Source organism: Tamandua tetradactyla, chromosome 7 (assembly GCF_023851605.1).
Source record: "Tamandua tetradactyla isolate mTamTet1 chromosome 7, mTamTet1.pri, whole genome shotgun sequence".
Classification (NCBI taxonomy): domain Eukaryota; kingdom Metazoa; phylum Chordata; class Mammalia; order Pilosa; family Myrmecophagidae; genus Tamandua; species Tamandua tetradactyla.
In genome coordinates this window covers 115,126,494-115,198,436 of record NC_135333.1, presented here as the reverse complement: position 1 = coordinate 115,198,436, position 71,943 = coordinate 115,126,494, and the positions used below count along the sequence as shown (strand labels likewise).

The 71,943-nt window shown below is 46.2% G+C and overlaps 1 protein-coding gene across 1 annotated transcript; it reads left to right on the top strand.

Annotated features, from left to right (window-relative positions):
- The first annotated feature begins 32,842 nt into the window (after window positions 1-32,842).
- Window positions 32,843-53,013, top strand: CALCOCO1 (calcium binding and coiled-coil domain 1). Its single transcript, XM_077110900.1, has 15 exons — window positions 32,843-32,946; window positions 35,128-35,296; window positions 35,627-35,729; window positions 36,523-36,713; window positions 40,380-40,538; window positions 40,911-41,059; window positions 42,848-42,938; window positions 47,656-47,811; window positions 48,077-48,331; window positions 48,791-48,916; window positions 49,422-49,517; window positions 49,883-49,991; window positions 50,195-50,394; window positions 50,798-50,904; window positions 51,894-53,013. Exons 2-15 carry the CDS (start codon window positions 35,141-35,143, stop codon window positions 52,069-52,071), a joined length of 2,076 nt encoding a protein of 691 aa, XP_076967015.1. The 5' UTR covers window positions 32,843-32,946; window positions 35,128-35,140; the 3' UTR covers window positions 52,072-53,013.
- Window positions 53,014-71,943: the final 18,930 nt, after the last annotated feature.

Below are 71,943 nucleotides of genomic sequence, written 5' to 3'. Positions count from 1 at the left end.
TCTTCTACCACCACTGCCCCCAACCATCCCTCAGCCATGTTTTCCCATCTACCCAGAGTCAAAAATAAAAGCTTCAACATGAAGGATTGCCTGAGTGATTCATTCAGCATCCATAGTATATGTTAACTGAATGCATGTTGGGTATTGTGCTGGAAAAAATAAAGTTGAAAAAGAAACAATACCTGCCTTCAACAAGCTTCCTGCTTTCTAGAATCTAGACATTCAAAATGTAGGGCTTCCAAGACCCTGGAACAAATGACCAAAGGAAGAAGGTACCTCTTCCTTCCCTAAAGATTTATATCTTCAGAGGAGACATGGAACTGTGAAATATGGAGAAGGCAGGACCTGGAGACCGAGCAGTGAATAGGCAAGTGACCTGCCCAAAAAACCACAGGAAAGGGGCCATTGCCTTCACTCGATGGGGCAGTTGATCCTCTACACCTTAAATTAGGGGCAGGAAAGACTGGAGTGAGTGCAGAGGAAGGCAGGAAAAGGATGGAAGCAAGACCCTAAAGGGGTAGATTCCATCTGTATTAACTGTACTTAAAGCACTGAAATGAGAACCGTGGCCAGATCTCAGAAAGAACATCTAAGGAAAACCTAAAAATTGCATTGAGCCTACCCTAGCTCTTCTCCATCAGACATGGACCCAGGGCATTAATTGAGTACACCCTTTGCTCCAGGCACTATGCTGGACAGTGAATAAGTGGCCCCAGTTAAGACGCCAGAGCCAAGACTTCTGGAGGCAAAGGAGACAGACAGGAAGTGGAACGATAGTAGTAATGACAGAACAGTAGGGAGGGGCTTCTGGGTGTTTGATTTATGTCTGTTCCAACAGTCCTGGGCTGTCTTCCCCTGCCTCAAGCTGGGATTTTCCCAGATGTGCATCTGCTTGAGGGAAAATAGGGCGGGTGCAGGGGGAGGGTCTCCATGCCCTTGCATCTGGTCCCGTCCCCTCTCTCCCTGTGCTGTTCACTGCCTGCTGGGTAGAGGGTGGGAAGCTGGAGGAAATGCCAGGGCCCCCAGATAATCACCAGGTAATAAAAAGAACTGGCCTAGGGCTGGGGGGAATGCAGAGGATGCAGAGTTGGGGCCATAAATCTCTCTTGGAGGAGGGGGTACAGAATGGGGGGACCTGACAGTTGGAGCCTATCCAGGTGATTTCACATGAAGTATCTGAACCTTGAGGGTTGGGAGGAGGGAAGATGAGAGGCAAGCAGGGGTGTGAGCAAAGACAGGAGAAGGAGCTGAAAGAGAAGAGTTAAGAGAGATGGAAGGGAGGGCAAGAGATGGAAACAGCGGTGGGGTGGGGGTGGGGGGCAGCCACAGGAGGTAGATGGGAGGGGATGTGGATGGAGAGAACTGAGCCAGAATAACTGGGAGATGAGAGAGACTGACAGCAACTAAAAGGCACACACGGGGAAACTCATAAAGATGTGATGGTATGAGAGCCTCAGACACTGAAGTGGGGAGGGAGAGAGAGAATGAGGGAGACAGGAAGAGAGAGAGAGAGAGGCTGATGGAAGTCCTAGAAAAACACAGAGACCAACAAAAATATTTGAATTTGGAGTCAGGGGAGACAGACAGACAGATACGCCGAGATGAAGGTGAAGGAGGCAAAGAAGGAACAAAGAAAAACAGGGATGCAGGGGAGAGGGGGAGGAATCGAGACAAAGAGAGAGAAGGAGGCAAGTGTAGAGCAGGAGGAGGGAGAGAGGCCGGGGAAGGGGATATATATTTTCTTTATGATCCTCTTCAATCTCACTCGGCTCGCTGCTGAGCCGGTTCCCCTCTCAGGTGCTGCTCGGTGGTGGATGTGCCCAGAAAGCTGATAGGGTGAAGCTGCAGCTGCTGCCAGGCTTTCTCCCAGTGCCAACCTGGGAGGAACTCAGAGACCCCTACAGGGATCTGAAAACCCACCCGGCCTCCCCCACCCTTTCCCCAAAATGCTGAAGCCAAGAGAAGCATGAAACCCAGGCATAGATGTCTCAGAGTTAATGCGGCCAGTGCAAGGGAGAGTGGGGCAGAGGGGATAGAGAAACAAGAGGAAGGCAGGCATGGAAGGAAGGCAAATTCTGGGGGGAATGGTGGGGACAGAGTTTGGTTGGGGATCAATGGGAAAAGAGTGAATAGTGGCAAGGCCTGGGCAGATGTCTGCATTCTTGCGCGAGCAGCAAAAAAAACATATGCAAAATAAATACTGGTGATTGTCCATTACTTTGCAGTCAACAATTTAGATAGCTGAGAAGATATGATAAAAGCCTTCAAGCAGCTCCCCACTAACAGACCCCTACAAACACATACATAAACCCACAGAGAAACTAAAGTATAGAACCTGAATCCTGAGGCCAGTGTACATGTGTGAATCTAGGTTTTAAGGGACCAGCGATGGGGTTACCAGCCAAGTTTCTGAAGACCTAAGACTCAGCAGGACAACCCAGACCCTGCCTTTTATCCCCAGGCATTCTTGAGGCCTGCAAAGACGAGCCTCCCACCCCCTCTTAGAGTCAGGTGAGACCCAAAGAACATTAACACAGGCAATCTAAAAGGGAGCTGTCCCCCCCCCCCCCCCCCCCATCCATCCAGTCACGTTCAAGATCCCACAGGCCAGATATCTGGTTATAGCTAAAGCCCAAGGAATCTCTTTAGTAGCAGGGAGAATCCAATCACTGATGATTTAGACCTTCCAAAGATAAGTTCTGAGGTTGCTAGGCAACAACCGAGGTCACTTTACCCCTTCCTACACTTATCCCGTATGGGCAGCCCAGGTTCCGAGCAAACTGAAGGGGCCCCAAGGCAGCTCCAGATTTGGTTCTTGGGTGGGTCACACAAAGCCGGCAACTGGGAAGCTCTGCAATACCAGAGGGCACCTCTAGGGAGTCTTGGCCAAAAGCCAGTCTCCAAAGAGGCCGGAGCCGACTGACAGGAGGAGACCGGAAGGCAATCGATCAGAGTCGCCCTGGCAACCAGGCTGAGCCCGAGACAGACAGCACGTCGATAATGAAATCATCGTTAAATGACTTCAAGCCCTAATTAATAATCCAGGCCAACCGAGGCCATGCCTGACTGGGGTTGGGGGAAGGGATGTCTCTGTTGGGGGAGCATTGGAAGCTTCTGGATAATTAATCAATTAATCCACTCACTCAATAATTGGCTCCTTTGTCCTGTGCCATGCCCCCACCCCCACCTCATCCACCTCTGACTGTGGGGAAGATGATAGTCTCCAAGGGCCACGGTGCCTCTGTCTCCCCTCCTCTTTATCCATAGTCTGTTACCTGGACCAACTCACAAAAGCCTTCCCTCACTTAGGACTTCCCTGTGCTCTTGTACAAAAGTCAGCAAATTATGAATGTTCAAGCACCTGGAGACGCCCCTTCCTTATCCCACCTCCTCCCACCTCATCTCCCCTTCCTCCCCGCCTCACACACGGACACATCACTGACCCACAGCCCATCCTGATTGACTGAGGAAAGAGCACCGAATGGGAAGTCATGAGAACCAGGTAAACCACAGCCACACCAGCTCCACCACTAGATAACATGACCCTGGGCAGGTTACTTGGCCTTAGTTTCCTCATCTGTAACCTGAGGGGATTCAACTGATCTCTAAAGCTCCTTCCTGCCCCATTATCTATTATCCTAATAACCGGACCTGAATCACTTCCCACTCCTCTATTATTTCCTTACCTCTGGGAGGTAAAAGGGGGACTGGAAGGAGTGCCAGGTCCTGATTTATCAACTGCCCCATCCCCAACTCACCTAGATAGCTGGGAAAGGGGAGATGGCAGAAGATGGAGAGAAGACTCGAGACCCATCCCCCATCCGCACAGTCATTCCAGCCCTTGCCACCCACTTTGCTTATTGCTCTCTGCAACCCCCAGCAGGAAATGAAAAAGGTACAGGAAATTGCACTTTAAATCCCCCAGCTCCCGGCTCCCTCCTCCAAGCCAGGGAGCTGGGGGCAGACTAACCTCACAGACCAGGCTTTCTCTGTTTGCAATTAGTAAAATGCTTAGGAGGGGAGAGCGGGGGTCCCCACAGAAAGAGACTTTCCCTCCAAAACAGCTAAGTGATTATCCCCAAAAAAGTAGTGTTGGGGAGAGCATACTTCTCTCCCAGAGCATCTTGGGAAAGATAAAGAGAAGCAGTGAGACACCTGGATTGGACAGGTGATATCCTCCTTTCTGGGAGAGCCGCTTTATAGCGCCACCTGTAGCCAGGAGAAAGGGTGTGCAGCCAAATGCTGGGGGGACATGGGGAAGAGGGTATGCGGCCGGCAGGGAACCTTCTAGAGAAGCCCTGCAGAGAGGAGCAGGGAGCAAAACTCACCAGGTCCATCCCACCCCCATGGGCCCTAGTTGTTTAATAAAGTTCAGAATGTCCAGGGCTCGCTTGTAATTAAAACCAGGACCTGGGTAATTACATTTCTTCTCCAAGTTCCACACTTTAACCTCCTCCTACCCCACATGCATACATTTTTTTTTTAATTACAGAAGTTGCGTGATTACAGAAACATCATCATAAAATACCGAGTTCCCACATATCAACCTATTATTAATACTTTGCACGAATGTGGCACATTTCATGAAAAACATTCTTATAATTATACTATTAACTATACTCCATTGTCTATAATAGGGATACACTGTCATACATCGTTTACAAAAGACACTGAACAGGATCCTGTGCTTTAGAAAGTATATCCACTAAAGAAAAGGGCTTAATTTCCGCAACAGAAATTTAGAATAGGCTTTGGAAAGGATTCCCTTAGATTTAGGGTTTGGAAACCCTAGGACAAATGAGACAGGGAAGAGAAACATGATAGAATTTCCCCCAAACTCACATTCATCATCACACACACACTCTAAACAGGAAAAGGAAAGCTCTCTCTCTTGACTGCTACTTCTTTTCATAGGAGAATTGGCCTCCAGATGATGTATCCTACATCATGGAACAAAATATAGTCTCTCTAAACATTAGGAAAATAACTCCCCTCCAACACTTAGCTTCGGTACAGAGATGATTGCTTCCCCACCCCCCTGCCCCAGGTCAAGGTAGGTAATGCAAACATACTGCAGGATTACATGGCATGCAGGGAAAAGCCCCACACGCAGACAACTAGCTTGGTGTCCTCTCCCTCAAGGCCTGCTCTCTCGTGTTTTATGCCAACCTCTCAGTGTCCATTCTTTGGGCTTACCCTTTGAATCCTGGGAAGAGGGAAAGGTCCAAAAGGAAGAAAAGAGAGGACTTTACTCTCTGGGAAGTGAAAAGGGAGACACACAAGAAACCCAAGCAAAGCAATAAAGAAGTGTATATAAGTAATAGAGCATAGACAGATCCCTCAAGTGCTGAGGGGACATATGGGAAAGAATGGGAAGAGTATAAAGCAAAGTCAGAGGAAAGAAAATGCCAGCCTTAGAGCCTGGAGAGGGTGCAAAGGGCTTGGGGGTCAGGCTCATGTGCCCAGCAGATATGGAGAGAATAAGCTGGGAAGACTTCAAAGACAAGGATAGGATGTTTTTAAATGCCTAATACATTTAGATTTATAAAATTTTACAACGGTACAGAGTTCTCTTGAGTAAATTGCACTTTATTTTCAAAAACAAGCCACAAAAGCAAGTATTGGTATTGCCATTTCATTAATAATGAAACTAAGGCACAGAGAGGTTGAGTAACTTGCCTCAGGTCACAGAACTGGTAAGTGGCAGAGCCAGGAATCAAATTGCCGCATTCTGGTGCCAATTCCTGCAGGTTCAGCCCTGGGAGGTAGCCAGGCATGGCACCCAGTTGTGTAAGGGAGAGATTCTCCCCAGAAGGCAAAAGATGTGCCTCCTGGTGCCCCTTTCAGCATTGTTCTTGCCCTGGGGACCTCCGGCAAGTCAGTTCACTTGTCTAGGCCTATCTGTGGAATGGGGAAGTGATAGGTTACTCTCTGAATGTGGAAGCCTATATCAGATAATCTGTTAAAGATTTTTTACCTTTCAAATGCATAATTCAATCCATGAAAGGGGTGGGAAGAGGTGATAGCCAGGATAGAGGTCTCAAAGCCTCCGGTCTTTCCGTTAGCACCCCCATCCCTAACACCACCACCCCACACCCTGTCTCCCTCTTGCTCTTTCCATCTGCTAACCCCCAGAGGCCTCTTCCCCACATTTCATGGCCTTAGCAGCTGTCTCCATCCAGCCATGGCTCACTAATCCATGAGATCCAGGCTCATTCATCCTCACACCATACAAGAACACATCAAGGCCAGAGAAGTCAGCCTGGGTTGTACTCCCCACCCAGGGTCACCACAAAGCTATAACAGCGGAACATTTTATGTTACTGCCCCACCAACTGCCACCACCACCACTCCAGTCTCAGGGGTTCTCCAGAACTTCTCAGCCCAAGCTCTCTATTGCTGCCCAGCAAACCTGCTCTCCCAAACTGCCTCCTCCATCCTTCTGCTTCTCCAATACATGACCCCCAACACAAACACACACAACACACTATACATCTTCCTCATCTGCCTCCAAGGCTCACACTGGCCATTTCTTGCCCCAAGAAAACAGACTTTACTGAGAGTTCTAACCCATCTAGTTCCTCTGCTCTCAATTTTAGTGCTCCCTGATAATTAAACAAGAACCATCCTTCTTGTCTTCTAGGAACCATTCTGGACTTCCTCCACTTCTTCCTCCTTCTTCCCTCTTTTGGTAAGTGGCAGTCTCCCCATCACTGGAGTCAGGCTTGATCCAGTTGCTTCTGACCAATCAACCCACAGACACTTGCTGAGTGAATCCGCCTCTAGATTCTGAGTATCAGCCTCATCTTAATATCGGCTCCAGCAAGGCAGACTCCATGGTCCTCCCTCTAGATCTTCCCCCCTCTCCCAGTGCCCAGCACAATGCTCTGTACATCGCCGTATGGTCCAGTTGAGAGGACAGGTTGTGTGGCTCACTGATTCTGCTCCCGTGGGGAGAAAAGGGACTGGGGAGAAAGCCCAAGGAGGGAGAGAATGACGGGTCTATATTTTGCCCTGTCAAGTTTATGTCAGGGAGACAAGCAGCTGGAGAGAATCGATCTCTAGTGTGGTCCTGCGTTCTTTTCAAAATTTCAAAGTACCTCTGGATGAGTGTGAATACATGCACACACGACAGGCAGGGGAGGATGCAGGTCTGAGACCCTAGGAGATCAGTTCTTTCTGCTGTTGGAATATTGGAAGAGCTGGACCCCCAGATCCACTGTAGCCTGGGAGAGAACTGGTCCTGTGGTTCTGCGTCTCTCCAGAGGGAACTGGGGCTAGTGCTGCAGGATTCAGGCAGGGTGGACTCGTTGGGTTTTAATTCACTCATCCCAGTGCACCACATGGCATCCTGTCTACTTTGGTTCAGTCCAATCCCCTTCTTATCCACACTCTCTGGCATCTCTTATGTTCAGAGCTGAGAGCAGTTTTGAGCATATAAAATTCCTGATATTCAATCGTTTTCTTCCTATAAAACCTATTGCTTTGATTCTTCTCTCCTCAAAACCCCTTTTTAAAAAAACTCAAGACTAGGGAGACAGGTTTGCAGATTGAGGAAGGCAGAGGTAGATATAAGAAGAAAAGCTAATATTTATTGAGTACATACTATATGACAGGTAGGTTAGGTTCGTTATCACAGCACTTATTCTCCCAACAGTCTCATGAAATACCTAACATTAATCACCCACATTTCATAGGAGTGGAAGCCCAAGTTAAGAGGCTGCCTGGCTAGGAATAGGGTTGGGACTTGAACTCAGCCCAAGACCCACTGCTCAACCACTCCCACCCACAACGAGAGAAACCCTGCAGAGACTGGGAGGCGGCAAGCAGTGCAATGAGAAGAGAGAGGAAACAAGCCAAACGCGCCAGCTCGGTCCCACAAAAGCTCAAACTGGGAAGGGAACAGGGGCAAAATCCAGGGCGGTGGTTGGGGGTGGGGGGAGGCATCTGAAAGGTCAAGGGGTAGTAGTAGGTCCCCTTGAGAGAGAGGGTACTGGGTCAGCAGTGGAAAACCGAGGCAGAAGGACACAGAGCAGAGCCTGTGGGGAGACTGGGAGACTGCGGCAGCAGACGGGAGAACCAGGGAAAGCAGAAGGAGAAAATGGAAGGGAGGCCAAGCTCTGTGTGGAACAGAGACGAAGGACAGCGACGTGGAGAAGAAAGCAGACTATAGAGTCTACGACGCTAAAAAAAAAAAAAAAAGAAAAGAAGAAAAAAGCGATGGCGGGGGCATAGAAGGGAAAGATACAGACTAGGTCAAGGTCTAAAAACGAGAGGGAGGGAGAGACCCTGTTGATAAAAGAATATGGAGACTGCGGCAAAAAGAGGAGATGGAGTCAGCCGCAACGAGAGAGAGAGAGAGTGAGAGACCCTAAAAAGAAAGCCAGAAGCTCCAACAGGCCGTCCTGGTGTGGGAAGGGACCTTCATCTCAAGGACACAGAGAAAAGCAGATGGATGAGGGAGAAATCCGGGGAGCGGCGGTCCTGGTGGGGCGGGCCTGGCCGTCCCCGGGGTGGCGCTGCCCTCGCCCCCGGACGCGCCCGCTCAGCGCCCCGCAGACCCCGAGCGCCGCCCCCCCCACCCCACGCCCAGCCCGTCCCCTGCGCGGGCATGAAATTGGCTGCAGCCGTAATGAGTCCGCGCCGCGCGGAGGAGGCTGAGGGCCCGCCAGGGAGCCCTGCGCGCCTCGTTTAGCTTGTTTATTGTTCAGGCCTAATTAAAACGTTCCACCGCGCTGCGTTTACATCCGCCCCCTGCTAATGAATTCTCAGCCGCCGGGCGATTTCGGAAACTGCCGCGGGCCGGAAGGGGAGTGGGAGGTGGCGGGGCTGGGGAAGGAGTGGAGGAGGGGGCACCCCCCACACACACACACTCGCACGCATACACCCTCCCGCGGCAAAAGGTGCAATTAGACGTCGGCGATTCAATCCCCTGTCCGCTTGGGCTCCCCTAGCCCTAGCGCCCCAAACCCCTGCAAACGTTTGGAGGTGACGGAAGGCAATGCCTGACGGCTAAGAGGAGGGGCGGGGGGATGGGGGATGGAGGTCCAGAAGAGTGAGTGCATACGGGTGGGTGCATGGGTGCGCGGGGCTGTAGGTGCCTGAGAAGGTTGGTGCCTGTGGGCGCACCTGCTGTGTGGAGCGCGTCCGCGGCGAGATTTGTGCGTGCTGGACTCTTGTCTGTCAGTCGCTCTGGCTGTTTATGCCGGTTTCTCCCCCTGCGAGGGAGTCTTTGTGGCTTACACTGTTTCTGGTCTCTCAGGGCGTCGTTTGCTGTTTTGCTGTCACGACCTCAGCGAGGGCAGATGGAGCCAGTGGAGGGAGAGAGACAGACGGCGATGCTTGGGCAGCCAGGGCTCCCCGCCGGCCCCACTCCTCCTGCAGACACACGCGCGCGCGCGCGCGCACACACACACACACACACACACACACACACACACACACACACACACACACACACACAGACAGAGGCTGCCCTCCACCGCACTTAGCCAAATAAAATACACCAGAAACAATCCGAGCGCTATTCACACATGACCACATGGAAACACACAAATGAACAAACCCTCTCAGACGCGGCCACATACCAATCACACAGACGGATGAGCCTAGGGAACAAAGCAACATGTCACAAAGCCACGTGGATGTACATGCCCCACACATGTAAGTCATGTCAATGCACCCTCCAGTGGGCCACCATTCCCCTCATAGCAAATTCAGATCACTTAGTCAGACCTTCAAAACCTGCCCAGCTCCATTCTCCTTCCTGTTGGTTCCCCAGGCCAACTCTTAACTCCAGGGCTGCAGAGCGTTTGCTCATCCCTGCCCTAGAACCATCAGAAAGAGAATTTTTCCTCTTCAACTCCATTCCATGCCCTGTTGGGTTTCTTCTTCCATATCCCACTCAGAATTCCCAGGAGGACCAGGCTGGGGAAAGGCTAGAAGTCTGCCGAGGGCAGGTCCACTAGGGACCAAGTATTTCCACCAGTTGTCAGGGTTTACCCTCAGGGTGGGGCTGTGAGTGCTCCTGGGAGCATCACTATTTGGTTTAAACAGACAGGAAAATGAACCTGGGCCCCAAGCAGCCCCCAGAAAGGTCACCTTCCTGCAGGTGCCTCCTTCAGTGTGGTCCTTCTGAGCCACTTCGGAGGGGTACCTCCACTGTGTCTTCCCACATTCACCTGTTCCTAACTGGAAGGACTACTTGCCACCTGGGACCCCCACCTTACTCTCCAACCTTGATTCCTAACACTTGGATGGTTTTAAAAATGAGATCCCCCTAAAGGATAAAGATTTGCCTGAAGTGAAAATACTCAGTGCTGTGCTGCAAACTGTAAAGGTGATCCCCAAAGAGGAATCAGCAGGAACGACTCGGGCAACGGCAACCCCCGCTGTGGAAAGTGCTACCTTGAAGGAGATGAAAATGCATTGGAATAGACTCTTTGTACTTAAAAAAATAATAATAAAGGTCACCCTAAAAACACTCATTGACTGTCTTCCAAACCCACCACTGGGTTGGTTCATCCCCACCAAGCCTCTTTGGAAAGACAACTCACCCCTGCCCCCGCCACCTCATTTCCCCATAGTTTGCCTTGTTCTCCACAGCTATATCCCTCTCCCTCCTGCAGTTAGGGGCTCTCTCTCTCTCTCTCTCTCTCTCTCTCTCTCTCTCTCTCTCTCTCTTGCTCTCTCGCTCTCATACACACACACACCTCTGTCGTATTTCTGTCTGCACCTCTGTCTTTCTCTGTCCTCTGTCAATTTCTCTACTCCCATTTCAATATCAATTTCTCTCCTTCTGATCTTCTTTGGGGTGCTGCCATTTCTTTTTTATTTCAGTCTTTCTCCAACTTTTTATTTTTTTCTCTTCTCAGCCCCCTCCCCAATTCAATTGCCCAGAACAGTCACTGCATGGGGAAGGTGTATGACAGTTCTACACATCTAGTTCAGCACCAGATTTTTCTGGCATTTAAAAAAAAAAAGCCCTAAAGTCCTCTGTTCCTGCAGGCACACACACACATGCATGCGCACGCACATGCACGCGCGCGCGCACACACGCACACACACGAGCCTTTCTTCCCACTGAGTCCCAGGTCCTAGGAGGCAAGCAGGGGCCTTGACCCAGAGTTTCCATCTCATACTCTGCAGCCTCTACCTGTGCCTCCTCACTGCCTCCTCTCCCCTCGCTCCCACTTCCTCTTTCCTCTGGCTCGCACCTCCTCCCTCCCTTCCCTTGTGCTTCCCTCTCCCTTTGTCTCTGTGTGCACCTTTCCCAGTCTCTTCTCAGCCTTGGCCTCAGGACTGTCTGCCTCTGGCTCTGGGTCCATGACTTTTGGTCCTCCCCGGGCCAGGGTGCACCTCATGTCTCTAAGTCTCTGATGTCTGTGCTATCTCTGATCTCTGAGTGTCTCTTCGTGTCTGTCTTCACTCTTTCTCTCTCCGTTCTCTCTTTACTCGCTCCTATCTCTGGCTCTGTGTCTCCTGTGCCTCTCTGTTTCTGATCTGCAAATGTCTGTCTCTGTTCATTCTGTGCCTGACTCCCCCTCTCTCTAGCATCTTTGCACTGCCCGGCAGTTAAGGGGGCTGAAAGCGGTGGTGGTGGTGGGTCTGGCGCACAGGGCTCCGAGGGAGAAGGGGGCCGGCGGCCCTTTGTGTGGAAGATTGACGGCCTCGAGGCGCAGCCTCCGCAGCGCTGATTAGGATGCAGCACGGGCTCCGACTGCAGCATTCTGCTCCTCACCGAACATTCTCCACGACTCCAAATGTTGGTTCCCTCCCCTCCTCCTACCCCAGCCTCTCAGGGTCATTTGGCCTTCCTCTCAGCCCCAGTTCACCCACGGGAGCCAGTGGAAATTTGAGCAGGGCACTCCAGGGCCCCCTCTCTTCATCTACAAGTCTTGGTGATCCTAAGGGAAAAAGAAAGGAGGAGAGATGGGAGTCAACCCAGAGAGGCTTTGCAAGGAGGGGGTGTGTGAAGAACAGAAACGTGGCTGGGAGCACTATCTCAGCATGCCCCGCAGAGAATTGCCAAGCACCTCCTTGCATCCCTCACATATACATGGAACAACAAGACCAAAGAAGAGAGGTGGGGGGTCTTAAAATGTAGGAAGGGGAGCAGGAAATGTCATACCTCTCTTTTATTCCCTCATAGCGCCTTTAACAGTTCCCTGTACATAGTAAACTCTCAATAAAATTGTTGACTCATATTTCACCATTCCCCGGTATTCTGCCTAAATCAGTAGACCTCAGTTCCTTTAAATAAGCCCTCCATGTCCCCCACCCACTCACCCCTAAGCCCTCCATGTCCCCCACCACTCACCCTGAGCAACTCCGTATCTGCTCCATGGACAATTTCCCATATCAAGCCTTCCAAGTGCCCCAGTTATTGGGCCCCAGCTCCAAACCTAGTCATCCAACCCTCCCTCCTCCATCATCTACCTAGTATCCTTCCCTCCCCCACCCCACCCCCCTTGCCCACCCAGTGCCACTCGGCCCACCGGGTTTCTCCTCAGTCCGTCACTAGTGAGCAGTGAGAACCAGGAGGGGAGGGCCAAGGGCAGTCTGGTGGGTGGGAGGAGATTCCAGATCTAGCAAATAACGAGCCCTGTCGGCATCTGTCATATATGCCATCTCCCTCCATCATCCCTGTCTCTTGCCTCCTGGCTCCTGCCAATCCATCTCTCCACTGACGCTGACAGACTGAGCTCAGGTGTGACTTCATGAGAGCCCAGAAACCCAATGCCTGGTCTGCTCCACACCTGATTTTTCCTGGAATGTCACCAGACCCTGACTTCTTCATTTGAAGGAAGCTGGGGGTATAGAAGGAAGAGGAGGAACTGCCCCCCGCCTCCGCCCATATCTTTTCTTTTAACTTTTATTTTAGTAGCATATATACAAGCTAAAATTTCCCCCTTTTAACCATATTCAGATTCCCACCACCACCATATCTTGATTCCAGCCCTTTGTCTCGACTGTACAGTCTCCCAAAACAGAACTCTAACCTTGCGCGGTAGCACAGGAGGTTAAACCTCAGAAAGACCTTTCGAGCTTTAAAGAGGCTGTGAATGCCTACAGAAACTAAGGAAATCGTTGGGAAAAAAAGATGCTGTTGGACAACCAAAGATCGCTTCTTGCAATAAACGCAATTTCCACCAGGGGGCGAGGGCCACAGCTCTGAGGACTTGAGCTGTAGCTTCCGCGGCCTGCGAAGGGCTCGGCGGCCACAGGAGGGCGGCAGAGAGCAGCGCTCCCTGCATACCCCGACGTAGGCCCGGAACGACGTCTGGGATCCGGGCAAGGCCAGGCTGGGCTGCCACGGCTGGAAGAGTCTTTGGCTTGAGCAAGAACCCATGAATTTCCGAATTCAGGAAATCTTTTTTACAGTCCTCTGCACTGGTATCCCTTCTCAGGCTCTCTGAAATGTCATTATCTCCCCCTACCCCCTCCCCGCCCCCCCACACGGTCCCTTCCATTTTCTGGGCTGCTGGCACAGAAGGACCCTATGGCTTTTCCTTCACGGTAGCACATGACACTCAGGCTCAAAGAGATTATGTTTCCCAGGGTCCCAGCCAGAACTAGAACCCGAGTTTTCTTGACTTGAAAAGCAGGGGTCTTCCCACTGTGCCTGCTGTGGCTTCTGAAATAAAACTATTCGTTAGGGACTGTTGGGTTACAAAATGGATGCCAAAAGTACAATTTTCCCCATCTTTATATATATATAACTGGTGCAGGAGGACAGTTAGCCACAGAGCACAGGAGCATGCTGTAAACACTTTGCCACACAAATTATGTTCATCCTTAGAAACATAATCCCACTGCCTCTCGGGGTCCCACAGCCCCTGCCCCTCTCTTCCAGCTTCCTAAACTGTAAGAGGAACTTCCCTTCCTTTGTAATGTGTGTTTTTTGCCATTTCCAGAGGTTCCTCAAAGCTGCAGACAGGGGAGCCCTTTTCCAGTTCTAATCTAGGTCTCTCCTGCCACAGTCCTTAGTAGATGAAGGAGAGGGGCCACCCAGGATCCCCAGCTCTCTCTTCCCAGGGATCCTCCCTCCCAGCCCCCAGGCTGCTCACCGTTCCCATTTCTCTGCTGACCCACCACATTCTCACTTCTCCTCCAGATCCTTCTTGCTGCTACAAAACCTAAGCTACCTTAGGAGGTTTGCACAGAAGAGAGGAATAGAAACCTATCACCAAGCCAGCAGAGGGCTCTGTCCCCATTCCCTTTGCCCTCAGCAGGGAAGTTCTACTTGGAGTCCTCCCTCAGTCTTCTGGCTAGAGCTCACTTCTTCAACTCTCCTTGGAGCTGAAGAGCCCAACTGATAGTGCCTGGGAAGGAATAGAGCCAGTACGTGTGGGCATGTGTGCAAACTCCTGTGCCGGTTGGCTGTGTGCATACACGCGTACCACACACTACTTCTTCCCAGTAACCCACACACACGTATTTGATACCATTCTCCCATCCAGATTCCTTCCTTATAAAGCAAGAAGAGAAAAACATCTCACCCTATTAAACACTGCACCCCAACTTTCATCCTCTAGGAGAAACATGAAAAGATAAAGCCCACCCCTTTCCTTTCCCCTCCCCTTGTGCCACCTTGTCCACTCTGGTTCTTAAGATCTCCCCCTAGGACCTCCCCCAACGTCCATCGCCAGAATCCAGAAGGCACCAGAGCCTCCCAGATCCTCCTCCCTGCAATGGACTGAGACAAACGCCAATCACGTTGGGGTCTCTTGCAGTGCCCATTCTGCTATGAATTTCCAAGGTCAAAGCCATTCTGATGTTATTAAAAACATAAATGTTGCATACCAGGCAGCCGGGGAAAAAATTATAAGGCAGCCAGACGAGAGGGAGACGGAGGGCCCGGTAATTGTCTTCGTCTTCCCAGAGTCAAGCTCCACGGGGCTGGAGCTGCACACAGAACATTGCTTTTTAATTTAACTCAGTAAGGTCAGTGGCAGCAAATGAGGCAGGGGAGGAATGGCACCTCAGAGGGAGGGTGCCGGGGCACAGCCCCCATCCTTAGCCTGCAAAGCTGGGGCTCCTGACCAGAATCTCTAAGCTGTTCCAGGGAAAGGACAGAGAAGATGGCAGGGAGGGTTTGGTAGCTGTTAGCCCCCCAGGGGAGGGGGTTGAACTACTGGGGGAAGGGAGGAGAAAGAGGCCTCAAGAATCCTCGTGAGAGCTTCTGAGGGCCAGTGTTTTGGGTGGAGGGAAAAGAAAGGGCTTCAGTCATCTCTCTCTCAACCAACAGGGCAAGCAAACTCACTGCCCTCCCCCTCTCTACATGGGACATGACTCCCAGGGGTGTAAACCTCCCTGGCAACGTGGGACAGAAATCCTAGAATGAGCTGGGGCTCAGCATCAAAGGATTGAGAAAACCGTCTCGACCGAAAAGGGGAAGAGAGAAATGAGACAAAATAAAGTGTCAGTGGCTGAGAAATTTCAAACAGAATTAAGAGGTTATCCTGGAGGTTATTCTTACACATTTTATAGATATCCCTTTTTTAGTTTAAGGTATATTAGAGAGACTAGAGAAAAGTGCCTGCAACTGTAGAGCTGTGTTCCAGTAGCCATGTTTCTTGAAGATGAATGTATAATGATATAGCTTTCACAATGTGATTGTGTGATTGTGAAAACCTTGTATCTGATGCTCCTTTTATCTACAGTATGGACAGATGAGCAAAAAACATGGATTAAAAATAAGTAAATAATAGGGGGAACAAATGTTAAAACAAATTGAGTAGATTGAAATACTAGTGATCAATGAAAGGGAGTGGTAAGGGGTATAGAAAAAAATAGGGGGAACAAAGGTTAAAATCTATTGGGTAGATGGAAATACTAGTAGTCAACAAAAGGGAGGGGTAAGGAGCATGGTATGTATGAGTTTTTTCTATTTTCTTTTGATTTCTTCTTCTGGAGTGATGAAAATGTTCTAAAAAATGATCACGGTGATGAATACACAACTATGTGATGATGTGAGTCACTGACTGTAAACCACGTATGGAATGTTTGTATGTTAAGAATGTTCGGGTTTGTATGTTGTTTTGGCTTGTCAATTAAAAATAATAATAATAATAATAAAATTGAATTTAAAAAAGAAAAAAGGGCTTCAGTGAGACTGGAAGGATGCAGGTTTATGGGGACAAACATCCCCCAACCTCCGTCCCCACAATACCCACGGTACGGAAGAGAATAACAAGCAAGATCCATGATTAGAACTCAGGGCTTCAACCTTCCCCCAGTACCTGTGGATCCTGAAGCTCATCTAGGCCCCAGTTCAGGTACCCTCAAGACCCGAGTAGAGAGAATTCTCCAACGAAGTGAAGCACATTGTCCTAGCTTCTCCACGTCCAAGGAGCCAAGGGGATGGGGGGAGGTGGGGAGGAGAAACTGAGGTACAGAACCACGTGCACACGCTCACGTGCACACACAGAACCCTCCTCCCGAACAGCTTTCTGTGGCATCTTCTCCACTTTCTGAGGGTGCCCACTGCCCACCTGCAGCAGCTCTGGCTGTACAGTGGTTCTCTCCTTCTTCATTGCTACAGAAAGGACTATAGTTAGAGCAGTAAAGGAACTTCCCTGATCAGCATCTTTGTCACAAGCACAACTCAGGCTGGGGCAGTGGGGAGAGAAGGCTGAGGAGCCAGGCTTTTCTGAATGGACTGTCTGAGTGGAGCCTGACGAGATTAGGGAGCTTACCCTAGATGTGGGAGAGGGGAGCTTTGAAAAAACTGAGCAACTGGCAGAGGCAGTGGCCTCCAAATATACTTTGGGACTTCTTAGGAAGTCCTTCAGCAGCTCAGGCCTCAACTCCCCCTGCATCAGTTTTAATCTGCTTCCCTTTTAGGATGTTTCAGGGAAGGCAGATTTAAATCGTAGGTTTGAGACTTGAGGGCAGAGTTTCAATTATCCCTCTCTTTCCAGTTAGACGTGTCCTTGCTACTTGTCTTTCCTCCCAGGTGTCTACTTCCTTCTCAGTTAGGAATTCAGAGGCTCCCTGAGGAAGCCTCCAATATCAGTTAAGTACTCTGAAGCCACTACCCGGGCAATGCACAACCTGCTTGCAACCCTCTCTCCCTTTGCAAAGGGCCTCCCCACAGCACGAGGCCCCCGAGCCTGAAGTTCTCAGTGTCTGCCACAAGGTGGCAGCCAATGTGTCGGTTGGTCCAGAGCTAGACCTCGTGTCTCACCAGAGCTCTCACCCTCTCACCCTGAACGCCACCTCCACCTACCCCCACCCTAGGGCAGGATGACCACCCTGAGCATCTCAGGAAAAGAAGAGCTTGCTAGAAGGACTCAGGCTTTAGGGGTGGGCAGGCTGGATGAGGTGGGTGGGAGAAAGAAAAGGAGGGTGGGAGGGAAGTCAGAGGGAACACAAGTCTGAAGGGGTCTCCTGGGGGAGCAGGTGGTCAGTTGCAGGGAAAATCCCAAGTCGAGAAACCACAGAAGGGCTTCCTGCCATTCCCCTCACCAGGCCCAGTATCTCAGGGCCTCCAGGGGAGCAGTCAAGAGGGTTGGAAAGGAGAGCAGCAGTCTTTTAAAGTGGGCCAGAAGCAACGAGGAACAGGAGAAGGACCAGGAGCTGTGGGATGGGCGGGGGCTGTTAAACAAGAATAAAACATCAGGATAAGATTAGGGAAGCCTGTGACCACCACCTGTCTCCCTGTAAGAGATCCAGATTGTTGCCATTATCCCTGCCATTCCTAGAAAACAGAAAAAAGGAAGAGCTCAATCATATCCTGATCGCAGTCCTGATCTTCCTGGTACATGGAAAGAGGTCCTGAGAGAGGGAAAAGAAAAGGCATATCCAAAGAGAGAAGAAACAAACCACTGCCCATGGAGAGGTGGCAGTCCATGGAGGGGTGGGAATGGCCTCTCTTCCCTGGCTGGGTACAAGGGACCCAGCCAGGGAAGAGAGGAACAAGGAGGGACCTGCAGGCACCTGGGTAGTAATTTATAAAGGGAAAGTCTGGAATTCAGAACCAGGGTGATTAATCAAGGAAGGCTTTCCAAAGGAGGAGAGAATGGGGCAATACTACAAAGGGCTGAAAGGTTGGTCTGGAGGAAGAGGAGGAGAAAAGCTGGTTCAGGCTAGGGCAGGTTGTATGAGGGCAGGAGAAGGGGAGGAAGGAATGCATATTGGCAAGGCTGCCCAGGTAGAAACAAGAGACCAGATCAGATCGAGAGGTCTGGCAGAGGGATAATGGGGGGGGTTAAAGGAGCAGGTATCAGTAATTGAGAGCCTTGAAGCCCAGCTGGGAAAGGCCACGTTTGCTGAGAGGTCACAGGAGTCACTGCAGGTTTAAGTAAGAGGAAGGGAGACAGCACCCCAGCTTAGCTGAAACATTCCTCCTCTCCACACCCCTATAAAGTTAAGAGAGTAGGAATAAATCTAGGGTCCTCCAAATGGGGCACAAGAACTCCTAGGCAAGGAATCAGGGACAACCACCGCCTAGTAGGGCAACTGGCTGTGTTTCCCCGCCTTTCAGGCCTCAGTCCTCCTGTCTCTGAACTTCCTTTTCTGAGCCTGTCCTGTTGATTCTTGCCCTCCTCCCAAAGAACGGTCTGACCCATCCGTGATCCACCAGATGTTAGCCCCACATTCTCTCCGTGTTCCTGTATGCCAGACCTACTCCCCCATCCAGGAGATACTACTCCCATGCCAGCAGAGACAGGGAGGTGCTAATATCCCAGATTCCCAATTCACAAACCCAGTCTCCAGCCTACTGGGCATGGGGCATAACAAGAGGAGTTGAGGTTAGATTCAAGGAAGAACTTCCCAGCACAAGAGGTAAAGAAGCCTCAGCTTGTGTGAAATGTAGTAAGAATGCTAAATTTCATTCTTACATGGTCTTATCAAAGATGTCTAAGAGACAAGGAAATTGTTTTGGACCTCATCTGGGTAATGCTCCTGTTTTCACTGTGGTTATGAGTCAGAAGCAGAAGGCTGTGCACAAAGACTTCTCAGAACTCTCACCCTAAAGCCAAGTGGGTTGAGCCTACAGTTAGGAGTCTGGGCCTGGTTGGAAGATAATGCCTGAAATCTTTCTAGGGCAGAGGGAGAGGAGAGTAGGTCTGAACCTCCACTGTCTAGGCACCTCCTACCTGCCCTGGCCCCACCTCTTCATTGCTCTTCCGGTCAGAGCAGTGGCTCCGAGCACTTCCAACTCAAGCACTAAATGAAGGCCTCATGGATTTTGTAGGTTTGTCCAGAGTGATGCCCTGATAAATCCTGGAGTGATTTGAACAGTAAATGACAAAGTATTTGGAAAGTCCCCTTGGGGGAATAGTGAGAAAGGGGGAAAATTCAACTTCACCAAGTGGAGAATTCCTGATATTCTCACAAGCATCGGGAACAACCAAAGCAATAGGCTGAGCTCTCACTCTTGGGGGTTGTTCCTATGAAACTCAACCCCACAAAGGATGGGCTAAGCCTACTTAAAATTAGGTCTAAGAGTCACCCCCAGAGAATCTCTTTTGTTGCTCAGATGTGGCCTCTCTCTTTCAGCCAACATGACAAGCAAACTCACTGCCCTCTGCCTCTCTATGTGGGACATGAGTCCCAGGGGTGTGGACCTTCCTGGCAAAGTGAGACAGAAATCCTAGAATGAGCTGGGACTCAGCATCAAGGGATTGAGAAAACCTTCTCGACCAAAAGGGGGAAGAGGGAAATGAGACAAAATAAAGTGTCAATGGCTGAGAGATTCCAAACAGAGTCGAGAGGTTATCCTGGAGGGTATTCTTTCGCATTAAGTAGATATCACCTTGTTATCCAAGATATAATGGAGAGGCTGGAGGGAACTGCCTGAAAATGTAGAGCTGTGTTCCAGTAGCCATGTTTCTTGAAGATGATTGCATTATGATATAGGTTTTGCAATGTGACTGTGTGATTGTGAAAACCTTGTGTCTGATGCTCCTTTTATCTACCTTATCAACAGATGAGTAAAACATGTGGATTAAAAATAAATAAATAACGGGGGAACAAATGTTAAAATAAATTGAGTAGATTGAAATGCTGGTGATCGGGGAGGGGGAGGGGAAGGGAGTATGGTATGTATGAATTTTTTTCTTTTTTCTTTTTATTTCTTTTTCTAGACTGATGCAAATGTTCTGAGAGGTGATCGTGGTGATGAATATACAACTACGTGATGATATTGCAAGTTATTAATTATATACCAAGAATGGAATGATGATATGGTAAGAATGTTCATGTTTGTGTGTTGCTGTGTTCAAAAAAAATAAAAAAATTAAACGAAGGCCTCATGACCCTCACTCCCCCAGCTTCAGATCCAGGTCTCTGATCCCATCTCCCTGGGCCTGGCAGAGAAGAGACAGCCACTGCTCAGGTTCCCCAAACTACACACCCCAACCAGCAACAGCCGTCATTTCCTGGCCTCTCACCTCAGTCACCACACACCATATCCTGGAACCTACTAGAGATTTGGGTAAATCAAACACATCTTCAGCTGTGTATCTTCAGGCTCCCCAGGATATCACATGCACACATACAAATATATGCACACTCTTACATGCACACACAGATGCACATGCTCATACATACAGAGGTCCTCAAAACACACACATATACACACTCACACATCACATACAATCTCATACACACAACACGTACAGACACATACTCATAAATGCACACATTTAAAGACATGTATGCACAAACTTACACATCCTGACATGCATAGCTCACATACACACACTCATACCCTCACCAAATATATTGATACTCACACATACATGCATCTCCATCTCTATTCCTTTCTGCTGACTAAGGATCAAGAGCCCAGACCTCTAGATCTAGAGGTCTAGAGTTGTTCAGAGGGAAGCATGTAAGCCCCAGGAAATCTATTTTTAATTTCCTGGCCCAAACTGGAGTCCCTTTGCTATAACCCCCTCCCTGCCAGCAGTCTCTGGAACTCTGGCATGATCATGAAGTGAACCTGCAAAGAAAATTCATTCATTCACACCACAAACATTTTGAGTACCTATCTGCCATCCCCTGTGCCAGAAGCTAGGGCAGACACATAGAAGAGTAAACCTTCTACCCTGTGGTGGGGTGAAAAAGAACAAGAGCTCAGAAGTCAGGGACCTGAGTTTAAATCCTGTCTCTTTCTCTTAATAAGCTCTGTTACCTTGGACAGGTTACTTAACCTCTCTGAGCCTCAGTTTCATCCCCTGTAAAATGGGGTTCATAAAACTTTCCCAAAAGCGCTGTAAAGATTAAAAGAAAGGAAAACCGCCAGAAGCAATGTGCCTACCCACGGAAAAAGCCCCTTTCCCTTCCCTAACCTTTGTGGTGAAGGTAGGGGCAAAGCGTCTCCCCGAGCCCTTCCAAACCCTGTGGTCGCTGAAATGGGGAACCCGGTCACCTTCAGCCTCACACCCCCAAAGTCTGCGCCCACCTCGGGAAACTTGATTTCAGAGTTAGGCGGCTGGGATCCGACTCCCCCTACCCCTCCACCCTCGGCCCCCGCCCCTCTGGACCATCATGCCTCTCGCCCGTTTGCAGGTCGCGTTTTCCGTAATAACCTTTAATGCGGCTGGCCACGGCCCAAATGTTCGCGATGGAGCGCTGGGCCCGGCGCATCAGATGGACGATGAAGTGTTAATCATCCCCCAGGGAGCCGTCCCGCGGAAAGTCGTCATTAATTTCTCTGAATTACACCAATTCCGAGACATTCTTTATGGACAGACAGTGCGGGAGACAGTTATATGACAGGACTTGCTGTGCTAAGCAGATGTGGGAGAGATTGCGTCGCTCCATGAATACTAAACAATCGCTCCGAAGAAACCCCACTAGCTCCTGCGCTCGGAGCTGGGAAGCTGCCCAGCCTGCCCCCACCCTGAAAGGACACGCCCCTGCAGGTGCCTTAGGGTGGGAAGCAAGATATCACAGGCCACTGCTGCTCAAGTGGCCTCCTCAACTCCCCTCCAAATTAGGCCCTAGCTTCAGAGCCAGGAGTGGTTCTGCACATCTCACTCTCACCCTCCTGAGACCCTGCGAGAACCCACACACACCCTTGCTCTCTGCCACCGCCTCTGCTCACTACATTCCTTCCAGAGCCTGAACTTCCGTCTCCCATTCTGATCCTCCTCCAGCTCTTCATCCACATAACTCGCCATCCTGCCCATCTCTGAGTGTCCGCGAGCATCGCCTCCTCCTGCCCCATCTCTCACCACCGCATCCTCCTCCACCTGCTCATCGCCACGCCCACCCTGCCCCGCCCTCCATCCCTTGGACCCCCTCATTCTGTCCAGCGCCCACCCTGCTCACGTCCCCCGCGTTGACAACCCTCCGTGCCATCCACTCTGCCTCACCTCCCCATCCTGACCCACCTCCCTGTCCACTCTGCTCACCCCAGACAGCCCCAGCCACCTCCCAGTGGGCTCCACCTTCCCATTGCCTCCATATTTCCAACTTGCTGCACCCTCCCATTATTCCCGCCTTGCCCTATTTCAAGCAATTTCTCCCACATCTGTTTTCACCCCTTCCACCCCTCAAAACCTAGGAAAGAAAGAACAAAAGTCAGAGCATAATGAAAAGGAGGTTTGCCCCCCTTTCTTTCTCCTCATGCCCACTCCTGCGCTTCTCCTTCTCTTCCTTCTCGGATACTGAAAGGGATGCTAATGAGAGCTGCAGAGACATCTCTCCACCAAAGCAAAATGTTGGGCAGACGGAAGAGGGGGTGAGGAAAGAGGGTGACCAGGAGAAATCCGGCCAAGGCAATCCAGTCACACCTGAGAGAAGCCCCGCCCATCGAGGAGAGCCCCGCCTCCTCCTGAGCGGCCGGAGTTGGCCCGGAGGAGGCCCAGCCTCTCCACGCTCCCACCCCGTGTCGCGAGGGTCCGCCTGGGCAGCCCCGGGACGTCGGGAGAGCTTGGTTCCTGGGTCACCCGGAAGCCACTCTCCCCTCAGGGGAGGACAGAGGCAAATGCTGACTTCCCCATCAGGTCGTCCCACCACCCCCACTTCCACCCTGGCTGGAGGGGAGATCTCCCCTCTCCGCTCCCAGAGCGAGTTTGGGGGAGAGGAAGGAAAGTGCGCAGCCTCTGCGTCTTTTCTCCTCGCAGATAATTTATGTCTGAGAGCGGAACAGATGGCGGGTAATTTAGCAATTACCGTGTGCAGGAACGGGACTCGCGTCTCCACACGCAAGCCAAAGATACCCGCTGCAGTGTCATCTTTTCTGTGTGTTCTCTCCATTTTGTCACCCCATCTCCCCTGCCGCACCTTGTTGAACCCCAGCACTGGAGGGGAGGAGATCTTCTAGGGATCCCTCTTCATGTGATCATTCCCTATATCAGACAGGATTTCTGCCTCAGAAAACAAGCTGAGCTCTTCTGATCACTACAAATTCTTCTCTGCCTTACTAGTTCTTGCTGCTGGAAATGCTCGCAGTGACCTGGGGGCTTGTGTTCTTTCCAGTCTTCTCCCATCCCCCTACTGCTTCAGGTTTTCCGTGGTATTTCTCCCAAATATCTGGGTTCCAGATCCCGGGCTTCAGAAGGGGCTTCCAAGATCAACCCAGGGGCTGAGGAGCCTGGTGTCTGCATGGGAGGAAAGAGGGGGCCATAATTACTGAGGTGAGAGGGGTCTGGGAGCGCTTCGGAGCTCTGTATACACAGTGAGCATGTAGTAAGTGTAAAATGGCCGACTGAGTGAGAAGCTGGGCTTAGAACACTGAGGGAGAGCAGAGGGCACAAGAATGAACCTGGAAGGGTCTGAATTGCCCCCTCCCCATTCCTTCCTTCCTCTCTGGACCTGAGAGAAGGAGCTTTAATATAGGCCCTGAGCCTGGAGATCTCCCTAAGCTGGGAGAAGTGGCCTCTCCTCCATATGGCTCTATCCAGCCCAGCCCAGGCCACCAGGCCTCAGACACCCACCATCAAAATACCAGGTCACTGTGCCCCCCACATACCCTCTTTTCAGCCAGGGCTCCCAGATCTCTTCACTCTCTCACCCCTAATCCTGCTCCAGCCTGAATGTCCTCATTCCAACAGGCCCTTAGGTGACCTTTGGGCTCTCGGGCTTTCAGACACCCCCCACCACCACCTCCCCCAGCTCCTCCTCGTTCCTCGACACAGAGGAGCACTAATTAATTAGCATGTGCAACCAGCCATGGGCACGATCTCGTTACTCACCACAGGGACCCACTGTTAACACACCAGACCCCCGGGACGCGGGCACACGCCAATTACACAGCCAGCAGCTCGGCTAATCACAGCTCCTAGTGGCACTGTGGCTCACAGAGGAATCCCCAGCTTCCCCCTACACACACATTCCCCATACCTCCTACCGCTGAGAACAGGAGGCTGGAAGGGAGGATGTGAGGACTGTTAGGGGAAAAGTTGAAATTTGTCGGAAGATATGAGGTCAGTGTGGAGTAGCTGAAGGGAGAGTGGGAATAAAAAGTTAGAAAGAAAATAAAAAAGAATTTTCCTACTAACCACTTTGGGTTCTAAACAGCCACTCTGAAATTAGTAATTGCAGCAAGAGGGCGTGTTAGTCAGACTACAAGAAGGACTTCCTGGTGAAGGGGTGCTCAAGTGGGATTGGACCTGGGAAAGAGCAGCCTTTCTCCTTACAAGCAGGAGATGAGAAGATGAACACTGAGGTAGATGAGGAAGAAAGGAATGAGCAGTTCTAGGAACTAAGGTATTTGGTTTCAACCTGTCCCCCAGCTGAAGTTCAAGGGTACAGAGAGAAGGCAGCCTCACTGCAGACACAGATAGACAGCTTCCCCCCTACACACACGTCCCATTGACTTTGCCATTCCGCTGTCACTCCACAGCTTCTCAGAGATTTAACATATTGACTCTCCGAGCTGCAGAAAATTGAATTTTCTTCATTACGACTGTCTCCCGACAAAAGCAGCTCATAAATTCTCCATCTTTTTCAGACTTCCCCACCCCCTCACCACCCAACGTCTCTCCAAGGGATTCACATACTGGAACATACAACTCACATGGGTGTAAAGGCAAGCCACGACCAGCTCTGCTCACAACATACCACTCAACAAGACCTGGCGTCTGCCCCCATCCCTCACTGCCAAGGCATAGATGGGGTCTACGCACAGCCCCTCTGATTCAGGCCGCTGGATCAGGAATGGGAGCATGTGTCTTCCACAGTCAAAATCCATGTATATGATGCTCATGGGCCCCACAGAGTAGATACGGTAGATGATACCAGGGAACTAAAAGTGCTCCATGCTCAGCCCATGCTTACAATTCTCCTGTAACCCTAACAATGGTCTCACAAATATCACTCCCACATGGGACAAATTGACATGTTCTGGGATGCAATACTCACTGCAGGTCTACTTTAGCACTACCTAGCATAGTTAAGTATCCCTCCTTACAGTATCTCAGTCCCCTGCCCATACCCCCACTTAGGGATATGCCCACAAGTATGAAACATGTACAAGTTCATGTACTTTGCATTGACATGGAGGTGGGGGAGAAAACATCTCCCAGGACTTAGAGGGGGCTTCCTTCACACAACAACTGTTCCTGTCTCCTTCAAACACTGTCCCTGCATATGCACACACTAAGCTGATCCTCCTCCATCTCCTGAGCCCAGTACCTCAAAGGTATTCCTCAAGGCACAGGCACTCCACCTTTTACTTCCAAGGGTTGTTGGCATTGGTTCCCCACCCCCAAATGTGCTCTCTCCATCTGACTCTCAGCTGCTGTAGCCCCAGAAACAGAACTGGGGGAGGGCAGAGCCTAGTTCTTTTGCTACCTGTGCCAGCCTGGCAGCTGAGGCTGTAATGGATGGGCAAGAGGCCAGGTTGATGGCCAGTACCATGTGGCTTGTGCCCAGAGCCAGATTGGGATGGGAAGAGGTGGGCTAGGTGCCCAGGCACTCCACCCTCCAAAATGCCATGCAATCTGTGAGTGGAAAGAGATAGAAAGAGGAACCCAGATAGATGCAGATAAGGACCTCTCCTGAGACCAGACTAAGCCAATCTCTGCCTCCATCCTTGACCCTCAATTACCCCGTCTGCAGACAACTCTCACCAAGGCACAAAGGGAAGTCATCCTGAACTGACTGGAGGCCAAGCAGTTATTTCTTTTTAAGTATAACCAATCCAACCTTACACAATAGGAACTAAAGGTAGTGGGGGAGTGGGGATGCCACCAAGGAAGAGGAGAAAGATGATTCCACAGTCAGGAGGAGGCTGAGGCTAGGGGTGGGGAGTGTGTCCTGCATTTTTATGTGATCTAATTAATGTGCAAATGTTATGTACAGTGCAGATGAACATCTATTGGCTTTGAAATCACAGCCCTGCTCCTAATGGTACTAACAAATGCATATATTTCCTAATCTTTATCTATGATTGGCTCCTCTCTTTCTCCCAGCGCCTGAGTTTCTGAACTCATCTCCATCTTCTCCCTAGAAGGATGGGCAGGACGACTGAGCTCCTCAGTACAAGAAATAGGCTTTCAGGAGATTCAGAGGCAACTAAAATCCTCTACATCCAGAAGTATTAGGACAACCTCCCTCATCACCCACCTCACCTGAGCCCCACCCCCAAACCTGATTTTCCTGCTAAAGCCCCCATTTCAGAAAGGGTCCCCTAGCTATCCAGGCCAGGACCTGGGATAACCATGATTCATCCTATTCCCTGGTTAGAGATGGCATGTCACTTAAGTGATGATTTTTTTTTAAAAGCTAACCATTTACCTTTTCTTAGAGACACATAATGTCCACAGGCATAAAAATGACTACTTCAAAAAATCAAAATGTCCTGATTCCGTCTCCTTCAGGCTACCCCTGTCCATGCTAACTCCTAAATATCTCTTGAATCAGCCTACTTTGCGCCACCCTTTCTAGTAGATGAGAGTCAGTTCTCAGCAGAAAGACTAAGCTGCCTCTTTATTACATTCCCAAGCTCCAGGGTTAACCCCCTCCATTCCCATAGCACTGGGGGGAATAGGGGAGCATAGGGAACATGCCCACCCACTCGTTTTCCCAGAGAGAAGTATTTTGTAGCTGCCAGAAAGGTGACAGAACTGTCAAGTACATGAAATCAGCTACTTAAATTGCAAACATGACACCACTCGTGTTTATTTTGTGATAGTGTAAAATGTTCAAACTTTTCATCAAGATGGAATATCAAAACAAAGAAAAACTATAACCATAAGAAGAATAACATTATCTTGAGGGAAAAGACCAGAACCACAACCAATCAGCCTATTCCTCCCCCCACCCCCTGCCCCCAACATTTTGGTTGGCTAGGCTCCAATCTGGTTTTCATCTAGCAGCCGGGAGATTTTTGACCATGAATGTTCACAAAGCCGGTGCTCTGTGAATTCCAGTGGAATGAATGAGAGACAAATAGAGGTAAGCAGATGGGCAGATTGGAATCATTTAAAGAGGTCTTGTCTCCAGAGATATCTTTTCTCCCAGGATAATTCTACCAACTCTAAAATGGATTCTCGACCTCATATTAAGAGCAATGGACATATGGCTAAACTCTATCTCCAGCCCGTATGCTCCTAGGAGGGGCTAACTGTAACTGGTTCTCATCAAAAGAGTACAAGTGGGTCAGGCCACGGTGGCTCAGCAGGCAGAGTTCTCGCCTGCCATGCCAGAGACCTGGGTTCAATTCCTGGTGCCTGTCCATGCGGGGGGCGGGGGTGGGAGAGTATGAGTGGAAGTGATGTGTTACTTTCAGGCCGAGGAAGCTGTGAGTGGGTGTGCCTTCCCCAAATGCTCACTCTCCCCTCTCTGTTGCCTGTAGGCCTCCTGAGCAACTTGAAGCACGTATTTAAGATGGCAGCTCTGCATGAACAGATCTGAATTCCTGAGTAACCTGACCACAGACTTCCACACTGGATTTATGTCGTACATAAATCTTTATCATGTTAAGACACTGCGATCTGGGGATTGTCTGCAGCTGTTACATCTACCCAGACTAATACAAGAATCAAAGTAATGAAGCCAATACAGCAGGAAACCTGGCTTAAGCCATTGTAGAATTCGAACTGCAGAGGGCAGAAGAGAGCACTGAGGGTCAGAAATGCTTGATTTGAATCTCACATTAGCTATATGACTTTGGTCAATTTTTAATATTACTGAGCTGTAGTTTCCTCACTGGTAAAAGTTAAATAATAATAACATGACCCATTTCATAGTATTGAGTGTAAGGATCCAATAAGTCTAAGAATATAAAAGGCCTTTGAAACCACAAAGCCGTACACTTTGGCTGCTATTTTTCCAGCAGCTTGACATATAATGCTTACTGAAAATCTGCTGAATAAATAAATATAAATGGATGGATGAGTTCTCAGATCCCCACCTTGCTCCCCACTAATAAAGGACTAGGATGATCTGAACACTTTGAGATTAGAGAGGTCTGTGGGTCAATGGAGTGAAAGAGGAATTGCAGAACCTGGGTGTTAATGAGAACCCTAAACCATCCTTCCACCTAGCCTGAGGCAAATGGAGCCAAGGAACTAAGAGTCCAAAAGAAAATGGGGCCTTAAAGAAAAATCCAGACAAAATCAGACTTTGCCCAAAAATGATGTCATGTCAACATTCTTCTTACTTTCCACAGAATCCGCAATTTGGAAGCACTAATGACAGACCACAGTATCTGGTAAGAGCTGCTTCTCCATGTTTGTAAAGCACCCGGTGGAATGTCGGCACACAGCTATTTTTTTTTAATACTAGCTATTATTATTTTCTGAGAAAGTATCTTATTATAGAGGAAAAGGTATGAGTTTCAGAGCAAGATTTGGCAAGTTATTTGGCCTTGGGCAAGTTATTCTTAAAGACTCAGTTTCTTCATCCGTAAAATCTGGATAGCATCTTGCATGATGGTTTTAAGATTCAGTGGTCGAGAGAGCACCTCTCATATAATAGACACCAAACTTGTAGTGGCTCCTCTAAGCATTCCCAGAGTCCAGAAGCAGCTTCCATTCAACATGTATTAGGTGCCAGGCACTGGGCTAATCTGGAGTTAAGATTTTTACAGAAGAAAAAAGAAACTTAAAACTTCAGGAAAATAAGATTCATTTTTTAGCAGCTTCTTCCACAGCCTCTAGAGAGTCGTCCAAAGATCATGTCACCCATCCCCCTGCCTCAAGTCAGGAGTTGAACTGTTTTATGAAAACGCCAAAAGTTCTAAGTCCTTACAACCTCACCCAGAAGTATGCTTTGATTCCTGTAGCTGTTACTTCCATCTGTCTTCACAGTATTATTCCACTTGTTTGAAAAATCTTCAGTGACTAGCTTCTCATGAATTGGTTAAGAAAACACTAACTACTATAAAAGTTAAAGCCCAATATTTTGGTGACATAACAAAATAGAAATGATTTACTGGTCAAATGAAGTCCAAAAACACATCCTGATTAGTAGGCAGCTCTCCGCCAAGTAGTGGTTCAGAGAACCAGGCTCTTTCCATCCTGTGGTTCCATTATCTTTTACATGCGATTTTCAAAGTCACTGGGTTCAAGGTCATTTGCATCAAGCCTGAAAGGAAAGAATATAAAGGATCTCTCTTAGGAGACTGAAGTGGAACACATCCCTTGAAGGGAAAATGAAAAATGTGGTCTGTGTATGTGCTGTTTTGAACCTATTATGTACCCCTGAAAAACCAAGTTCTTTAATCCTCATTCAGTATTGCTGTGTGAGATCTTTTTTATTGTTTGCATGGAGATGTGACCCACTCAATTATGGGTGGTTTGTGATTAGATAGTTTCCATGGAGATGTGTCTCCACCCATTCAAGGTGGGTTTGTTTACTGGAGCCCTTTAAGAGGGAACCATTTTGGAAAAACTTTAGAGCCAACAGAGCCCACAAAGCCAGAGACCTTTGGAGATGCAGAAAGAAAATGCCCCTGGAGAAGATATCTGAAACGAGAAGCCAGAGACCCCACAAATGCCAGGCACCTGTCTTCCCATCTGATAGAGGTGTTCCTGACCTAGCGGCCTTTCTTGAACCAAAATACTTCTATCTAGACACCTTAGTTTGGGCATTTTTATAGGTTTAGAACTATAAACTTGCAACTTTTTTTAAAAGCCATTTCATAGGTGCAAGGGTAGTTCAATGGTAGAATTCTCGTCAGCCATGCAGGAAACCCAGGTTCAATTCCTAGCCCATGCACTTGCCCAAAAAACAAGCAAACAAACAAAACAATAAATTAAACAAATGGTGCAGCAATAATGGGATGCTCATGTGCAAAAAGAATGAAATGTGATCCCCGCCATATAGCATATGAAAAATATATAGCCATTCCATTTCTGGTATATTGCATTCTGGCAGCTTACAAACTAAAACAGTGTGATAAAAAAAAGAAAAGAAACACATTCTGATAAACACATAGCAGGCTCTGCCTTACCTGGCATTCAAGATTCTCCATACTCTGGCTTAAACTTATTTTTATATCTTTATCTTCTATTATCCAGGTCTGGCTCATGCCTGATATATTAGTCAGCTTTGCTGCAGTAACAACCAATTACCAAAATCTCAGTGGCTTACAACAACAAAGGTTTATTTCTGTCTTATGTATATATAGGCTATGGTTAGGCTGCAGCTCTGCTCCACAGGTCTTCGCATTCAAACACCCAGGCAAAAGGGAACATGCCCATTCTAGTGGCAGAGAGGAAGAACAATAAAGTGGAAATTCACATGCTCAAATCTGGCATGAGTCCATCAACAGGAGGTACTGCAAGTCACATGGTAATGGGCAGGGAAGGAGAGAGTTTAATTTTAAACAATAAATCCATCTAATGCAAAACTCCCATCTTCTATCTGGAGTACATGGGAAACAATACTAATTAATTATAGCACTCTTTCCTCAGAATCCTTCTTAACACGACGCTTCAGGCAGCCATTACGAATAATCTGGGTCTACAAAAAAAAAGTTAAAATTTATTTCCTGTTCTTATGTGACTCCCTAGTCTCTTGCAAGCATTATACATTCTCATCGACAGACTTTTGCTTCAGTCTGGAATGAGTTTAGTTCTGCCAGTCCCTGTCCTACTAAACCATCTAAATCTAACCCAGCCTTCAAATATCTATATTTTACATTCATTTTTTCAACAAAATTTATTGAATACATTTTGCATATCTGACACATGTATTTGTTGAATGAACATTTCACATTACCTTGTGCCTTGCACATACATGCTCAGTGAACATTTACTCCCTGATTGACTAACAGCACTCTTCCTTAAAACAATAGGAGTTAAAATACCAATAGCCGGTGGGAGTATGGTATACTAGCTATTTGTGCTTGAATCTTGATTCTACCATTTACTGGATGGATGACCCCAGGCAAATCATTTAATTATGCCTCAATCTCATCATATGCAAACTGTGGATAGTAATAGGGAGTCCTATACAGAGGTTGCTGTGAGTATTAAAGGTAAAAAGCTCTTAGTGTGGTTTAACACATTTTAAGCACCCAATAAAAAATTGCTATTATTTTTAGCTCCAGCTGAGATTGAGTTTTCTTATAGGTCTTTATGCTGGGTAGAACACAAAAACCAAGATCACTTGAGAATTGGGTCCTTGAACAGGCCCCACTCTTAATCCACCCCAGGACCTCGAGCCATTTCCTGATCCAGCAACTTGTTCCCTAACTCATAAATCTTGACTAATAACACAGACCCGTCACCTTAATGTTTGTGCAGACCAGTGACTTATTGTCAAATGCTTGGAGATCTTCAGATGAAAGACACCCAAGGGCAGGCACCAGACATCCCATTCACAGTCATAAAAGCAAAATACCACCCAAAACTCTGAAAAGCCAGAAGGCTTCATGACTTAGTGCAACAAAGAATTAAAAGCAGGCACCTAAGAAAAGCAAATTAATCCTGTAATCCCTTAATACAGGGTTTGCAGAAAAATAATTTTGAATGAGGCGGGGAGGGGGTTGGGGGTGGGGAATAGATAGGATTCCCAAGTCTTTAACTTGACTCCAGGGGTTGGGAGAGTGTGAATCTCTTTCACTTCTCCTAAACAAAAACCGGAGCAACAGCATCTATTGTTATCCTAAATAATTTAAGCCAGTTAAAAGGCTTGGGTAAACAGTACCATATAAGTAGCTTGTGAGTCTTGATGTGTCCTGAGTTATGCCAGGCTCCCCTTTCAACTTTATTTCCCTCTGTTCACCGCCCCCACCACCAACACTCCAGGAACTGCATCCTCTTCAGAGATCCAGAGGCCATTCTAGGGGAATTGTGCATATTGATAGGCTTCTTGCCTCTAAAATCCTCAAGTTGGAAGAAAATGGTTAGTGCTGACCATTTTCATATAGTTTTTACAAGGGGTCCCTGGAGTTGAAGCAAAAAAGAAACGGGTACCACAGCTATTCGTTTCCCATCGTCTGAGTTGGTGGGTAGCTGTGGTGTGGTGGAAAGAGTACTGGATTTAGAGTCTAGCAAACAGAGACCGGTTTCTTAAAATTTCTGAGTTCTAGTTTCCTTATCTATAACATCTGGAAAGCAACAATGCATATCTCTCAGGGTTCTTGTGAAAACTGAATGGGAGGAGGTATCAAAAAGCGTTCTATCAAACCTAAAGATTTACAAAGAAGTTATAGCTATAAATGCTCCATACCGCCAACAATGCACGCTGCGAACCAGCACCCACACTACCGCAGCGGGCCCCCTCCTACGGCATCATGGGAAGTGGAGTCCTTTGGTGGCCACACCCTCGTTTTCTGTCAAGGAAGTGAAACTCCGCCTCCCAGGATGCCGTGAGGAGGCCACAGACGCGGCCGCCCCTTCTCCGCCCTCATTGCGCGCAGCTTCCTGGGATGTGTAGTCCCAGACCCGAGCAGTACTCCGGTGTACAGTGCGAAAGAACCACAAGCCCCAGAAGCCCTCGTGCCCACTCTTCTCCCTCCCCTCCCGGAGTCGGAGTGCTGTTTTTGTTGTTGGTGAAAGGTGAGGGAACAGCTGATCCGTCTGTGGGGTAAGAAACTTGGCCTAATTTGGGGACTGTTTTATGTGGGGAGGGGGTCACCCCTCTTTCCATGTTGCGAAAGGATAATCTAAGGGAATTGTAGGAAGGGGGGATACAGGGGCGTTTGGGTTTTAACACTTTCTGTGAGGCCACCCACACTCTTCTGGGAGTTCTTGGTTTCAAGGGGGCCTTTAGTAAAAGGTGTCCCTCGCTGTCCTGTCCTCACCTTCCTTTCAGTCCTTCTCTATAAGCTTGATGCGCTTAGGGGAGTGGAAGGCTGAAATCTTTGCGCATTCTCTCCCAGGCGAGACGTAGCCCCCACAAACTTCCCCTCACGAACGCCCCACCACTACCACCAACTCCACCAAATCCAAAGGCCTTGACTACGCTGAGTGCCTGAAAAAAAACCTTCCAAGTTGTAGAATGTCAAAGAACTCTAGAGCCCTACGGAGTGGGCTTTACTCTCCCGCCCCATGTAACCCCCTGAATCTGGCTGCACGCAAACGGCTTTGGTGTACAGAGCTTTCTCTTAGGCCTGGGGCAGCTATTACCGATTTTATTTGTGGGGAGTATTTGGGATTCCCCAGGCTTAGATATTTGAGAATAACTCAACCCCCTTTAAAAAGCCAAAAGAATTATATTTGGAAAAACTTGAGCTAGTTTTAACTAGGGATTTTTCAGAGACATGAAAATCCAAAGAACTCCTTGTCTTTGATTCAGTCTCTAGTTGGGAAGAGGTCACTCCTTCTTGTCGAGTTAGCACACCTTTCCTTCTCCACTGAGTTTCTGTTTTCTTTTAAAGTCCCTGCCACCCTGACTTCAGCCTGGTGTTTTGGATTTTTTTTTTTTTTTATGTTTGGGGGCGTGCCCATAATTATTGGCGATGGCTCACTGGACGCTATCAACTGTGGCTGGTGCAGAATGCAGATTAGTGGGCTGGAGGGGAAGGATGAAAAAGGGGGCCGCCTCACTGCTCTGAGCTAAATTCTCTTGATTGTTATTGTTATTATTATCTGTCCTCACTCTATCCCCATATTTTCCCCATCAGCTCTCCCCAACTAAATTGGAACAACTTTCCTCTCAATACCATCCTAAAGCATATTTACAACTACCAATCCAAACAGATGGAAGGATTCAGGCACTTAGAACTGGGGCTAGAGGAACAGAGAGAAAAGGAGGAGGGACGTACTAGAGCTGGGTTAACACCTGGTCAAACCGGTAGGTTCCTAGTCCTGTTCCAGACAAGATCTGGAGAGAAGCAAGGTAGGGTTTTTTAAAACTCTCTCTTCCACCCCTCAGTATTAAATATGCATTCCCCTTTTCTGGCTCCCCTACTTCTACGTTCCCTGCCCAGGGGTGGTACTTTCCTTTCCTGTCTCCTGACACCCACGTTCCATCTCCCCCACACCACCATGTTCCAGCTGAGTGTGTCGCCCTTAAGCAGCCGCCTCCAGAATTCTTGACTTCCTGGAGTGATGAAGTGAAAGAATGAAACCTGTCTTTCTTTATATCCTCCCTTTCCCTTTGTCTCTTGGATGAGAACAGAGGCTTTTTGCTACCCCAGAATTCATGGGGGTAGACAGCTCAAAATGGGGAAGAGAACTGAGAGCCCAGAGGTCTGAGGATTCGGGTGTTGGTGCCCTCCTAACCATAATCCAGCTCTGAAGACTCAGTCATTCCTTTCAGAGTTTAGTTGCTGTTTTCAGGTGTCGTAAGTCATTCCTAGGTGCAGCTAGGTTAACAACCTCAGGAGTGAGTAAGTAGACCTGCTCAGAGTGAGGGGGCACCACACTTTTGTTGGATTTTTAATTCAAGAGCCAGAAGGTGTGGGGGATGGGATGGGAGATGGAGGATGGAGAATTCTGAAAGCTTAAGGCAGGTAAGAGGTGAAAAAGAGGGTCTGAAAAGAGCCTGGGGTACTGATACCTGGTCAATGGGGTGACAAAAAAGGGAGCCAAAATTAGAGAGATCTGAACTCTGGAAAAAGTCTATGAGCCAGAGAGGGCGCAATGTAAGACAGTGTGGGTACTGACTTAGAAGGCCAGACCTACATCCTAGGGACTAAGAGTGTACCTCTAAAGGGTCCTATAATCCTAAAAGGGGCTGGAAACCATTTGTCTTCATCTCTAGGTGTGGAGGCATGGTTCTGAGAAAATGGAGACTCTAGGATATTAACCCTTTCTTTCACAGGAAGGCAGGCACGATGGAAGAATCATCCCTAAGCCGGGCACCATCCCGGGGTGGAGTCAACTTTCTGAATGTAGCCCGGACCTACATCCCCAACACCAAGGTGGAATGTCACTACACTCTTCCCCCAGGCACTGTGCCCAGTGCCAGTGACTGGATTGGCATCTTCAAGGTATCCCTGGAACCCCTTTTGGATCCAGCTTAGGGGCCATGGGTTGCTGGAATAAGGGGAATGACTAGGTTCTTGGACTCTCAACTGCATATTGAGGAAAAGGGAGAAAGATACTACAGATGACAAGGGCCATCTGTATAAGCTAAGCTAGTCTCCTCCCAATCTTAGCTTTGTTCTCCCCTGACATATTAGTGTCCCTCCACTTGCCCTGTCTCTCATCCTCCTTGCCCTGTAACATTGTCCTATCCTTCGTCCAATCCCTCAGCCTCTCTACCATGCATAGGTGGTAGTGCTATCACTGTACCCTTCTCCCATCTTGGGCTTTCACAGGTGGAGGCTGCCTGTGTTCGGGATTACCACACATTTGTGTGGTCTTCAGTGCCAGAAAGCACAATTGATGGTTCCCCTATCCACGCCAGTGTCCAGTTCCAAGGTACACGGGAAGATGGAAAACCAGGAGGGAGGAGGAAAGGGGATAGACATTTGGAAGAATGCGTTAAGCTCAGAAACATAAAAGTCAGGCACAGGCAACAAGGGAAAATAAATGCAAATGAATACAATGAGAAATAAATCCAACAGCGCTCAGTAGACATGGGACTTGTGTTATCATAGAATCAGGGACTCAGAGGTAGAAGAAACTTTAGTGGGAATCTAGTCCAGCTTCCTACCCAAAGAAAGAGGAACTTCTCTTATGAAATTTGAGTCTAGGGAAGAGGGAAAGGCAGCCTAATGTATTGGGAAAAGGGTGGTCATTAGATTCTGAAAGACCTGGGTTCAAATCTCAGCTCTAATACTTATAAGCTGTTTAACTTGGTCAAATTCCTTAACTTGTCTGTGTCTGTTTCCTTAACTATTAAAAGGAATTTCTGGCTTACAGGGAAAATATGAGGATTTAAAATGATACATTGTAAAGCTGCTAGCACAGTGTCTGGGACATAGTAAGTACTCAATAAATGGTAATTAGCACTATTATTATGATAGAGGATGGTAGATTTGGGAAAGAGAGGAAGGAAGAGGCCTAAACAGAGAGGAGGAAGAAGAGTATCCCTGGAAACAGAAATATCCTGTGGGAGGTGGAGAGGGGAGAAAACAGTATATGGAACTAGGAACAGGGGGCTGGGACCAAGGACAGTGGATGATGAGGGACATGAAGTGGAAGAGAGACCTCCTGATACTTGGGGCCTGGAATCATAACTGGGGTCCTGGGTTCGTTATTCTGCCAACAGCCAGCTACCTGCCCAAGCCAGGGGCCCAGCTATACCAGTTCCGATACGTGAACCGCCAGGGCCGGGTGTGTGGGCAGAGCCCCCCTTTCCAGTTCCGAGAGCCAAGGCCCATGGATGAACTGGTGACCCTGGAGGAGTCTGACAGTGGCTCTGACATACTGCTGGTTGTCCCCAAGGCAACTGTGCTACAGGTGAGAACAGAGCTCCTAGGCAGGGGAGTGGGAATACAGTATTGTAAGGGGCTCTTTATCATTTCACCCTTCCTTAATCTGTAGTCTCAACTGAAGACTTCACCGTGAGTTATACAAAGTGATTCCTTCAGGAAAGGAACACAGACAGACACAAACACATAGGACAGGAAAGCAAGCCACCTACAGGCCACTATAACTGAAGATTTCAAAAGAACTTTTTGAGCCTTCCTTCTCCATATGTCCTGACCTAGGACCTAAAAGAAGATCCCAAGGAGGGAGTGAGGCATTTCAAGGAATGTTCAGAGGAAGGGGAGGATGCGACTCACTTCCAGGACAAGGAGGCTTGAAAGCCGATAGGCAGGGCTCCAGACTTAACTACTGTCCAGTATGGAGGCACTAATTACATAGGTTTTTGTATTTTTGTTTTTGCAAATACCCTATACCCATAGTCAACAACTCTTCCTTCACTTTATATGTGGCTCTTGTTTTTTTAGAGAAGTTGTGGGTTTTCCAAAGAGTCATACATAAAATACAGAGTTTCCATATACCACCTCATTATTAATACCTTGCATTGTTGTGGTACATTTGTTACAATTGATAAAAGCACATTTTTATAATTGCACTATTAACTATAGTCATTGGTTTAACTTAGGATTCACTGTTTGTGTTGTGTAGTTCCATAGATTTTTAAAAAATTTTTATTCCAGTACCAAATATATAACTTAATATTCCCCCTTTTAACCACATTCAGATATATGTGTTTCACTGCTGTTAATTATGTTCACAGTGTTGGGCTACCATTACCACTATCCATTACCAAAATATATCTATTGTTCCAAATTGAAGCACTATACACTTTAAGCCTCAATTCCCTGTTCCCTAACCCCTTCCCATCCTCTGGTAACCTATATTCTAGATTCTGACTCCATGAGTTTGCTTATTCTAATTATTTCATGTCAGTGAGATCATACAATATTTGTCCTTTTGTATCTGGTTTATTTTACTCAACATGATGTCTTCAAGGTTCATTTATGTTGACACATTGGAACTGCATATATTTGTATGGCTGAATAATATTCCATTATATGTATGTACCACATTTTGTTTATTCATTCATCAGTTGTTGGACACTTGGGTTCTTCCATCTTTTGACAATTGTGAATAATGTCACTGTGAACATCAGTGTGAAATACCTACTCAAAGTCCTGGTTTAGATTCTTTGGAGTATGTACCTAGAAGTGGGATTGTCAGATCATATGGTAATTCTATATTTAACTTTCTGAGGAATACCAAACTGTCTTCCACAGTGACTGAACCATTTTACATACCCACCAGCAATGAATGAGTGTTTCTGTTTCTCCACATCTTCTCCAATACTTGTAATTTTCCATTTTTTTAATAGCAGCCATTCTAATGTGTGTGAAATGGTATTTCATTGTTGTTTTGATCTGTTTTTCCCTAATGACTAATGATGTTGAGCATCTTTTCATGTGCTTTCTGTCCATTTGTATATCTTCTTTGAAGAAATGTCTGTTCAAGTCTTTTGTCCATTTTTTTATTGGAATGTTTGTCTTTTTATTGTTGAGTTGAAGGATTTCTTTATATATTCTGGATATCAAGCCTTTTTTGCATATGTGGTTTCCAAATATTTTCTCCCATTGTGTAGATTGTCATTTGACATTCATGATAAAGTCCTTTGTGGCACAAAAGTTTTTAATTTTCATGGGGTCCCATTTATCTATTTTTCCTTCTATTGCTTGTGTTTTGGGTGTAAAGTTCAAGAAACCATTGTCTAAAACAATGTCCTGAAATTGCTTCCCCACATTTTCTTCTAGTTTTATAGTTCTAGCTCTTATAATTAGGTCTTTGATCCATTTTTAATTGATTTATGTGTATAGTATGAATAAGTAGGGTTCATCCTCCTTCTTTTGCAAATGGAAATCCAATTTTCCCAGCACCATTTGTTGAAAAGATGTTTTTTTCCCCAATGAAGGGGTCTTTGCTCCCTTGTCAAAAATCAGTTGGCCAGGGGTGCAGGGGTAGTTCAGTGGTAGAATTCTCGCCTGCCATGTGGGAGACCTGGGTTCGATTCCTGGCCCATGTACTTCCCAAACAAACAGACAAGCAAACAAAGAAACAAAAAGCCAAATAAATAAAAATTCAGCAAATGGTGCTGTAATACTCACAGGGAAAAAGAATGAAATGTGACCTCCGCCATATAGCATACAAAAAAAATCAGTTGGCCATAAATGTGAGGGTTTATTTCTGAGTTCTCAGTTCAATCCCATTGGTCTCTGTGTCTGTCCTATGCCACTACCCTGCTGTTTTGATTATTAGGGCTTTGTAATAAGTTTTGGGATTGGGAAATGTGAATCCTCCAAATTTGTTCTTCTTTTTCAAGATGGCTTTGGCTATTCAGGGCCCCTTACCCTCCCATATAAATTTGATGATTGGCTTTTTCATTTCTGCTAAGAAGGTTGTTGAATTTTTTATTGGGAGTGCATTGAGGCTGTACATCACTTTGGGTAGAATTTACATCTTAACAGCATCTAGTCTTCCAATCCGTGAACACAAATGTCCTTTCATTTATTTAGGTCTTCTTTAGTTTATTTTACCTCATGTGGCTCTTGAGCATTTGAAATGTGATTAGTCCAAATTGAGATATGCTATATGTATAAAATACACACTAGATTTTGAAGAGAACTTTAAAAAGAATGTAAAATATCTCAGTAATTTTTTTCAGTGATTTTTAATATTGATTGCGTGTTAAAATGATAATATTGTTGATGTATTGGTTTGAAGAAAATGTTATTAAGACTAGTTTCACCTGTTACTACTTTTTCTAAAGTGGCTACTGGAAAATTTTAAATTATATACGTGGCTTGTGTTACGTTTCTGTTGGACCAAATAGAGGGGAATTAGGGAATGGAAGGAAAAATACCCTGAAGGAAAGCAAAGGACAGGTAGGAATAAAGTAAAGGCCTGAGGCAAGGAGTCTCAGGAGCTGAGAATGAGTAGCTTGTCTATGAACTAGATAAACCTTTTCTCTCTAGAGCCCCAAGTCTAATAAACACATAGAACCAACACAACAAGAAGACGTTTATATCTTATATGTCAAAGATATGTGAGCTCCTACTCTGTGTCCTATTTTCACATTCATTATTCTCATTTAAGGCTTACAACAACCCAGGCTAAGGGATCACTTTATAGATGAGGACACAGAGACTCAGAGATGTTAAGTAATTTTTCAAGTTCACGTAGTTAGTAAAAATTGTATTGGAGATTTGCACCAATTCTATCTGACTCCAGAACAGACAGGGTACAATTTAGAAAGCCATCTCTTTTGTCTGTGTGAATTGAGAAAAACTTCTGCCTGAAGGGGCATTCCTTCAATTGCTGGATGTGGAAGGGGCCAGGCCTAGGGTGGGAGAAGGTAAGTGAAGGGACAGACTGTTAAGAATGTTGTGACCTGGTGCATTCTGACTGGGTGGTGAGCAGGATTCAGTAGAACACCAAGCCTTCCCTTGCTTAGCTCTTTATAATCCATGCTGGTGTAATTTCCCAACCCAGAAGTGCATCTGGGGAATGACAGGGACCGGACTTTTGGATGGGTGCTTCACAAACACACACACACACACACACACCCTTTTCATCTTGCCCCCATAGAACCAGCTGGATGAGAGCCAACAAGAACGGAATGACCTGATGCAGCTGAAGCTGCAGCTGGAGGGAGAGGTGTCGGAGCTGAGGAGCCGAGTACAGGAGCTTGAGAATGCTCTGGCAAAAACCATGCAGGAGCATGCGGAGATGACAGAGGAGTACAAGGTGGGAGTTGGGCCAGGCAGAGAGGATGAGGCCTGGCTGCTCACCCAGTGTCCAATCTGAACCCAGTATAGAGAGTAAAAGAGAGATGTTAGTGGGATTCTGAGATTGTTCAGGCACCAAGGAAATAGGCTTCAGGGGCAACAAGGAAGATTAAACTTGATATGACAGGAGACAATTCCCAAATTTGTAATAAGGCTCAGTTCTTTGAACATGGGAGTCCTGGGGCAGGGTGAAGATAGCCATATTCCGTGGTAAGGGAAGGCTCCCTCAGTTTCTTTTTCAAGTTAGGTAGGCTTACTCCTAAGCCTTTGTTCCACTCTTTGAGAGATTAATCCCAACCTCCCTCTTCTTCTGAGGGAACCTTAATTCCAGGGACTTTCCCAGTCCCACGGGAAGCTCACGGAAGAGAGGAACATCCTGAGCCGGCAACAGGGAGACCATGTGGCACGGATCTTGGAGCTGGAGGAAGACATCCAGACCATCAGTGAGAAAGTACTGATAAAGGAGGTGGAGCTGGACAGGTAGGAGACCTTCCCCACCTCCTTACCTTACTTCCTTTCATTTTCTATGACCCTTGCACCTCAGCCTTCCATTTTAGGCAGGCAAACCTGCTCTCTGGCTCACATAGTTTTGCTTTCCCTCCTCAGCCTCAGTCAGGATATTTCAGTTCCAGGGGGTATCTTTTACTGCCTAGTTGTCTTCCACTTTTTCCAACCTTTATTCTGTATTCTTCACCTTCAGAGATAATAATGTAACTATTTATTGTGCAGCAAAAACTAAAACAGGAGCTTGGAGTGAGGGGAAGATTTGAACAGTCAACACAAGATAAGAAGAGAATAGGTTTTAACTTTTACCATAGGAAATAATAAGATAGACTTTGTTCTCACTATTAAGAAATAGTGATCCAGGAATATTGTGGAAACCCTCACCTGAAAAATTGTTTGAAAACATAAAATCTTAGCATTGGGAGAAATATAGAACCTAGGGTATATAAAAGAAAATCACTACCTTAGAAGGCAGCCTCTTTCAATATTGGACAGCTATAATTTTACATCTTTTATATTGAGCCAAACTCTACCCCTCTGTAACTTTGACCCATTAGTCCTGGTTTAGACTCCTAAAGCCACAGAAAATAGATTTCTTTCCTCTACTAGACAACTGTTACTTCTACCAAACAGCACCAATACCACCTCTCATCCTTGTCCTTTAAATTTTCATGAGGATAAACAACTCTGAAGTCTGTTTTCTATCTACTTACTGAGGTGTACTTTGAAAATCATTGCTTTTTTTCTTTTCTTTGTATATATGTTATATTTAACAATAAAAAACGTTTAAAATTTTTTCACGAGGTTAAATACAATCATTCTTTCTTTCATTAGATGACATGATTAGTTCTCTTTCGTTAAGTACTGGTAGGTTTGATTGTTTTTAAAACTCTTTGAAGGAAAGAGGAGTTCTGTATAAGGCCAGAGTAATAAACGAGTTGATCCCTGAGGCTTCTTCAGTCCAGGATATGTTAATCTTGCTCTCTGATAACAGTTTTCTAGGTTCAAAGTGATGGAGTAGAATAGTAGGAATCAGGTTGAGCAGCTGGAAGAAAATTGGGACTGTCTAAACCAGGGGAATGCAAATTGTGGCCTACAGGCCAAATTCAGCTTGCAAACTGTTTTTGTATGGCCCACAAGCTAAGAATGGTTTTAATACTTTTTAATGGTTGAAAAAAATTAAAATTTATGACATGGAAATTATATGAAATTCAGTTGTCAGTGGTCACAAATAAAGTTTTATTGGGACAGTCACACATTTGTCTTTGCATTGTCCGTGGCTGCTTTCTCACTACAATGGCAAAGTTGAATAGTTGCCACAGAGATCACAAGGCCCACAAAGCCTAAAATATTTATCATCAGGCCCTTTACAGAAAAAGTTTGCCGACTTCTGATCTAGACAAAAAGTTTATAATCAATAGGAACTGTGTGTTGTCTAGAAGAAACTGAATTCCTTATCTCTTGATTGAATAAAAAAAACCAAAAAGCCATCAGTGGGACATTCTATAAAATCATACATTAAAGGAAAAAGACCAACTCTCTTTCTAGACTGTGCTCTACTAGCAGGAATCTTGTGTTCTTGGGTATCTTAAAATTGGATTGTGTTGGTTTGGAGATTTGAGCATCCCAGAATGATGTGGAGGTCTGGGGCTGGAGAAGCACCAGTAGAGGAGCTCAAGATAGAGCTCAAGAGAGAAGTCTGAGTCCTTCATTCCTTCCCTGAATGGCAGTCAGATTCTCTTATACGCTGCCCTCCACTCACAGGGTTAGAGACACAGTGAAGATCCTGACACGGGAACAAGAGAAGCTCCTTGGACAACTGAAGGAAGTACAAGTAGACAAGGAACAAAGCGAGGTAAGGGGCTCAAAGTTGGTTTGTTTTCCAGTTGTTCATTCTGTGTTTATCAAGTCCCTCCTGTGTGCTGGGCACCAAAAAGGATAGAAATGTAAAGAAGACACTGTGTGCATTCTACTGGAAACATAAAACTATACCCAAATCAGGATTAGTCAAAGTTGAAATATAATAAGTGACACAAGTGAAGTATAATAAAATATTATGAGGCTCCAGTGGTATAGATGAGAGCACGTGTTGTTAGGGATATTAGAAAAGGCTTTTTAAAAGGGGGGCAGGGGTGAGAATGGCCATTATCAATAAAACAGAAAACGACAAGTGCTGGAGAGGATGTGGAGAAAGAGGTACACTTATCCACTGTTGGTGGGAATGTAAAATGGTACAACTACTGTGGAAGGCAGTTTGATGGCTCCTTAGGAAGCTAAGTATAGAATTGCCATATGATCCGGCAATACCATTACTAGATATCTACTTAGAGGACATGAGGGCTGTTAGATATCTACTCAGAGGACATGAAGGCAAGGACATAAACGTACATTTGCACACCAATGTTTATGGCAGCATTATTTACAGTTGTCAAGAGATGGAAATAACCTAAACGTCCATCAACAGATGAGTGGCTAAACAAGCTGTGGTATAAACATATGATGGAATATTATGCAGCATTAAGACAGAATCAAGTTGTGAAGCATGTAACAATATAGATGGACCTTGAGGACATTATGCTGAGTGAGATTAGCCAGAAACAAAAGGACATATACAGTATGGTCTCACTAATATGAACTAACATTAATGAATGAACTTGGAGAAGTTCAGTTAAGAACAGAGGCCATCAAGAGGAATATAGGGTAGATTTGGGGTAATTGGAGCTAAAGGGATACAGATTGTGCAACAGGACTGATTGTAAAAATTCAGAAATGGATAGCATAATACCTAATAGTACCACAATAATGTTAGTACACTGAATGAAACTGAATGTGAGAATGGTAGAGGAAGGAGGGCTGGGGGCACAAATGAAATCAGAAGGAAAGATAGATGGTAAAGATTGAGGTGGTATAATCAAGGAATACCAAAATGTATAATGATAGTGAGTAAATTTACACGTTAGAAAATGTTTTTGCATGAGGAAGAACAAAGCAATGTCGATATTGCAGGGTGTTGAAAATAGATGGTACTATATTTTAAAACTTTAACTTATGTGTGAAACTAAAGCAAAAAATGTTTATTTGGTACAAAATTCATATTTTGACTAGTGCATTTTCTAATATAACTTATATGGACAGTTTAGTTGAACACCATAAGCGCATGGAACCTTGAATAGGGCATGAGATTTTGTAGGTTTGTCTAGGGTGATGCCCCATAAATCCCAGAGTGATTTGAACAGTGAATAAAAGAGTATTGCAAAGTCCCCTTGAGGGAATGGCGAGAAAGGGGGAAATTTTAATTTCCCCATTTGGGGAATTCCTGATATTCTTGCAAGTAGGGGGGACAACCAAATCAATAGGCTGAGCCCTCAGTCTTGGGGTTTGTTCACATGAAACCTATACCAGCAAAGGATAAGAGTAAGCCTACTCAAAATTAGGCCTAAGAGTCACCCCCAGAGAACCTTTTTTGTTGCTCAGGTGTGGCCTGTCTCTCTCTCAGCCAACACAGCAAGCAAACTCACCACCTGCCCCCTCTCTATGTGGGACATGACTCCCAGGGGTCAGAAACATGGAACAGAAATCCTAGAATGAGCTGGCAACGTGGCAATGTGGGACAGAATTCCTACAATGAGCTGGGACTTAGCATTAGGGAATTGAGAAAACCTTCTTGACCGAAAGGGGGAAGAGAGAAATGAGACAAAATAAAGTGTCAGTGGCTGAGAAATTTCAGAGTTGAGAGGTTATCCTGGAGGTTATTCTTATGCATTTTATAGATATCCCGTTTTTAGTTTAAGGTGTATTAAAGAGGCTAGAAGGAAATGCCTGAAACTGTAGAGCTGTGTTCCAGTAGCCATGATTCTTGGAGATGAATGTATAATGATATAGCTTTCACAATGTAACTATGTGATTGTGAAAACCTTCTGTCTGATGCTCCTTTTATCTACGGTGTGGACAGATGAGTAAAAAACATGGATTAAAAATAAATAAATAATAGGGGGAACAAATGTTAAAACAAATTGAGTAAATTGAAATACTAGAGATCAGCAAAAGGGAGTGGTAAGGGGCATAGAAAAAAATAGGGGAAACAAAGGTTAAAATCTATTGGGTAGATGAAAATACTACTGGTCAATGAGAGGGAGGGGTAAGGGGTATAGCATGTGTGAGTTTTTTCTTTTTTCTTTTGATTTCTTTTCCTGGAGTGATACAAATGTTCTAAGAAATGATCATGTGATGAATATACTACTATGTGATGATATTGTGAGCCATTGATTGTACACCATACATGGAATGTTTGTATGTTAAGAATGTTCATGATTGTATGTTGTTTTGATTTGAGGATACAAAATAAATTAAATTTTTTAAAAAATCCAAAAAGAGAAAGGGGTGTGTGTGTGAAGTAGCCAAGTATTTTCAGCTTTTTTAGCAGCAGAACCCTTTCCCTACCCCAATGAAGTTTTACATCTTGTATGGAACCTCACTGAATAAATGAAAACAATATTTTATTACTATAAATGTATTTTTGTACATTTAAATGTATAACATTTACTTATAAGGTCAAAAATAGCAATTAGGTAATTTTGACAATTATCAAAATTTAAAATTAGAAGTTGTGAATGACTGTTGTGTCAGCCTCAGCAGCTTATGTATTTATTTCTGTTGTTTTGATTGTACAATATTGAGAACACCCTGAGTAACACACAAGAAGGTACAAATGATAGCAGTTTTTAAACAGCCCACCTTGCAATCTCATTTTACTCTTCAGTTAAATAAGAAATACAATAGAAACTTTATTCTGAGGTTTGCACAAAAATGAATTTATCTGAAAGCACATGTCAATGGATTTGTAATCTCCAGTGAGTTAATTTGTGAGTTTATGCATTTTTTTCTGAGATAACATTTTAATGCAGTATCTCTAAAAGTCAAAATGATTGTGAAAAATCTATTTTGAACCAAAGATCAAAAATTTAAATAAAGACTTGCCTCATGCAGAGTGAAATTGGAGTCTAAGGCAAGAGGAAAAGTATGTGTTCCTATGTAGATTTTATGTATTTTTTTTAAAGGTTAGCTTTTTTTTTTCCAGAACAGTAAAGTAGTTAAAAAATAGTGAAACATTAAAAATTGCATTAAAAAGCAAACAGCAGGGTGGACAATGGTGGCTCAGTGGCAGAGTTCTCACCTGCTGTTCAATTCCTAGTGCCTGCCCATGCCAAAAAAAAAAAAAAGCTAACAACCTTAAGTGTAAATATCTTATTTATACCCAAATCAGAATTTATTTTGATTTTACTTTCCTGGCTCTAAGATAGCTGTCCCATCAATATTATTTACAAATTCTACTTTTTTGTTTATATAATTTTCAGTTGAATTGTCATGTTTGACAGTTTCTTTTCAACAAGTGATGCCCTCAAATAACATATATATCAAGTTGCACATTTTTCCTTTTACCTCAAGCTCCAATATGGCTTGTCACGTCCCTGGTTTCTGTCCTCCATTCCAGCTTTAAATCAGAATGTCTTTGCTTTACCTGTTGTATATGTTCATATATTGTGGTTCTTTGTAAATCTTTTTTTTTTTTTTTTTTACGTGGGCAGGCACCGGGAATCAAATCTGGGTCTCTGGCATGGCAGGTGAGAACTCTGCCTGCTGAGCCACTGTGGCCCACCCCGTAAATCTTCATTTTAATATAAAGGTTCCTGCAGCTTTGAAAACCGAAGGCTGCATCCTTGCTCCTCACAGCGGGTCAATGAGCCAGTAGCATCCGCTTTATCCAAGATCTGTTAGGAAATCAGAATCTTGACTCCTTCCCAGACCTGCTGGATCAGAACCTGCATTTTAACATGGTCCCCTGGGATGTGGAAGTGCATGAATGTTTGAGAAGCTCTGTTTTAAACCCCCTCTGTCAGCCTCAGCACTACTGACAATCTGTGCTGCACAATTCTTCTTCTTCTTTTTTGGTGGGGAGGGCTATGAATTGTTTTAAACACAACTTTTTAATAATTTAAAAGAAATTTAAATCATTTACTTGCAGAATCCCTAAATCATTTCCTCAGAGTCTTAGACTCCTATGGAAGATAGTTTGAAAACCACTCACTGAGCAGTGAAGAATAGGTGGAATTTGAGGAGACAGAGATGAGAAGGAGGCCATTTTAGATCCAGCCTGAGTGCCTTGAGAAGTAGTACCATGAACAGAAATAAAAGCAAGAGGGACTGGGATGTGTAGGAAGTAGGTTCTGACTTCATATGGATGTACTGAGTTTGAGGGGCCTGAAGGACATCCAGACCAAGTTTTAAGTTAAAAGGAAGGATGGGGAAATAGAAATGAGATAGGAGATAACCTAGATTCATGTAAGATCCTAGGCCATGAAACTGTATATCTCATTTCTGGAGTTGGAGACTTGGTGTTCGGGCTTAAGTCCCTTTGAGCTAAGAATTCAATAAGGGCTGACAAGAGCTGAATGCTTGAGTTTGTGTTCAAATCTGAGAAGTAGAACCTTGACTTTTCTCTTGACAATGGTCCACTACCTTATCCACCCCAAACACATGTACCCCTTTCCTTACCTGCTTCCCATTTCCATCAGGCTGAGCTCCAAATGGCAGAACGGGAGAACCGTCGCTTGAATTTGGAGCTGCAGGAGGCCAAGGGCCGGCAGGAGGAGCAGGGCGCTCAAGCTCAACGACTGAAGGACAAGGTGGCCCAGATGAAGGACACCCTAGGCCAGGCCCAGCAGCGGGTGGTGAGTGAAGGCACCTAGACAGCAGGAAGCAGAGCAAGTTCCTTTGGCTGGTTGTAGAAAAGCCCTGGTGGCCAGAGAGAAGGGAAAAAGACATGACTAAAGACCAAACAATGACATAGTCCTGAATCCTGAATGCAGTGGGGAGGAGTGTGGGAAAGAGAAGAACCTGGCGGAGGAGGAGGGAACCTAGTTACCTTCCCGGTTTGCAAGTGATTCACTAGGAGTCCTGATCTCCATCTTTTCATTTTCCTCCCTGCCACCCAAGGCTGAGCTGGAGCCCCTGAAGGAGCAGCTTCGAGGAGCCCAGGATCTTGCAGCATCAAGCCAACAGAAAGCAACCCTTCTGGGAGAGGAGTTGGCCAGCGCTGCAGGAGCCAGGGACCGCACCATAGCTGAGCTACACCGCAGTCGCCTGGAAGTGGCTGAAGTCAGTGGCAGGCTGGCTGAGCTCAATCTGCACCTGAAGGAGGAAAAAGACCAGTGGAGCAAGGAGCGAGCAGGGCTACTGCAGAGTATGGAGGTAGAGGATGGGAGTAACTGGCAGGCTCATGACCACTGCCCTGCCTGCATAAGGACTTCTACATTTGGTCAGATACTCTGGGAAGAGAGAAATAGGGTTGAAAACCTTAGAGGACTAGGGAAGTGCTATGAAGGAGATCTACTACATTTTCCAGTCATAATCCCTCCCTAACCAGGGTATTCCCATCTTGATCTCCATTTCATCCTTGATTCAGGAATATTTACCATCCTAGTCATAAACCCTGTCATAATGCTCTTTCCTGGTCAGTACAGAATCTTGCTATTATGTCCTATCTTTCATTCAGGGTGTATAGGGAATGAAGAAGACAAGAATGAGAAATTAGTCCCAAAACAATTCAGTTAAATAAAGGAAGGGACACAGTGAGGGATGGTGCTGTCGTCAGTGGCATCACTTTTTCTTCACCTCATCCTCTCATTTTCCTTTCTGGCCTTCTTTCAGGCAGAGAAGGATAAGATCCTGAAGCTAAGTGCAGAGATACTTCGATTGGAGAAGGCTCTTCAGGAGGAAAGGACCCAGAATCAAGTGCTCAAGATAGAACTGGCCCGGGAAAAGGATTCTAGCCTGGTGAGGCACCATACACCGACAAATCCTGGCCCCATGTCCTCCTGCAGGATGAATGCCCCTTCTTTCTGTCTGGGGTGTGGGCTCAGAAGTGCTAGGTGCTTACTTAGATGTTGGGCAGTATCTCACTTGCACCCTTCTCAGTGCTCATTGGTTTGAAACATTCAGTGTCCCCTTCACTTCTCAGAGCACACATCCTGGTCCTAGTAGGGATGACAGAATGATAGATCACCACCCTGGTGATCTGCACCCTGCCTAAAGGCAGTCTTCTAGGTCCACGCCCTAGAGGCAAAGGTTGGGACTCAGAAGACTGAGTCACCTGTGTTCAAGACAGAGGAGTCACAGAAGAGTATTGGGACTCCCCTTCTGTGTGTCAGAGAAGAGGAGCAATGGCATGGAAAGATAGATATTACATTCCTGGTTCCAGGTTGTTGGGTCCAGGTCCCAGAGCCCAGGTTCTTGGAAAACATTCCAGGCTCCAGATTCTATCTGGCCCTTTTCTTCTCAGGTGCAATTGTCAGAGAGTAAGCGGGAGCTGACAGAGCTGCGATCAGCCCTGCGTGTGTTCCAGAAGGAAAAGGAACAGTTGCAGGAGGAGAAGCAGGTAAGAACACATGACTCAGGCTCACTGGATGCCAAAGTCAAGGACTTGAGGACTGGAAACTTTCTATCTTCTTGTCCTCTTGATTTAGAAACTGCTATCTCTCAAAGGGCCCAGAGGCTAGAAATGGGACCAGAGCTCCTCCTATTAGCTGACTCAGCAGGACAGAAGAAGATTGATAGGAGAAGGCAGGGGTGTAAGAGGTGAAGGAGGGGAAGGATACCTACCTTAAGTCCCCCATTCCTTACTGAAAGCATCTATCTCTGAGGAGCTAAGAACTCATCATAGATACAAGAAAAGGTTTTGCAGGCCAGCAAGGTTGTCATCCTTCCAGCCTCTGGCACTGCCTCTTTCCTCCCGGACTCCAGGAACTGCTGGAGTACATGAGAAAGCTGGAGGCCCGCCTGGAGAAGGTGGCAGATGAGAAGTGGAATGAGGATGCTGCCGCAGAGGATGAGGAAACCACTGCTGGACTGAGTCTGTACACTCCCTATCTATGACACTTCCCCACTCTACCTCCATGTGACCTCTCTGGGCGCTGCCTCCTCCTTCCATATGTTTTGCCTTTTTCCTTCCCAGGCCCTGGCCCCTGTTTAGTTCAATTATATCTCTCCATCCAGAGTAGACAGAACTAATCCAAGCCTCTTTCTTTCTCCTCTGCCTGTTTCCCTCACTTGCAGGCTGCCCAGCAGTTCTGACAGACTCAGAGGATGAGTCCCCAGAAGACATGAGACTCCCACCCTATGGCCTGTGTGAGCATGGAGATAAAAGCTCCTCTCCTGCTGGGCCCCGAGAGGCTTCTCCTCTCGTTGTCATCAACCAGCCGGCTCCCATTGCTCCCCACCTCTCAGGGCCAGCTGAGGACAATAGCTCTGACTCGGTGAGCAATGAGGGGAGATGAAGAGAAGCAGTAAGGAAAGAGTAGGGCCAAACCCAGGTATTTCAGCCTCCAGAACAAGAAGTCCTGACCATACAGGGCTCACTTTTTTTCTTAGGGGAGAGGAGGCAGGCTTCTGCCCAGCCTATCTTCAAGTCCACCCAACAGAAACCCCCCCAAACCCAGTTCAACCCAGTAGTCTCACTGCTTCCAGCCCCTGCTCCCCCATGTTCATTCTTCTTATCCACAAGCCCCTATCAAAATTTCTCTCCTGCCTTGATCTTATTATAGCCCCTCTGGTCACTGTCATAGCCTTAGCTGCTCTTCTCTTACCTGTCCCAGTGTGCTACCCACCCCCATCTTAGGACACCACCCTGAAATCCAGCCCTGTCTGTTTCATGCCCAGGAGGCTGAAGATGAGAAGTCAGTCCTGATGGCAGCTGTGCAGAATGGGGGTGAGGAGGCCAACCTGTTGCTTCCTGAACTGGGAAGTACTTTTTATGACATGGCCGGGTGAGTGCAATAAGAGGAGGACAGGGAGGAAAGTGGGAGGATGCAAGAGGAAAAAGGGTTTCCGTGTGAACAGTCACCATGCCCCTCCCTCAGGTTTCCCCTTTTTGGTCCTAGCCAAGACAAGGTGTGGTTGACACAGAAAATTACCTACCACTCCAAATCCCAAGTACCTTCAGATTATTCATCCCCTTATCTTATCAATGCACATGGGTGCTCAGTGGCCCTGTCTTTAACTGGCTTCTGTATTGTTCCAGCACCATCTTCCACACAGCCCAAATTGTCCTGTATCCCCTCTCCCCTACTCTTCCCCTTCCCTAGCTACCGGGTAGGTACCTAGGCTTGGGGTAGGAAGGTTGGTGACCAAGGTCCCCAGGGATAGGAGCATAGAGAAGACTGGAGTCCAGCATCCATCTGGTTGCCCCTGTGATGCTGTCCTTATTCCCTGACTTCCCTGGGGACCCTTTTGGAGGTAAAACTTCAGGGGTGGGGGATTTAGGTATCAGACTGCCCCCTCCAGCCTTCCCTTTTCTTCCCTAAGTCAAGAGGAGAGGGCAGGGAGAAGAGAGATTCTATCATCTAGCCCCCAGCTTTGCCTGGATGTGAGATGGGCTCAGGGCAGGGAGGGGGTAATGCTGTCATCCTTCTCGGTTGGAACAGGAAGATGAAGGACGATGTCAGACTCATTTTCAGCCTCATTAGGCAGCAGACGGAGATGGAGGGAGGTGAACAGGAGGTTGGGGGATGGGCTGTGCACTATAGAGACAAGCAGAGACTAAAAAGAGGACATGGGGAGCTAGAAAACTAAGGCTTCCTGCATTGTAGGGAGGAAGATGCTGTAAGAGAGGCTAGGAGAGAGAACACCAGGATGCTGCATTAGAAACAGGATATCTGGGAGCACAGGTGCATGGGTCCCTCTTCCAGAGGTCTATTAGTCAGGAAAGGCAAGGGAGCACACTGACCCTCTCATTTTCCTCTCTGTCTCTCTTTAGTGGTTTTGCAGTAGGTCCATTGTCAGAGGCCAGCACTGGGGGCCCTGCCACCCCTCCATGGAAGGAGTGTCCTATCTGTAAGGAGCGCTTCCCTGCTAAGAGTGACAAGGATGCCCTGGAGGACCACATGGATGGACACTTCTTTTTCAGCACCCAGGACCCCTTCACCTTTGAATGATTCCCCCCCACCCAGTACATGCACAAATGCACATATATACACATACACTTACACACACACACACTCATGTACAGATGTACTCTTAGGTCTCATGCCTATTTTCTCTTGATATTCTCCATGATATTCTCTTCCCTAAGAACCACCCTTGTGAGCCTGTGTTTTCATCCGAAGCTCTAACTTCATCCTCTCTCCCTGGTTCTTTTGTCCCAGGCAGGGATTCTTGGAAATAGAGGTTGAATTTACCCCTAAAAGTGGTTTTGAAGGAACAAGGATGGAAGAGATCTTCCCCTGTGGGAATAGAATCATCCACTCCTAGTTCTGGCTGCTTCTGTTACTCTCACCAGCCACTGAACCACCACCACCACCACCTCAGACACACTCATACATACACTCACATTCACTTCCCTCTCTGTTACCCCAAAGCCAGTTCCTGGGGCACCCCAACCTGTCTTATTTGGGGTTTATGTTTGTTCACCTGAGTATTCTCTGAGACTTGCATAGAGGCAGCAGCATGGACATCATGACCTCTTCAGGTCTCTTTCAGTACTAAGTTTCTTTGGTTCCTCTTTCTGTTCCCCACCCCACCCCCTTGCCTTCCACTCCCCAATCCAGCCTTTTCCATAGCATTAGATATTGTTTGGGGGTTTCTTTTGTATTTTTGAGGTTTCTTGTATTCTATCTCCTACTCCTTCCTGCCATCACCCCCTTACACCCCCCACCCCAGCATCCTCACATGGAAAGAAATAATGCATTTGTGCCTTCTGTAAGGGATGGGGGGAGTGAATGGTCACAGGTGTCCCCATTTCCTAGCCCCTTCTCCCTTTCTGAATTCTCCCACAGCAATAAGAGCTTTCACCCTGATATTCTTCTCCCCGACCTGTAGTTTGGACAGATATATTTATATGATACATATAACTATTCTAATAAAATGTGTTCTTATTATGAGGTGTGAGTAGAGCAAAGTGGATCCAGACCTCTGCCTCTTAGGCCCTGGTGGAGGGGAGAGGGCAGGAGGGAAATCATCCCTGTCTGGTGGGGGAGGATGCTGGGCAGCTGGTCTTCCGTTGTGTTTCCTGGTGGTCTACCACCAGTGGGAAGAGGAGGAGGGATAAAGAACCTTTGTCTCATGTGGGAGGTCTGGTGTAGGGAGTACTGCATTGGGGGTGGGGGCAAACAGATGGGTCTACGTCCAGCCCTGCTAAGAGTTAGTCTCAGTGGTCAGGTGGGATGGAACCCAGGGTTCTGGCTCAAGGTGAAAGCATGTGCAGTAGAAAAGGGAGGGGAAGCCTTCACTACTCATATCTTCACCCGCCATAGCAGCCATTACTAAACCTTGGGCCAAAGAATAGGCATTACTTCTGTCAAAAGTGCACACCTTTGGTGTCCCCTTAGTAAAAAATGTCCCAAACCCATATCCGTAAAGACTATTTTATATTCCTCCCATTTCAGCCTCTCTCTCTCTCCCTCACTCACATGCATGTTCTGACTCCACAGTTGCAAAAATATTTACCCACTCTAGCCAGTTTCACAGGCCAGATAGACACATGCACAGTATCATAAAGTATTTATTAAGGACCTGGGTGCTAACCACATCTCTCAGCAGTGCCCTGAATAAGCACATGCCTCCAGCTGCCTTGTTCTCTATCCCAATGGCATTCTTGTCAGCCACCCTTCATTCCATTCAGGGTGCCTGGGTACACCACCCCCACCATTACTTCTCTTCAGCCACCTGAAACCCTCCTGTCCACCCCCCCTTTCAGCCCCACCTGGATGACATCTCACATCCTTCCTTCTTCCCTCACATCTCTGTCTCCTAGCAACCCCATCTCGTTCCCTGAATCCCTTCCAAGGAAATTAGAGATAATGGATCTCTCCTCTCTCCATCTCAACCTCTCTTTATTGATCCTCCTTTAATGAAAGTTAATTATAACAATGATTTAATTAATAGAATCCCTCTCTTCCTTTATTGCTTCCCGTATTAAGACTATTAATAAATACGAGCTGGGCTGACAGAGGCATCCATCACCCGCCTGGGATTCCCCCCATCCCTCCTCTTCCCCTCCCCTTTCCCCCCTCCCTCTCTTGGCCTATAAACTTGCCGGGGTAGTGGGGGTTAATCAGAGAGGAATTATGAGCCAACATCCCCAGCAGGAGGTGCATTTAATGAAATCACTTCTGATTTATGTCTGGGGGAGGTTGAAGAGGGAAGAATCTGGGACTTAGGCACCCTGACTTTCAGAAGGGTGGCCCCTAGTACGAAAGAGAAGAAAGGGGGACAGAAACAGGGACCCAGGTCCCCTGCTTCTACCCCACAGCCTTTTCCAAGCCACACATCCCCTCACAGGAGCCATATGGGTAGCTGTGCAAGGCCATTGACACAGAGGCTGCCAGTCTAAAGTGCTTATGTGGACTACAGTGTAGATTTTGTTCTCCCCTACCTCCCCAACTTTACATGGGTCATTCTCACTTCTTCCTTTCCGCCCTGCCCTGTTCTGCTTCACCTTCACAAATCGGCTCCACCCTCCTCCATAACCATGACCCATCCCCCAAATCCCTCACCAGATTCTTGTCCATGATATCTAGAGTTTCCAGCTGTTCCTTTCTCTGCCCTTTGTATGTCTTTCTGGCATGTAGTTTGTGCTTTCAGACTGGTAGCTCCCCCAGAAGTTGGAGCCATTTCTCTTCCTCATGATTTTACCTACCCCAGGACCCAATGCATGGCCCTATCACACTGAGGGAGCTCAGGTAATAGTAATTGATTGCCTAAACAGGGAGATTGTACGGCTGGGTTCTGATTCTAATTCTGTCTCCTGCTCACTGTGTGTTATTTGGCAACTGAGCCTTATAGTTTGTTTTCCCTTCTGTAATATATCATCTCTTTCCCCTACTGCTTCCCAGCATCCATGCAGAAACTGATAGACCTGACAGGACTATGAGCTTGAGACTCTATTGTGAAAGGATAAGTCAGTCTGAGTAGCAGCAAATAGGAACCACTGTAGTGGATTTGATAGTAGATGAGTGAATCCAAACAGATCACTCCCCACTTACAGAACCTCAGTGGTTATCCGTTACCTATATGAACATAAAGTGCACGTCGCTTAGTGTGGCAGTCCTGATCCTTACTGTCTGGTCCCAGCCTGCCTTCACATTTTCCATCCTCCCCTAAGTAATCCTTTACTCCAGTTTGACAGAAATACTCCACAAAATATCTATTACTTTTGCATACCTCTTAGCATATGCTTTCCCCTCAGCTCAAAGGACACTTCCTCCATGAAGCCTTCCTTGACTTCCCTCAGGCAAGGTCAGTCATTTTTCTGAAATGCCATATGGAGTGCTTTGTAAAAATACACGGCATCAAGTTTACACGTTTTTCTTCCCTCTCTACTGTAAGCAAATTGAGGGCAGAGTCTGTTGTTTATACATCTCTATATCCCTAAAGTCTAGTGCAAAGATGTATATAGGTCCAATCATCCAAAAATAATTTTTTAAAATTATTTTAACGAATATTTTAGTACATACAAAGAATATATATGACATATATAATGAATAAAGAATAATAAAGTGAACATCATTGGACTCACTATCCAACCTTAAAAAAAAATCAAACATTAGTAATACCATTGAAGTACCCTGTGTGACCTGAAAGAGCAAAGTGTGATGTCACTTGGGAGAGAGGTGTTTTGGCCTTTAATTCAAAAAAATTTGTGGAGTTCTCTTTATGGGTCAGGTACTGGAGGACAGAGTATAACAGTCAAAAACCCTGACCTCAAAGAGCTCATAGTTAACATAAACTAACAAAAACAAGAAAGCCTGATGAGTGCTACTTTAGAGGTATGCACAGGGTGCAAGGGAACCACAGAGGAGGGGTACTTAACCAAAATTGAGGGGACAGCTTTCCAGGGGCAGTGATGTAGGGGCTGGATCTTAAAGAATGAGTAGGGGTAAACCAAGTGTATGCAGGCAGAAGGAACAGAATGTGCAAATGCATAGCTTGCTCAGCAGACTCACTCAGGACCCAGGTTGCGCTGCTGAGTAAAGGGCTTATACAGTGAGAAAGACAGGCTAGAAATGTAGACTACTGACATTTACTCATATAGTCACTCAACAAATATTAATTGAGTGTCGACTGTGTGCCCAGTGCTGTTCTAGGCAGACAGAAATGTCTGTCCTTATAAAGCTTACACTCTACTGCTAGGTCATCAAAGTCCAGAGAAACTAGTTAAGAACCTATTGTAAGAATCCAAGTAAAAAATGGTGAGCACCTGAACTTAGGTTTATGAAGAGGACAAGAAGCTGAATTATTTAGGATGCAAAATTAATGGAACTTGATGATAATTAGATATGGTAAGTCAATACAAGGAGTCAAGTTGATCCCAGGTTTCTGGTCTCAGTGACCAAGTAGCTGAAGATGCCATTCACCAAATAAATAATACAAGATGGAGAAATATATTTAGGGGAAAAGATGATTGCTGTGGTTTTGTTTTTTTGAATCCCCAGTGTCTTTTGGATCTTAGAAGGAGTGGTCCAGTAGACAGTTGAATAGTTACATATTTAAACCCAGAGATTAAAAGAGTTTGGCACTGGAGATAGAGATTTAAAATCCATGAATGTAAAGGTAATGAGAGTGAAGAAAACTCACTGCATTAGAGTGAGGGAGTAGGAGGGCCAAGGACAGAACCCAAGACAACATCAACATGTTAGAGATGTATAGATAATGTGGCTTCATGGAGAAGGATCAGTCAGAACGGCAGGAAGCAGTTTGGGAGAGATGAGTCAAAGAGAGAGGCCAGCAGTGGCAGGTGCAGCAGAATGACTCCTGGAAACCAGTGAAAGAGCAGCCAGGAGGTCACTCGTGGCACAGCAAGAGAAATTTGAGGAGAATGTTAGAGGTGAAAGTTATTGTACAGCCAGACTTCATAGGACCTTCAATAAACACACGGTTCTTCTGATCTATAGGAATTGAGGATATCTCCAGAATCACATAAAAATGAGGGCTCCTGCCACTTTCTCTCTCTAAGCCCAACTTTTCAAGTAATTCATTACCCTCTCCTCTATGTGGAACATGATTTCCAAGGGGTGAGTCTCCCTGGCAACATAGAACATGACTCTTGAGGATGAGCCTGGCCCTGGCACCATGTGATCGTCAGTGTCAGCCTGACCAGAAAGAGGGAAAGAAATGTAACGAAATAAGGTATCAGCAGATAAGAGACTTCAAATAGAATTGAGAGGCTATTCTGGAGGCGATTTTTAAGCAAGTTTCAGCTAGATATTGCTAATAGCCATGGTTTGCCAAACCTCAACATCAATCCTGTTAATTCTAAAGAACACACAAGGCTGTATCTGAGATCCTTCAGAAGTTGCATGCACTAAGTTATCTTTTCAGAAACGTAAAGCCTTCAGCTGGTTCCTAGGCCAGATAAATCCTGAAACCCAGAGGTGCCAGTATCTCCAAGAACATCAACCAGTTCCATCCCCCTACCTATACTGTCCACACCCCTTTTCAAGATCAAAAATGTTAGAATGGGCATAACTCAACTATCTCTAAAGATTGGGAGAAGGATCAAAAGAGAAGGAGGAGTTATAACAGAGAAGTTAGGATTTAACAAATGAATATGACTACTGAATCATTATATTGACATTTCTTTTTAAGTCTCCAGTGTCTTGGATCAGCTAGAAGGAAAACCTGAAATTGTGGAACTATACCCCATACCAAACTTTGAAATGTGTTCTATAACTACTTTTTAAAATGTACTTTGAAATTTATTGCTTTTTTCGTACATATATTTCACAATAAAAAATGTTTTAAAAAAAAAATGAGGGCTCCTGAGTCAAGTTGCAAGAAAAATCAAGGACAGGAACCAAGATAGCTGGGACTCCAACATCAAATCTCCTGCTACCTCTGACTAGCCAGGTGTGATGTACACTCTAAATTTATTTAAAGCCTAAGACTATGCACTCTGCTATAGTAGCCACTAGCTATATGTGACTATTGAGCACCTGGAATATGGGTTAGTCCAAATTAAGATGTGTTTAAGCATAAAATACACGCCAGTTTTCAAGCTGTTGGCATAAAAATAAAAAAGAATGTAAAATACTCGTTAATAATTTTTATATTGAGTGCATGTTGAAATGATATTTTGGATATACTGGTTAAATAACATATATTATTAAACTTAGTTTCACTTTGTTTTTTTTATATGGCTCCTGTGATCAGAGATTCTAGTCTTCAATATCCCACCTCCAGGTTCCCCTATCCTACTTCTTCATAGTCCCCCTTCCACCACCATCCCCAGGCCTATTGATACTCTGGTGAAAGCAGAGATGTCCTATTTTAACTCTCACAAAAATGGATTTATCCCCCCTGGCTTTGAGTTCTGAATTTCTCTACCAACCCTAAATTTAGAAACCATGTCTTCCTCCCTTTCGCCTCCATTTCTCAACTCCCTTTGCCTTTCCTCCTTCTTGAAACTAGGGAAATCTCCCAAAGTGGTGGAAACATGGTGTCATGGAAATCACACAGGCTTTACAGCCCCAGAGACCTAGTTTGTCATACTTCATCTCTCTGAGCCTTCATCTGCAAAATGTGGCTAATGCCTACTGGGAAAAGTTATCGTGAAGATTGGATAGGATTAGATATGCAAAATGCTTTGTAAGGAGTCTGGCATGGTAGGTATTTTGTAATTTTGGGTTTCCCACTTTGTCTGTTTCCCCCTGCATATCTGGAGAAGTAGGAAAAGAAACAGAATAAGCTCAGGTCTATATATATGGACTCATAGATCCTCAAAACCAAAAGGGGGTCATAAAGATGTATTTCCAGCTTCTACTCATTGCAGAAATTCCCTGGATTATATCTCTCATTTGTAGTCATCCAACCTCTGCTCAAACATATCAAGGACCTATTCACTGGTTCACTCAAAAAAAAAAATAGAACAAGTTTCTACCCAGACCTTGCTCTTAAGGAATATATATGTTTGCAAAAAAGGTATGCAAAGAAATAACCACAATATAAAGTAAACATGGCATGTATCAATTTAGGTGCCATCACAGAGAGCTAATATCCTTACAAGGTAATCCATACTCTAACTAAGGTAGCTATAATGTTAGAATTTCTCCCAAATCTCCAGCCTCTGCTTTCCCATTCAGTTCATGGAACAAGTGGCCCAGGTCTTTCCATACCTGGGTCATAGGCCATCTCTAAGGGGGATATTTCAGCAAAAAAAACTTTAAAAATTCCAGCAAGAGGTGGACATGAGCAAGGCTAGAATGGGTAAACAGGAAGACAGGTGTGGGGTCCAGAGATTAGCTACAAGATCCTCTCAGCTTCCTGTGTATGACAGAATTATTTCTGGGAATCCTTAGATGTCTGTTCCACTCGCTACCTACTACCAGCAATTCCTGCCCCCCTGGAAATCCCTGCTTATCCCAACTCTCAGCACTTATCCAAGGTTTTTCTGCCTACGCCTTTCGCTCCCTCTTCTTCTCTTCTCATACCTGTCACATCTTCTACATCTTTAATCAGCAGCTCTATTATTTTCTTTGTGTCCATCTCTGTTTCCATCTTTCTTCCTCATAATTTTGATTTTTGGTTTCTGTTATTTGCAGGGTCTTTCTGCCTCTATATCTTTCTCTCTTTCTTTTACTCATTCATCCTTCTCAATTTCTTGGACAGTCTCCATTTTTCTGTCTCTGGCCTCGCTTTCTCCCCAGCTGCCGCAAAGCCATAAACCCAGCCGGCCCTGCAGCAGGCAGCCGCCAATCAATGGGCTCCAAGAGTTGGGGGGAGGGGACGACAGAGAGATGGGGAGATAGAAAAGCTGGGGCTCTGTTACTACAGCAGGGGAGGGGAAAGTGCAGAAGAGAGCGGAGAGGTGCCCCTCCCTGAAAGCAGCCATGGCTGCCTCACAGCCAGTGCCTGGACCCCTTTCCTGCAGGGAGCAGACATGGACCCCTCTCTCTTGTGAGGCGGGGTACTTGGATCACTCTCCTGTACTCCCATACCATGATTTCTCATCCAAAACCAATGGCACAATGGAGATCACTCCAAGAGAGATTTTCCTGTCCTTCATTCTTAGGCTTTCTGAAGATGAGGGAGCTAGAGGGATTTGGGGGTATTGAGAATGCGTGGGACAGATGCTACATGGATCTTGGGATCCATGGATGAGGATCCATGAGGATCCCAAAGAGGATGGCCAAGACAGGGTGTAGTGAAGGCTGCTGAGAAGCGATAGGTATTGGGGAATCACTGAGAGAAGGGAGAGTCCTAATCGAACAAGGCTGAACCAGAAGATTAAGGCACTCTGGGCACCTTACTTGCTCCCTGGCCATTCCTAAAGGCACCACTGACAGCCCGAATTCCTCATCCCTGATCTAGGTTGGGGCTGGGCAGCTAAGGGTGCTATATGGCGGGCAACTACCCAGCTTATCTTTAGAAACTTACAGAGCCTGGCGGCGGGAAGGGAAACTGGGAGGGAAGGGCAAAGGAAGAGAGGGTAAAGCAAGAGATCTTAGAAGAGGAGAAACATTTCTGTTCTGCTGGGGCAGAGGGAGACAGGCCCAGCAAGTGGTAATTCCTGGTGTGCCGGCGACCCCTGCTGGCTGCACACGCACCACAGCCTGGGAGAAAAGAAGGTACAGCCAGTCTGCATGAGTCCCTGCGTATGTCGGATGGGACACTGTGAACAGTGACGGTGCTGGTAGTACCACCCATGATTATGTGTGAGAACCCGGGGGTGAAGGCAGCATTATGACCCAGCACAAAAACCACAAAGCTAATGGCTCTGAACTCCTGGCTGTCCTCCAGGGAGTCTGGGTATCTTGGAGCCTGGCATGTCTCCTCAACAGTGTTCACATCAGTAGCACAGCTCCACTCAGTGAGCCACTGCTGGGGTCAAATTACCCAGTTCAGATTTAGGGGAAAGGGTGTGGGCTTGGGAATCAGACTTCTCGAGTGGAAATCCTGATCCCCTGGTCAATAGTTGGCATGATCTCAGCTAAGTTATTTAATTAACTTCTTTGAGCCCAGTTTCCTTGACTGTAAGGGCCTAATAATACCTGTCTCACAGGGTGGTTGCGAGTGTTTAACACAGTGCCTGGCAATGGTAAGCATTTAATAGATGCTAATTTTCTGCCTCCCTCCTCCTTTATCCACCCTCCTTTATCTCCCACCCCCAGGGTCAGGCAGGGATTTCAAAAGGCAAATAAACTGGGGATGATGTTGACAATGATGATGGTGGTGGTTTATATTTTCATCACTCATGCAAATTATTTAAAACATATTTTTAATACACTGCTTTTCCCCTTTTTATTAGCCAAGCACATCATGATCATGTTTTATTGGGATAGAAATATTCTAATGTTATGGCAGGTATCTAGAGTGACGGCCTTATGAAGTGATAACAAGGCATGACAAACCTTTCTTTATTGTGATACATTTTCATTAGTCAGGTTAATCAGGAATTACCCATTAGTACAAGGGCTTAAGTACATGACAGTCATCTGTGGAGATCAAAATTTCCTGATTTTCCAATGGGCATCTAATTGTTATTGCTTTTGTTAGGGGAGGATTAATGCTTAGATTGAACTGGTCTTAAAATATTAGAATAACTCAAGGAGGGATGACAGGTAGTTAGAAACAGTATATTCTGAAATTAAAAAGAAGACAGATTTCGATTCTACTGAAGCACATTCTAACCCCTGTAGTTATCCAGTGACAGGGCAGACTGCATTTGAAGTAAAGAGCTCCAGTTCAGCAGTAGCATGCAAGTAGAAGCAAAGAGCTCCAGTTCAGCAGTAGCATGCAAGTAGAAGCCCGTGGACTTCCTGGCAGGCATACTGTGAAAGATTCAGGCTGCTGAGGAGGGTTGGATATTGGGCCCTCTGAGGTCCCTCCACAAATGCTCTCCAGTGTATGAATACTTAGCTCAGTAGAGTATAGCTCCAAATGGCATTCCTGCCATATCCATGGTCAGTAGTTGTCACCATGGGGGAGGGAGAAGGCAGTAATAATAACTGTATTTCTTCCCTCTCTGAGGCTTTGCTCTTCCCAGGAAAAGGCAAGATTCTAGGATCTTTCCCTATTTTTTCCTTGACTTCACAGGATCCATCTCCAACTCTCATAAAGAAAACCTTACTTAGAAAAAGGGCTTTATTCACCCTTCTGTTTTCTACCTCTAAGAGCTGGGCAGGCAGGGTAGAGGTGGGCAGAAGAGAACAGCATTTCTTGAGTTCCTAATACATGCAGACACTAAATTTCAGATTTGATTAAGAGACATGTGCATCTGTCCTCAAGCAGGTAAAGTGTATGTATATAATATTATTTGGCACAAGTGGATGCAAATGTGGATAGAGCTGTAAGAATTCTTTGCTGTTCAAGCCTCTCTGAGGGGGGTTGACATCTAGTTGCCTGTGGGGAACTTTGTGCATAGCTCCTCTAAGGATTTCGAAACCTCCTGTGTGTACACAAAGGAGCCAAATTTTTGCGCATGATCCCAGGTCTGTCTGTCCCCATCCTGAGCATAAGGGTGTTGACGCATCAGAACCCTTCTGCCACGTTGCCTTCCACGTGTGCAGCATTGCATTTCCCATCTGAGATACAGTGGATACAGGTTCAATCTGCCCCACGTGAAGCCCTGTGTGTCCTACAGCCCCTCCTCCTACCTCTGAGAAGAGTCCTTGGCACCCTCCCCTGCTGGCCACCCCCACTCCCCACTTTCCATACCAGGAGAGATCTAATTACACAGAAATTAGTACAGAGAAGGATCGTTTGCTTTTATGGCATCAGCACCGGGGCAGCTGTAAATCTGGAGCCGCCGCTGAGGCTGCCTCTGGGCACTGTGCAGACTGGAGGGGGACTCTCACCTCCATACCCCACTTTGTTCCATCTCTGCCCAGCTGCCTAGCTTCTACCTCTGCCCAGGACTCCAGAGCCCAGAAGGTACCCTCCTGCAGGGGAACATGAAAGCAGGGGAAGGATATGATCAAAAGATGACCCATAGTAAGTGCTCAAATAATGTTCACTGGATGACTTGAGAGGAGTGAACCCCAGCAATGCTAACTACTACCCAACTACCCAGACTCAATGGCAATGGGATGAATATTCCTAGTACAATTTCTCTTAAAATCTTTAAGCACTTACAGATTGTCTTCACTTTCTTATGAACGCAGATGAAGTAGGTCATACTTTAAAATGTTATCCCGACTTCTACTTTAGAGACCCGACCTCCTCAAGCAGCATTAGATAGTGGAGACAGACCAGGTTTCAAATCTTGAGTTTCTGCTTTCTAGCTAAGTGATCTTAGGTGCAACCACCCACCCTCCCACCATCCCGGCCTGAGCCTTGGTTTCCTCACCTATGAAATGCAGGTCATGAAACCTACCTTTTTCATTATTGGGAGACATCACTGAGAAAGCACTGGACCAACAGGAAAATACTCCACTAATCGCTGTTATCACTATTAATGTCTACCTAGTTAACGTTTCCATTTCCCCACCACTACTTCTACACTTTCTCATCCATCACCCTTAATCTAATCTTTATCCCAACCAACCCCCACTCAAGCACTTTGGGACAATAGGATATGCAGGCAGGTTGTGCCCAACTTGGAGCAAATGTTTCTTTATTTCAAGAGTCTCATCAGAAGATAGGGGTGAGTACAATGATCCTTGGGCACCTGGGGAAAGTATTACCCACAGCCAACTTTCTCCAAGCTCCTACCATCAGCAGTGATTATTTCAATCTCTTTTATTTTCTTGGGAGATATGAATTTGTTCCTTGAGGTATGGAAGGCCTTGTTGTAAATGATTAGGTAGTAAAGAATCAAGGACTCAGAAAATTAGGAGGGAGCAAGAACTTGGGAATGGGGGTGGAGACAGGAGGCTCAAACTCATCCCAGAGCAAGATCAAGGGGTCTTTTAAGGAGTAGAGAGACAGAAGTGAAATGTCCATGCTCCCAACTTCCTGACAACACAGTCCCCAAACCTAGGGACTTGAGGTCTCCTACCTCTTGTCGTCTCCTACTCTGGTGTATCCAGCCCTCAGCCCGGAATTCCTGACTACCCTTTCTATACAAACAACCCTAGAGAACTGGAAATAGTGTGGAGGCCAGGAAGGGAAGAGCCAAAGAAAGGAAGAATTACATCCTCTTCCTCAACACCAACCTGCCCACTTCTTCAAGCACTATTTGGACAGAAGCCCCTGCTCCCACCATTCAGGGGCAGGAGGGGCCCACAGAAGGAAGCTGAGGCAACTGGTCTGTGTTCGGCCTCTCACCCCCAGATCAGCATCCCACGGAGGGTGAGGATTCGGCGTGAAGGGCAGAGAAGCTGGAGGATCTCTGGCCCCCGCCTTCCCCCACCCCCAGCCCCAACTCAGGCTGCAGTCTCTCCTCGTTGTAGCAGAGCGAGAGCAAAGGGACGGGCAGTAAAGATGAGTGATGGCGCGGAGACAAGCAGAAATACACCATCATGAAAATGCTAATGACTCCTTGCTCTCTTTCTTTATGGTTGGAGTAATACAGACTTCAATCATAAAAACAATCTCCCAACATTTTAATGGGCTCCATCATGCCCGCACTTGTCGGTATATTTGAAGAATAAATCACCCTCCCCGCTCGGAATGAATTCGCTGTCAAACTCGGCTCCCTCGGAGAAAATGGATGGGGAAAGAGGATGGAGGTGTTTTTTTTTTTTTTTTTTTTTTTTTTGAGGGTGGGGGTCCTCTCCCACTCTAACTCACTCCTAAACCGGGCATTAGATTGTTGAGCGAGACGCCTGGATCCTGGGTGGAAAAAAAGGGAGCAATCGGCGATTGAGGAAGCTGAGCCCGAACAGGGGGGTTGGGGGAACAAGAGGCAGGGACTGAAGAAACCCACATGGAGAGAAGCTGAGACTTGGTTGGACCGGGAAGAGAGAAAGGGGCAGACACGGAGGCGGCACTGGAGGGAAGGGACAAAAATTTGACATTGAACCGAGAGAATGACAGGATGATGCAAAGAGCACGCAAATCCGCATTATTCCTGCATTATTTGGTCGTTTTTCTTTCAGACTGGGCCCCAGGCAGAGCCGCAGAGAGAAAGGGGGAAAGTTCGAGAGCTCTCTTTGGAGGAAGAATAAGCACACAGGCCAAAAGCAAGCTCAAGAGTTCCGGCTCTGAGCTTCTAGGCTTCAGCGCAGTAAGCCACAGGTCCACACTGCTGAGAACCGGGAGAAATCTCGGCTGTGTGTCAGGACTAATTTCTTTTCCATACAGGTGGCCGACAGCCAATGAAAACTTGGGCTGCGCATACTGCAAACAGCCAATCGTAGTTAAGGATGAACTGAGCGGGCGGTCTTAATTGCATCTTCATTGGTTGGGATGTTGCTAGGCAGAAATCGGCTCCTGCCGATTGGTGCAGGTAAGCCTTAAGAGACAAGTGCATATGAAAATAACTTGGAACGTAGACACCAAGATTGACACTTTTCTTCTCGGGCTCCATCATTCTTTTAGGACTGATAGGGTCAGAGGAATGACTCTCCCTTTTCACCGCCCTTTGAGTAGGACAGAGCCAAATAGTAATCCTATCTTTTTCCCTAAAAGCTTTCAGAGAAATCTGGCTACTTGGAGGATTCTCTATTCTGAAAAATTCTGTGGGGATATTTCAACCTCACTCTGGGTCTTCTCCCCAGGAAGTCCATCCTGACGTCTATATTCACGTCCTCCAGCCAGTTTTCTCTGGGATACAGAAACTATGCTGAGGAAATGGAAATAATCCGCCTCACAGTCTCCTTTCAGGACTCAAAGAGCAAGAGATTTCTCTACCTCCTGACCACTCCGCCACGACCCTCTGGTGCCCCACAGACCTTGCCGGGGGTCAAGGCGTGCACAATCTTCCCCCAAAGGTCTCCCTTCCAAACTGCTGTTTCTGCGTCACATTTGCATATTATATGCATAATGCTCCCACCAACACCACCACCGGTCCAAATGCAGCCACTTCTCCCTTTCCATCTGCATCTGCAGTTCTTTCTCCGCCGGACTCATCCCCACTCTAGCCCCCCGCTTCTGCAGTTCCTCTTCCTCCGCCTGACTTGCCCTCCGCATCCGAGCCCTTTCTCACCAACCGGCTCGCCCCTACCCCGCCGCGCCCCCCGCCTGCAGCCCCGCTGCGGGGAACTGGGCCCCGGAGCCTCCCGCGGTTCCAGAGGCCCAGAGCCAGAGCGGGGAGAGGCGGAGGCTGCCGCCGCGAGCTTAGAACTCGCAAGTCTGAACGAGACGGTTCGCGAACAATATGCCACCATTTAAATCTGAACGCGCGCCAGCCGCCGATTGTGATGTTAATTCGGGGATGATTTAGGGGGGCGGGCTGGGGGGGGGGGGGGTGGCTGGCCGCCTCTGTCAAAGTACTGTCCAGGGGCTTAATATTTGTAATTGAAGCTGATGAGGACTCCGTCTCTGTTTCCACTGATAAAAAAAAAAAAAAGGCTGGGAAGGAAAAAGAGCAACTAAATTATGGGGCCGAGAGAAAAACATGATTAATCAAAGGTTTGAACTGTCGCTGTGTTCGAGGCCCAGTAAATCTCGCCCGGCCGGGGCCTGCGGAGGCCGAAGGATAAATCTGAACCGCCCAATGTTTACCGCCCCTTTCTGTTTGCCTCCCGTTTCGCACGTCAATTAATTTGGTAATTGGATTTGAAAAGATGTTAGGAGATTATCACGGGGGACCGGGAGGAGTAGGTGTGGAGGAAAGGGCCTGGGGATGGCAAGGGACGAAGCGAGAGCCGGAGGGGTCAGGTGGGGTGGGGGACCCGGAGAGCCGATGCCGCCAGGAGGGCGGAGCCTGCCCGGGGGGCGCCTCGCCCAGCTCTGTCCGCGACTGGTGAGCGGGAGACCCCGGGAAAGACTTACACTATGCTACGGTTCCCATCCCTCTTTTCCACACACAGCTCCCTCCGAGGTTTCCCAAACGTTCCTATTTAAATTCTCGCACTTGTACCACCGTCCCTTTGCCCCAGTTCTGTTATGTTTTTGAAGCTGACGGATGTCTTTCGTGCGTGAATTCCTTTGCAAATGTTTGTATGTCGATTTGTTATGGAAGTTTCACTGTTTTCCCGACTCCCACTTCTGGAGCAATCCTATCTGAGTCCGGGTTTTCCCACAAAGATTGGGGGTTCCCAGAAAGGCAGGGACCAAGCCTTCTTGACTCCCCACCTTCAGGGGTCAGAGCAGGACTTTTTCCCCTCATTCACAACTCCCCCCTCCCCTCCCCCCTTAGAATTCTAACCTACAATCAAAGCTACCCTCTGCTTAAGGGAAAATAACTTCACAAACTCATTCACACACACACACACAGATTGAACCAAACTCCTGGTGCCCAGGCCTTCAGCTGTAGCCTGAGTAGAGGCTTCAGAAATTCAGCCCTTCCATAACCTCAGGTAAATCCCCCTAAAGGGTGTACCCATATCCTGGAAGAAGAGTGATCTGGTTTTGATTTGGGGGCCGGCATGGTAAGAGAGATGTCTGCCTGCCACTCTGTTTGTGAGTGAGACCGTGTATGTGTGTGCGAGCGAAAGGGACAGATATTTCTCCCTGGTCTCTGTAGAATTTTATTTGGGGAATAGAGGAGGTTGGAAAAAAGCATATAGGAAACCAGCATTCATACAAATGGTTCTGAAAGAAAGCAAGATGAAATTGGAGGCAGGGAAGGTGATGAAGGCAGGGACTTAAAGGCCTTTCTCTCTGGCTGTCTGGTAGTGAAAAAAAACCCTAGGGAAGGATGCCAGCAGACACCCCAGCTGAGGCTACAGCCAGAGGCTACTGTGGTGAGAAGAGAACACATGGCCACCCTTGATACGAGGAAGAGGGACACTAAGCGGGAAGAGATGAGTCAAATAGCCTAAAGGGTGCAGCAAACCAATTTCATCTGTGTACGCCAATTTAAAACACTGACTGATGTTTGGCAACAATGCACCCTTGTTCAGATAAATATCATCCTTCGTCTGCATACCTGGGAGGCCAAATCCCATCTGTGAAAGGACAGAATGAAGGATTTGGACAGCTTTGGTTTCTATGTGAAGGCTCCTCAGAGAAGGTAGCTTTGCATGCTCTTTCATGTTACCTGATCTCAGTCTCACCCGTGTCCATCTAGTGCCACACTCAGAAATGAATTGGACCCACAACCTACTTTTCTATCAAAACCTGATTTGGGATATTTGTGCTCTCTGACTAGGGCCTTAACAGCAAGTATCCTGATACTGGGAGATATTTCATTTAAACCAAGGAATTGAGGGGTGGGTTCATAGGAAGAAATTGGGATCAGGGGTCTTCTGCAACTCTCTCTTGTATTCCCCATCAGCCAAGCTTTTCACGAATCTGTCAAAGTCTTCACTCAAAAAGGGATACCCACGTTGCAAATGACAATACCACTAGCTGCCCCTGCAACTACAGGGAGAGAAAGACGAGATTTAAAGAATCACCACCAGATTTAGGCAGCTGAGGGTGATGGAAAGAGCAGTGAGCTTGGATTCAGAAGAATTCGCTTTAAATCCGGTGCTGTCATCTACTAGCTATGTAGTAGAAGGTGCTGAAGGCCTGAGAGCAGAACTGACTTCTGTTAGTCATATAGTGAGTAAACGGCAGGGCCAGTGCAAGAGCGCTTCACTCTTCCAATTCGCTGTGTAAACAGCATGATGTGGAGTCAGAGCTCCTGGATTTAAATCCTGACTCTACCACTTACTTGCTCTGCCTCTGTTTCTCTTCTGTAAAGTGGGGATGCAATAGTACCTACATCATAGGGTTGTTGTTAGGATCTCGATAATTCATGTAAAGAGATCAGCACAATGTCTAACACATTAAGAACTTAATAATTAGCTGTTTTATTATAATGATGGACACAGTTCTCATATTCACCAACATGAATGACACAAATTGACAAAAGGTATTCAACAGTAATTAATGTCATAAATTGTACATGAAAGTGGTGAAAATGGGAAATTTTGTGTTGTATATATGTTACCACAATACATTTTTTAAAAATTAAAAAAAATGTACTTACCAATGCCTATTAAATGTTTCATGATTCAATCACTAAACCCTAAGGACAGAAGTGAACACTGTCCTGAAAAGACAATTGATTCTCTGCTTTGATGACTCTAAATATCACTTCTCCCCTCAAACTAGTCTTATATCTGTAAGTCTGTGAAAACTAGGTTCATATGTTACACCTGGAACAGCTGTGTCAGTGGCTAGTTATTCAGTTGTTTCATTCATTCATTCATTCATTCATTGGATGCCTAGTTGAGAAGCAGCATGGTTCATCAATCCATCAAACCTATTTTGAGGGCCCATTATGTGCTCAACACTTTTATAGGCAGTTATCAAACCATGAGTCCATTACATTATTAGCACCTCCAGTGAAGAAGCTATGTACATATATATATCTCCACTCATTTTTGCATCCCCAACACCTAACACAGGTCCAGGCACATGAAAACTCAATAAATGTATATTGAATGAATATATAGACATCATAGAAAATGGAAGAGAAATAGAAATGTAGTTCCTGCCCTTAATAAGTTTAGACTCTATATGAAAACACAAGGCTTGCACACATGAAAGAGGAAAAGAACAATATGACAATAAATATATTTAATATACTAAGTTCTAAATGAAACAGACTAGGAAGAGTGCAGGGAAATGGCGGTGGTGGTGGGGGAGGCGGGTGCAGTGGGCAGGGACACTAACATGGAAGGAGTGGGCCTGGAATAATGAGCAGGATTTGGAATGATTAAGGAGGAGGAAGAAGAACATTCCAGGCTGCAGGAATAGCAATAGTGACAGCATGTGATAAGAATATATATATATATATATATATATGAACAATGACAAAACCACCTTAATAAGAGGGTTGATCTGTGTATTTGAAAGACAAACCCATACATGTGTATAACCATGTATTTCTCTGACTGTGTTCCTGGTCATCAAAAAATGATGTTTGGATTTTCTATTATTTTAGGTTGCTCACACCTTTTCTTTCCCTGCCTTAACCTGAAAACCAAGAATCAAAACAGTAACCAGCTGGTACCTTCAGCAAAACAGATTGTGAAAGCATTTATGCTATTGCCATTTCTCCTTTATCTGCATTCAGGACAATTTACTCTTACTTTTTCTACCATATGGTCCTAGCCTAACCAAGGATTACTACTGCCCAGATTAGTTTTATAAACTACTTTTTCCCAGACCCACTCGTGCCAGGCAGCCTTACTGAAAAACAAAAAAATTTTTTTTAAATAAAACCAAAAAAAACTTCATATTTTTTCCCCAGCCTCCATGGATACATTGAGGGAAGGATGGTGGTAAGCTGGAAGGAAACCAATGTAAACCTTTGCACATATTAGCTTATTTGATTTTCACAATAACCCCATGAAGAAGGTATTGTTACCCCTGTTTTACAAGTGAGGAAACTGAGTCTTATGGAGGCCTCCCAGGATTAAAGAAATGTAAGTATCAGAACAGGGATTTGAGCCAAGTTTATAAGACTTCATTGACCATGCCCTTAGACCTGGGAAGAGGAACCTTTACCTTGGGTGACTGTTTTAGATGGCCTTCTCCTCCTCCAGAGTGAAGAAAACTTAAGGCCAAGGAGACATCATGCCTATCCAGAGCTCATGCCTCCATGCTCCTACACCACTTTTCAAGTACCCAGGACACCAGAATCCCCTGCCAAAGAGTCCTTTTGGCCTGGAGTATAGATGGAATTTAGATGTATAGCTGCACTGAACACACACTTTTGTATAAGGTCCATAAGGGAGTGAATGTGACAGAGCTAGGGATGGAAAGAAGAAGAGATCAGGCTAGGGGTTAGAGAAGTCCCAGATTTCTAAATATAAACCAGTTGCTGTTAAGATATATTTTTCAAGATAAGAGGGTAGAGTACCTTTTATTTAACAGTTTGTTGCTTTAATGTATAGCTTTTAAATACTTAGATGTTTAGTACATGGATATATGTATATATATATATATATACTGTCATATAAAAAAATATATATATATATAAAGAGAAGGTTAGGGTATGGTAGGGTCATAGGGTCAGGAACCAGATTTAGAGGATGGTCAGCCTAGTGGCTAGATTATGGAGCCTATGGGGGTATTTCCCAGAATGTGGAGATGGAAGAGGACTAGGTTTCAGAGAGAGTTAGGAAATGGCACCACTCAGTGACCCAGGCCAGAAAACATCTCTTTATCTATTCATCCCTCATAACAATCAATCACAAAGGTCTGTCAGTTCTTCCCTCCAAATCTCTCTGATCTCTGGGTACTTCTCTCTATTCCCGCTATCATACCACAGCTCAGACCACCATCATCTTTATCCTAGATTACAACAGCCTCTTGTGATGGCTCTTGCTCTACAAATCCTGCCGCTTATTGTCCATTCTCCATACTAGAACTAGAATGATCTTTCTAAAATGCAAATCTGAGATTCTCACTCTCCTCCTCAAGACTTTACGGCTCCCCAGTGCTTTCTGGATAAAATCCAAATGCTTAGTTTAATGCTCAAGATCATTCAGATGAGACCACCAACCAGTCTCATCTCTCTGTACCCTGCTTCACCCAGAACTGTACATTCTGACCTCATGAAATTACTTGCCCTTCGTGAAAAAGACCACCTAATCACTCACTTTGCATTTACCACTCCTTCTCAATGGAACATCCTTCTATTTTCTCTCAGTACTGGACTTTCAAGTGTGTTATAGATGTCCTCACCTCCTTCCTTCACTACTACTTCTCAGGATCTGAGATGCATATCCTTCCTATGTACTCCCACACCACCCAGTGCTTATCCCACTCATCACACTTATCATACTGTTTAAATATTTGGCTTTTAAATTCTCTGTATCCTCTGC

What these genes read in the sequence shown, in the direction of transcription:
- CALCOCO1 (XM_077110900.1), top strand. Translation starts at nt 35,141, where the DNA reads ATGGAAGAATCATCCCTAAGCCGGGCACCATCCCGGGGTGGAGTCAAC. An exon ending in AAGGAGGTGGAGCTGGACAG is followed by an intron (nt 41,060 to 42,847) that starts GTAGGAGACCTT and finishes CTCCACTCACAG; the next exon opens with GGTTAGAGACACAGTGAAGA. An exon ending in GCCAGGCCCAGCAGCGGGTG is followed by an intron (nt 47,812 to 48,076) that starts GTGAGTGAAGGC and finishes CTGCCACCCAAG; the next exon opens with GCTGAGCTGGAGCCCCTGAA.